The sequence below is a fragment of the Nannobrachium achirus genome (genome assembly GCF_963921795.1).
Source record: "Nannobrachium achirus genome assembly, chromosome: 17".
NCBI lineage: Eukaryota > Metazoa > Chordata > Actinopteri > Myctophiformes > Myctophidae > Nannobrachium > Nannobrachium achirus.
In genome coordinates, this window is record NC_137824.1 from 16,429,557 (window position 1) to 16,501,645 (window position 72,089).

General features: G+C 42.9%; 1 protein-coding gene across 1 annotated transcript; it reads right to left on the reverse strand.

Moving 5' to 3' along the window:
- Nucleotides 1-11,308: 11,308 nt before the first annotated feature.
- mtnr1c (melatonin receptor 1C) lies at nt 11,309-54,978 on the reverse strand (the record flags this gene model as incomplete). Its single annotated transcript, XM_080746553.1, has 2 exons — nt 11,309-12,174; nt 54,765-54,978. The coding sequence occupies 2 exons, from the start codon at nt 54,976-54,978 to the stop codon at nt 11,309-11,311; spliced, it is 1,080 nt and encodes a 359-aa protein (XP_080602679.1).
- Nucleotides 54,979-72,089: the final 17,111 nt, after the last annotated feature.

Genomic DNA, 72,089 nt, shown 5'->3' on the forward strand with positions numbered 1-72,089 from the left:
GAAGAGGGCGGGTACGAGGCTACATTTCATCTGGATTTAAGTTCAGTTGTCTCGCTAAAGGTCTTGGTTCGCGTTGCTAACCGCCGAGTTTTCTCACCTCCTCCTAGTGGACCAGGGTAGATGAAACCACGATGAAAAATGTTGGACCTTTTTTTCACTGACGAAAACTAAATAAAAATTAAGCTACAGTATGTCAATTAAAACAGAGACTAAATATTTTGACAATTTAGTTATTACAAATAAATACTAGACTAAAATGTACGGGAGGGACTAGTGGAGAAAACATCCAGCAGATCTAAAAGACAACTCATTTTATGTTTGGTAAAAAAAATATGAGTTTATGAACGGCGCGTCACAACGCGCCACGCTGCGTCATGTTGTGTTGTGAGCTTGTAGATCGGCTATTTTCAGCACGCAACCAAGTGTACTGCACTCTTTGTCGGCTGCTTCTTTGTGGTCATGGTTTCTGGTCACAACTGACCCCAGGACCACGAAGTAACAGAACCTGGGGAGGGGCGATGGATGGGGCCTTTGCTGTTGCTGTCCCATCCCTATGAAACGCAGCAACGCCCCCAAAAGAAGCCCCCTGAAGAACCCTCCCACTGTTCGTAAAGTGTCTTAGCTGTTCTAGTTCCGTGCAGAAACCGCAGCAGCCCCAAAGCCTTTTTCCATTATCAGATTGAGGTGTCCTTTGGTCCAAAGGACATCTCAATCTGATGATGGAAAGGATTATGTCTAAAGAAACCCTCACAGCGGACAGAGTATATTAGCTTGGTGGTAAAATAAAAATAAGAATAAAACAATCAGCAACTATAGTGCAGGAGACCTGGCGAACAGGAAAGTTACAGCCCAGATAGCTAGGGTAGCGGTCCGGGAACCTATAGGCTGCAGATGCAACCTGATAGCGCATTCGTCTCCCGATCCGATGTCGATCTTTGCTGCGTGTCACTCCCTTTCTCCCCATATCTCCCCATTTCCTGTCAGTCTACCATAATCTATCAATAAAGGCAAAAGCCCCCAAAAAATATCTTTAAAAAAAGAACCATTGCAGGAAAGCATCAGTAGCAGTGTTGGCTTTCAAAAAATAGCAGATAATACAGTACAAGCTCACAGGGACCTCTGCTATTTCTGAACAAAAATAAAAAAAAAATAATTAGAACACAAATCTTCTTATCTGGACTGGGGGGTGTGGGGGGGGGGGGTCCCTGGCACAAAACGTTTTCAGATGGGGGTGTCCGTGGCAATACTACACTGCTCAAAAAAATAAAGGGAACGCATAATCATTGCAATGTAACTCCAAGTCAATCACACTTTTGGGATATCAACCATTTGCCTGTCCTCATCCTTTCTGGCAGATTTTTGGTTAGTTTTGGATTTTGCCAGTGCCCTGACCACTAGAGGTAGCATGAGGCGGTATCTGCAACCCACAGAAGTTGCTCAGGTAGTGCTGCTCATCCAGGATGGCACATCAATGCGCACTGTGGCAAGAAGGTTTGCTGTGTCTCCCAGCATAGTGTCCAGAGCATGGAGACGATACCAGGAGACAGGCCAGTACACCAGGAGACGTGGAGGGGGAGGACAACAACCCAGCCGCAGGACCGCTATCTGGTCCTTTGTGCAAGGAGGAACAGGAGGAGCACTGCCAGAGCCCTACAAAACGACCTTCAGCAGGCCACTAATGTGAATGTTTCTGCTCAAACTGTGAGAAACAGACTCCATGATGGTGGTATGAGGGCCCGACGTCCACAAGCTCACAGCCCAACACCGTGCAGCCCGATTGACATTTGCCAGAGAACACATACAGTAGACTGGCAGGTCTATGTTGGGTTTTTTGGGTGTTCCCTTTATTTTTTTGAGCAGTGTATATGGATCAATGGATCAATGCCTCGCAGCACAAGGCGTTGTGAGCTTGTACATCTGCTATTTTTGGCGGAGGAGGAGGAGAAAAAAGCTTTCTATCACACAAAGATTCGGCGGTCCCGGACCCCCTGTTGAAGACCCCTGCTATAATAGAACACTAACGATGGGTGAATTTTACCCGAGCGATTGTAGCTTGTATTATATAATAACAAATGTTGTTCATGTCTGAGTTGGGCGGGTCTAGATCTTCAGGTACCCTCGGGATGCTCACTGACACAGTCTTTAGTGATAGAGGGTGACTATTTTCAACGTTAGTGTTCCAGGGTCAATAGGGTGAATGTCCCCACGGCTGGAACAGTAGCCCTACTGTACATCACGTCAGGAAACACGTCATGCATGCTGACATCTCTGCTGCTGCTGGTTCTGCTGTGCTGGGATGGATGGAAGTGACGCTGGGAGCCTGTCACAGCTCATCTGGGCTGCTGTGACGTACGTGCGCTCAGGCACGCACACACACACACACTCACTCACTCGCATTCACTGGCACTGTCACCAAATTGCATCTCGGGCTCCTGCTGATGTGTATCCCGTGCCCCGGGCGACTTGATGAGTCAAGATAGAAACGATGAGGAAAAATCTTTTTATATTGCTCTGAATTGGAACTTTAACTTTTTTGTTTCAAGGAACCCCCAAATTAATGTATAATAATTAGGGCTGGGATGCAATTCAAAATTTTAATCTAATTAATTACAGGCTCTGTGATAATTAATCGCAATTAATCGCATTTTAATCACGCATGGATATTTGACCTGAGAAGAATTTATTTTCAAGTAAAACACATTTTGTTGTACGAGTGAATCAACGTGTGTTTTTTTTAATCTAAATTTCGCATTCACTGGGCCAAGCAAAGCGCTCTGATCGGCTACTTCTCCCTTTGCGTTTGTTGTCTCTTCTTGGTTGGTGCATCGCTATGATCGGTATGCCCGAAACTGAAGATTATGTGGTGCAAAAACTAAGTGTGATTAAAATGCGTTGATTTTTTTAATCGCATTAATTTTCTGTAATTAATTAATCGCAATTAATCAGTTAAAGTTGTACCATGTAACTTTTTTTATAAAACAAATCTTAAAATTGTCCTAACTGTTAAATCGCTAAAGTTTTAGAACACCCACTCCGTGAATTTCAGCCTGTAAAGCCTTCTCTATATATGTAAACTGCGATCCTTGCCGGGGACCGGATCTCGCGCCAAAATTGCGTCATCACACTACCGGCCAATCACAGCGAGGGTTATACAACTGCCGGCCAATCACAGCGCATCTTGAAGTGGGGTCGCTATGGCAGCCATATTTGTTGTCGCCCGTTTGTACCATCCCTTCTCTAGGTAATTTCGCCTACCAGGCAGGGTGAAGGAGTCCGTATCTCTGGAATTACTGAACGCACAGGAACAAGGGACCCCTCAAAAGATAGATCTCAGCGAGGCGGAGGCAGACGCGGGGGTCTGAAGGTACGAAAAACGGCCGAAAGACGCGGACGCGACCGCGGTTTGCTATAGGGCTAATGACCACTAGTTGGGCATCTTACACAGTATAGCTTTAAAGTCCCAGCCTTAACACATGGGTGACTAACAAAAAGGGAGAGAATTTACCTGTCAATTTGACCTATAAATGCAGTCAGAGTGGTAGTTTTTTATTTTTAGTCACCCGAGTGTTAATAATAATATATTTGTCTGCGGAACCCCCAATAAGCTCACAGCCATAGACTGTTTAATAAAAAGAAATCACACCTAGTGTGAAGTGAGCGGTGCTATTTATGAGTTAATTTCATCAAGCGTCCCGCTAGCCAATCACAGCGCGTCCTGTGAAGCTTGGCCAATGGGACCCTGGGCGTACAACAAACTTTGAGCCGTTTGTGCCAAGAGATGTAGGCCATCTAGGCCAGATGTAGGCCACGCTTCAGGTTACTTACTCTGAGGCACCCCTACAATTTTCACTCCCAGCACCTTATATTTATAGCATATCGTCGTTGTCGGGTGGAAACCTTGTATGTCCAAAACTGTTTGTTTTGTATCTACCATCAATAAAATGAACTAAACAGTGAAAACAGCTGATCTACAAGCACACAATTAGATCGGCTGTTTTCACTAGTTTTGTTGTGACAGTCTTGTATGATGAAGCAGGGCTTTGCTTTACCAAAAGACTTACATATTTGAAACTTGGAGATATGAGGTTTCTGCCCGACAGTGACGATATTTTAGTGATTATGTTGCGAGGAAAACGTTGAGATAATAGCCATTTTGGTTAGAACTGATTGAAAATAACTTTGTACTTTGTAGTTTAAAATGATACTAAATATTTTTTCAAGTGTCCAAATAAATTCCAAATATTATCAAATTATCTCGTAGCACCCTGGACTGCCGTCGCGGCACCCCAGGGTGCCCCGTCACCCACTTTGAAAACCCCTGGTCTATGGAGTCAACATTACTCTAACAGACCCCCGGGTGTGCTTATAATATGCAAATATATCCTCCCTGTGTATTTTCGGTTTCTTCCTGAAAGCCTTGGTCAAAAGACCCAACTGAACTACACCGACATAATGACATCATAATATCATCCCCTCCCCTTTTACCACACAACAACATTGTGGGTGTGGCTAACTTCAGCTGGCTCACCACCCACCTGACAACCAGGCATAAATGTGTGGCCACATAAAAACGTACATTTTTGGCTTATCCAGCAGAGCTTCCTTGCCGCCTGCTCACTACTATTGTCCAATAGCCAACATATATAGGGTTAGAATGGTATAACTGATGCTATATCAGGGTTCCCCAATTAGTTTTCCCCAAGGGACGAATTATGTCTAGGGTACCAAGCCGAGGGCCACAACATTGCAGGGGGCGACGGTGGCGTTCCCGCTACTCCAACGACAGTTCAGATATCGTCGTTGTCGGGTGAAAATCTTGTACTGTATGTCCAAAACCGTTCATTTTGCATTTATCATTTTTAAAAAGATTTAAACTAGTGAAAACAGCCGATCTACAAGCACACAACGCCTCGCGGTGCGAGGCGTTGTGTGCTTGTAGATCTGCTGTTTTCACTGCGTTTGTGCGACGGCCTTGTATGATTTGCGAAAGGACGTACAAATTTGGAGATACGAGATTTCCACCCGACAACGACGATATACTAGTGTTGTTGCTGCTCTTCTATACCACCATTATTACTGGGGTTGGTGTGGGCCAGACAGTAGCCCTCCACGCGGGCCGCAAATGGCCCGCGGGCCGCCTATTGGGGAACCCTGTGCTATATCAAGGAGAACCACTGATCGAAAATTGATAAGGACGTCACCTGAGACATAATCTGAGGCCTGGCCCTTTGTGCTAACCAAAAGTCTGATGAACTGATAATTACAACTCACCAGACAGGAAAAAGCGAGAAAAAAAAGGATTACACCCGGTGTCATGTCACATCAGCTCAATTCACAAGGAATCTGTGTGAGAATATGATGCTGCAAAAACTATGAAAGCAGGTCACTTGTTCCCCCATCAGACAAAAGCCCTGCTCTGACGCAGCTGCGTGATGCCTGGGACCTAGACCACAAGAAATGCTGCTTTTCACAATCTACCCTGTGTGTGTGTCTGTCTGCAGCAGCCATCAGGGGCGTCAATTGGGTATGGCAGGGCTATGCAGCTGCCATACCCTGGGTCCAGGGGGGGGGGGGGGGGGGATAAAAGTTAGTTTTAAATATAAATCCATGAATGTCTCTTTGTCTATCTGTTCTGGTTATTGTGTTGTTAAATTACAGTAAAATAACTACAAATGCAAAATTTAACAAAATGGTCACTTTATCAAGGTATTATAATTATATTCTCCACGCCACAATTGTACTCTCCCCATCTTGACAACATGGTATATTCCCAGGTTCCGCAGGTCAGCTGCACAAGTGAAATGCATTATTGTTAATTGTGGCGCGTTTACTAACATGCCAAGTTTAGCTGCACTTGAACAACCGTTCCAGGCTGCCATATCCAGCCCAAGAAACCATAGAAACGGGGGAAAAAAATAAAATGTACTTCTTAAAATAAATGTATTATGACTGTTGCTAAGGTATGGCAACATGACTGGTGTCTTGCACGCGTGCAAGACACCAGTCATGTTGCCATACCTTAGTTTTTTTCTGAACTGACGCCACTGGCAGCCATGGCTGGAGAGAAAGGCCTAGAGCTAAGGGGAAACACAGCATCACAGCCAGGGGCGTCACAAGGGGGGGTAAAAGTGGGACTGAGTTACTAGGACCCAAGGTGGAGGGGCCTGGAATTATTTTATACTTTAGCTATAGAAAAATAGCAGATATACAAGCTCACAGCGTGGCCGCGCTGTGAGCTTGTAGATCTGCAATTTTTTTTTTAAGTGTGTGCAAATCTTTTAATACAAGTATTTTCAAGCGAACATTTGTAACTCAAATCTTGCTTCTGGGGAGGTCCCTGGAACTAAATATTTGAGATGGGGGTCCGTGGCCAAATAAATATCATTTTGGGGGTCCTTGACATGAAAAGGTTTGAGCACCACTGACATAGAAACATGGGTTTTTCATGATTAGCAGATCAGATTAGGGTTTTTTTTTTTTTTCAAAAAAAATAAAGAGAAGGGGAAAAAAAATATGTTGGAGCTATAAGCATATGCTTACCTCCCCTTGACCTCTCTACTGTAAATATCATTTATATATTTTGTATGATTTTTTTTATGATTTCTTTCTGCATAGTACTATTTTATTTGTATGTCATTCAATGTTATAAGAGATAGAAAAAGGACCCCAATTGAAACAAGCTTGTACCAGTGAACTGTACTGTCATGAAACTGTACCTTTTCCTATGCAAACTTCTAATAAAGTCCTCAATCAATCAATGTCCTTTGTTGGCAATGATCAGACAGAACAAGGAAAAGGCGAGGTTATCATGATGACATCAATGCATGAGTGCGTCAGTATAGGTTATCATCTTACTCATTACATGTTATTAGTACATGCTGTGTCCCGCCTTCTTGCGTGTGAGAGGATCAGCATACGCCGCATGGGAAATGAAATAATAGATTTTATTACTTTTTATTAGGCTAATGTATTCATGAGATTTACCTTTAGCGGTTTTCACAGAGGTCAGGAGAAAGAAATGTACTCGACCAAAGTCAACCATATTGCACTGTGTCATTCTGATGTTTGTACTAGTGACACTGTATCTGGCTTCACACGCGCACACACGCACACGTGCACGCACGCAAGCATGACCAGATCAATCAGCGACCACATACCTACCAACTATTGTTTCGGTAGGAGATGCATTGTAAAGGAGCGCTTGTTTTCGGTGGAGACGACAGAGGCGCGCCGTCTCAGGCAGACCATCTTTCGGCAGCTCCATGCGATCCAAGTGAACACATACCTCCGGTTCTCCCTACCTCCGGTTCAGCCAATCACAAGCCGCGGCCGACAAGGCATCTCCCAATAATCGCATCCCAACTGCCATCTGTACAACAGTGAAAAGTAGCCCCTGACCGGCCCGGCCATTCCCCGACCCCCACCGGACGAAAACCCCACTAACGTCTAACAACTAACATCTTGCTTCCCACTGCCTTCAGTGGGAAAGGCTGGTGGACAGTAACTAAGTACATGATGTAATTGAGTATCTGTACTTTACTTGAGTAACCACTTGCATTTCAAATATACTGTAGTGAAAATAACTGATCTACAAGCTCACAACGGATCATGATCGATGTAAGACATTGCGAACATGTGTACTGTAGACCTGCCATTTTCACTTAATGTTCTTTGAAAGTTTCTGGGAAATCTTTTTGTTGAAAATGTATAAATCTCAATACAGGAATGCATCAATATTAAAAAGAAAGTGTTTTGTAATTTGTACTTTTGTATTGGATACTTTAGTATTTTAAAGTACTCCAGTACTTGTGACTTGTGACAGAGCACCTAATAATAAGTAATATTATAGCAGGTACTTCTAGTAGGTACTGAGGTTGTACTGTGTCCATGCACAGTTGAAGATGTGTTCAGTGTCCAAAGATTTGTCTCTATATAGCCTGCATGTCTACTTAACCTTCCCTATCAGACTCACCTCACCGCTACTCACCAGTTAAGAGTGGGGTGGCTCAGAGTAGATGACAGAGTACAGCAACTTGCAATGGCCCTGGTGTACAAGATACACTATACACCACTATGATACCCAAGTACCTGTCAAAATACTTTATAAACGTTAAGGATGTCCATAATTACAACACCAGAGGCAGCACCACAGATCACTTTCAACCCAGAGTCAAAACCAACAAAGGGTCAAACTCATTCTTCTGCTATACCACCAAAATGTGGAAAGCCTTACTGAAGTCCATAAAGGAGTGTGGATCACTAGCATCCTTTAAAATTGCCCTGAAAAACCACTTACAGGCAGCAGCCGTTCGCAACTGGTATAAAAACAAACCTAGCCCAGCCCTACCCTCCCCTGCCCCTTCTTTGTATACTTTGTTTGTTTAGACTTACTGTTTTCTTTTTGTTTTTTTGTTCTTTCTTTTTATCTTCCTTACATATCTACTGCATAGTACTGTGTTCTATTCGTCTGTCATTCAATGTTATATGAGATACTTAAATGGTTTCCTGTGGAAATAAGCTTAGTCTTTTCATGGATCTCCTTTTAGTAGACCTTGTACCAGTGAACTGTACCGTCATGAAACTGTACCTTTTCCTATGCAAACTTCTAATAAAGTCTTCAATCAATCAATCAATACTCTGGTTGCACTGTGACAATCAATGTATTGTAAATTGTTGTAGATATTCTCTTGTTAAACAAATTCACCTTGCTCTCCCTCTTTAATTGTCCTCCCCCTTTTTCCCCTTTCTTTCCTGGAAAACAACTAAGTGATGGTGGAGCTTGCGCAAAAAACAGATTTCACACATTGATTTACACCTGTGATGTGACAAATAAGTCTGATTCTGTTTCTGTAATCAGAATCCTTTATTATAAATCCCTTCCCCCCCATTGCCCTGCTCCAAAACATTGTCATCACATGTCACAAATAAGAGAAGAAGAGAGACAGAGAGAGACGGAGGGAGGTAGACAATGTACGGTAAGTGGTTCTCAACCTTTTCAGGCCGCAACCCCCAAACTAATCATATTTTAACTGGGGACAAACCACCCTGAGAGATGAGGCATTACATTTTGCAGGGTTCTATTGTGAAAATAGCAGATCTACAGCATTGTGAGCATGTAGATCGGCTATTTTCACGATTTCTGCCTCTAATATTTGACCAGTAAGACTCCCTAATCGGGACTCGGGAGATAAGTGACTGTCAGGTTGCATGTACACAAATTGGCCTGTAAGTGGCATTAAAAGCAACCTCATGGTGGTGCTTGAAGAGGGGCATGTGATAAATCAGGGGCGGAGGTTGTGGTTTTCCAGCCAAGGAGTGTGTGCGCAAAGTTTGGCATGGATAGGGGCAACAGTGTCGGAGATAAGAGTAGGGGCACAAGTGTGACTTGATAGTAACTGCGACCTAATGGTCGCATCAATTTGGCCAATGTTTAATTTGTCGTTTTAGAGGTATTAAAAAGTCTATAAATTGTCTCTTAAGAAATGTGCAGATATCCCACACTTAAAACATTATGTTGGTTTGTTTAGTGTAGGGTGAGAAAACAATATTGCACATTAAGTTAATAATCTGGGGACCCCCCAAAATATTTTGGGGACCCCCCATTCCGACCCACAGGTTGAGAACCACTGCATTAGAGAGAGATAGGAAGAAAAATATTAGGGAGGATGTACAACTGGTAATCACATGGCAGCGCAACTCTTTCATGGCTCTAGGTTAGCGGTTCACAATGTTTTCTGGATCAGGGCCCACTTGAGAATGTTGATAAGTGTTCTACCCATCTGACCAGACATTATTATTCAACCCCCTCTCTGAAAATTAGGCTTATTAGTGTAGCCACTGTTCCTTGAACTTGTGAACTATGCTCAAAAGTCAAAACCGTACTTTTTGGAACATTCAGTGCCTTTCCAATTGTTTTATATCCTTTTCCTTTTTTTTGTACAAAGCAATTATCTCTTCTATGAACTTTTCTGAACATTCAGCCATGTTTTTAACTGCTCTAATCACAGTCAACAAGTCAACAAATTTCTAGTCAGGCCAGCTCACATCTGATGCAACTAGGCATATTTAAGCCCTTGATTAGTCGATTGCAGAGATATTTTCAGGTGTGCTTAAGAGTTGAATAATTGAAAGTGAAAGTGGCATTCAGCATTGAATTTGGTTAAAGAAAAAAAACACTACAAATATTACTTTTGTTGAGATATCTACGTTTTCTGTGTATGATTTATTTATTTCATTCAGTTGACAGGGCTGGTAACAATGGTAACTGACTGACCACTATCCTTCCAGCCCACGGGTTGCTGCTCTGTGTAGAACTTTAGGGGGCTGTGTGTGTGGAGTTTGCATGTTCTCCCTGTGTCTCCTAGGGTACTGAAGGTACCTTCACAAAAAACATGCAGTAACCCTGGTCTCTATACTGCCTCCCCCGGTCAGCATGGAGGTGAAAAGAAGTGGCTTGGAATCCTCGCCAGGTTGGTAGAGGGAGTGTAGCGCCCAGGATTACATTTAAGCAATATTATGCGAGAGGGTGTGCTTTATCATGATTATCGGCACACCAGCCTTGCTGCAGGAACGAGCCAAAGGCAAGTTCCGTAGGCGGGGCTGAAGTGCCGATAAAGTGCTGATGAAGTGCCGATATTAAGTGCTCAAAATCGTGAGATGAAAATTATGACAAAATAAATAAATAAAATATATATGTAGGGGGCTGCCCTTTAGCCCGACGGCCCATTATTTCAATGTTCCAATAGTCCAAAAACGTTTAGGTAATGTGGTGTTAGGGTTAGGCTTATTTATAATGAGTGTTATGGGCACCTGCTAGCCTAGCGGTCCAGGCGCATGTCAAACGTAGGTTGTATGCAACCTGACAGTGGATCGAATCCCGACGACCTTTGCTGCCGTGTCTGTCCCCATCTCTCTCTCTCTCTCTCTCTCTCTCTCTCTCTCTCTCTCTCTCTCTCTCTCTCTCTCTCTCTCCATGTTTCTCCATCCTATCTCCACTGTAATACTATCAATAAAGGTTATAATGCTATGCCGTCGGATCAATGGTAATTTAGAACAATGAGCCATCAGGCTAACGGCTTGGCACAGAAATGTAACTGCATACATTGATGGTGTTATTATTTGGGGTGTCTACAGGTAGAGTGTTGCACTCTACTGAGCGTACCTTTCTAGTTACAGCTTTGTAGACAGAAAGTGACTCACAAAAAGGCACAGGGTGAATCGTTACATACTGTACAAAATACACACAAAGTATAAAAATGTTTCTGATGGCTATATTCTTCCACTTCACCGTGATATCTCTGAACACGTGTCACACATTTAGCTCGGCTACATTGTTATTAGTCAGGGCTGGTGACGGCTGGCTCTTCAGGCCAGACGTGGCACACCGCGACGTCTCCACGATGAGCAGACGAGGGATGCACAGCGCCAGGAGGAGAGTCTTGTACTCCTTGCGGAAGTTCTGGTTCAGGAGTCCGTAGATGACCGCGTTGAGGCAGCTGTTGAAGTACGCCATGAAGTAGCTGGTGACAAAGAGCCACTCGGGTATGTTGGGCGCCACCTGCACGGGGTTGACGGCCACGGCCAGGCCGATCAGGTTCAGCGGGGCCCAGCACACGGCGAACAGCACGAACACGATGAACATGGTGAGGAAGTTGCGCAGGTCGCTGACCTTCACTTTGGTCCTTTGCTCCGGCTTGACCCGGTGCTTGACCTGAATGACCAGCACCCATATCCGCAGGTAGCAGTAGGACACCACCAGCAGCGGGATGAGGAAGTGGATGACCACCACGGACACGGTGTAGTAGGAGCTGACCGTCTGGGCGAAGGTGCAGGAGTAGATGCGCGGGTCGTACTGCAGCGAGCCCACGAAGAAGTTGGGCACGGTGGCGATGGCCGTCATCAGCCAGGTGAGGCCCAGGTAGCAGCAGGTGTTCCGCTGGCTGTACAGGCGGTCGTAGTGCAGGCTGTGGCAGATGTAGCAGTAGCGGTTGATGGCGATGGCTGTGATGTTGAAGATGGAGCCGATGACGCTCAGGCCCATGATGAAGCCGCTTGCCTGGCAGTGCAGGTCGCCCATGGTCCAGGCGTTGTTGAAGATGGCGGTGAGCACCAGGGGGTACGGGTACACGGCCACCACCAGGTCTGCCACCGAGAGGCTCACCACGAAGATGTTTCCTGAAAACGACAAGGATCAGATAATAATAATAATAATAATAACATAATCTATAAATGGGTGAAATCTCTGTGTGCATCTTATCGAAACTGTCCTTCGCGTATGACGCATGGCCGATTGATTTCAAACTCTGCATGCGCAGAGGACTCATCGGAGTGCGGTGCCCGCCCGGTGGTAAGTCCACCGGCCAGCACCACCAATCCTACTGATATCTATCTATAAATGCGAGAAGTCTCTGCGTGTGTGTTTGTAATCCGCGTATCTCGAGAACCGTTCGTCCCACCGGCTTCAGATTCGGCACGCACGTTCCCCGCCGCGGCATGGAGTGCAGTGCCGGGCCTCGACCCGACCCGACGCGCGGTTTTCCCTAACCGGCGCGAAACGTTCGGAATCTCCTTATGCGGAAATCGGCGCAAAATCGGCGCAAGCGCTGACTCATTGTGACATCACTGCAGTGCCGGGCGCAAGCACTGAGTCATTGTGACATCACTGCAGGCAGATACAGGGGCCTAGCCTCGACCCGACAGACTGAGATCTCCATATATGGGCATATGGGCAGATACAGAGATCTCCATATATGGGCAATACAGGGGCCTTGCCTCGACCCGACAGATATCTCCGTATATGGGCATAAAAGGGACACAGACAGATATATCTCCGTATATGGGCATAAAAGGGACACAGACAGATATATGGGCATAAAAGGGACACAGACTGAGATCTCCATGACAGATATCTCCGTATATGGGCATAAAAGGGACACAGACTGATACAGAGAATGGGCATATGGGCAGATACAGAGATCTCCATATATGGGCATATGGGCATAAAATGGACGCAGATATATGGGCATAAAAGGGACACAGACTGAGATCTCCATATATGGGCATATGGGCAGATACAGAGATCTCCATATATGGGCATATGGGCATAAAATATGGACACAGATAGAGTATATGGGCATAAAAGGGACACAGACAGATACAGAGATCTCCATATAATGGGGTTTGCATTAAAGGGTGGGGCATTCATTCCCTATTTACATCGTTCCCGAGTTGGCCAGGTCGCAAACTCCATATATGGGCATAAATGGGCACAGGCAAACAGATGGTCAAACCAGGTCCTACAGAGATCTCCATATATGTCAGAAAATGGACGTAGACAGACATATCTCTCCATATATGGGCATAAATGGACACACGCAAACAGATGGTCAAAACGGATCCTATGACAACAGGTATAATGGGGTTTGCATTAAAGGGCGGGGCATTCATTCCCTATTTACATTGTTCCCGAGTTGGCCAGGTTCGGGCGGCCGAGCTTCTAGTAGTAATAATAACACTGCAACTATCAGATATGTCTGTGTAATGCCCGGGGATCCGAACCTGGGTTTCCCACGCGGAAAGCCAACATCTCAACCACTAAACCAAAGGGGATTCCCCATGGCTTGGGGGAGATAATTAGGCTGAGGTTGTGAGCCACTCTGCTACATCTGGACACATAGGCAGCCAAAGTTTTGGGTTGCAAAGTTCTTTATTCCTTGGAAGATATACAAAATCAATCTGTACATGGAGAGAAACTGGTAAATGGTAAATGGTGCATTTAAATAGCACCTTTATCCAAGGCACTTTACAGAGACACATTCACCCATTCACACACACATTCATACACCGATGGCAGAGGAAACCATGCAAGGCACCAACCTGCTCACCGGGAGCAACTAGGGGTTCAGAGTATTGCTCAAGGACTCTTCGACACTAACTCTGGGGGAACTCAGGATCGAACTGGGAACCCTTTGGGAACCCTCCGTGTTCAAAGAAGGTTTCTCTGCCCCGAGCCACTGCCGCCCCTAAGAAACTGTAGCAAGGGAGAGCAGATAAGTCTGCAGTTGTGGGGATGACTGATTTATCCTGTGTGCATTGATTACCTCCATGCCGAACAGATGCATAATCACACCTAGTTTTGATACTGTACTAATGAAGGCTCTGTTCCATTCTGGTCCAATTGTCATGGGTGCTGATATTGTGCATGTTAGCTCACTGGAAACACTCTGCTGCACCAGTGGGTTTCAAATGTGTGTGGTCCAGGGACCCTCGTGGTCCCTTGCGGTTGTGTAATTAAAGAGGCCCTATATTCTGTCCAATAAGGCTGCTGTATATTGAGCCCAATTAGTGTGACTCAGGCCAACAAGTGTGCTTTCTATTGGGGTCCTTTGAGTGCAAACGTGTGCATAAACAGAGTTCCACAGAGACCGGTTGGCAACTGAGAATGCCCTGTCTGTCACCCCAGGTTCAGTGATTGCTTCTGGGCATTTCTTAGGAAGTTGGCATTCTGCGAATATGAGGTTGCAGGAGGGGACACAAGTGGAGAGGAGGAAGAATTGTTATTTTATTTATTTCAGCTCCTGCTTTACCTCTCTAAAGCTGAAACCTCTAGATGAAAAGTGTATGAGGAACACACCGGCTATAAAGGTGGCGAGTGGTAACGATTTCGCTATACCTTTTAAGGATACCGTCGCTATACCGTCTTTAAATACGGCTCACTTTTCCAAAATGGCGGAGATCTTATTTTGGAATCAGAGAGTCAGTTACTAGACTTCTGGTTATAGCTCTATTCTCTATAACAGTGGTTCTCAAACCTTTTTCGTGTCAAGGACCCCAAATTGATATGTAATTGGCCGAGGAGCCCCATCTGATAAACATATAAAGAAGAATGTTTTACCAGGGACCCCCAGAAGAGATGATTCTCAAACACATTCATGATTTTTCAAAAAAATATCAGGTGTACAAGCTTCAGCTTGTATATCTGCTATTTTTGTAATAGCCAATGTATAAAATATGGTGTTAAAAGTATTGTTTGTTGGCTGCATTAACAGATTTTGCTGCAGGGGACCCCCTGGAACTCTCCCCCAAAGACCCCTGAGGGTCCCCGGAGCTCACTTTGAGAACCAATTCTCTATATAACATTTAACAAACAGATAATAATTGCCAAGTCGGTAATACTGTAATGATTATTTATTGGCAGCACTGTTAATTTCGAAATAAAAAATAATCTGTGGTTGTTTGTAAAATGCCCTCAGGTAAAAGTGCATTACAATATATCAAAAGTGAGTGATTTCAGAGGTCTGATGATGTCCAGAGAGCTTCCTGCCTTCCGATGGCAGTGAGTGACACTGGATCTTCTCACAAGACATGAATCACACAAATAACTTCTGACGTTGTTACAGTGTAACTGCACTGGGGTGTGGGGGGGGGGGGGGGAATATAGAACTATAAATCCATTTGAAAGTTCTGGCCCAGGCACACAATACAACGCAGGATATTTGCATCATAAAAAAGTTGGAACTTGATTTGATATAAAGCTTTTTTATTGGTCCAGCTACAATATTTTTTTCTAGATTGATATTTCTATGTATTTGAAGTATTGAAGTGTTAATGTTGAATGCTACCTTCATGCCATGCCTGAAGGTAGCATTCAAGAGAATAGCCTTGTCCAAACTCTCCTGAACTTGAATGCAGCATATTTATGTTGAAAGAGTTGCTGAGTTTACCGTGTTAACTGCAATTGTGACCGATGATATCTACCACATCTATCTAGTAATAGTACAAATAAACTTAATTTTCAGTAATTTATATGTGCTTTTCAAAACGGGGTTACAAAGTGCTTTACAATGTCAAGTCCATATACTGTACATAAGGCACAAACAACAACAGTCAATGATGATTCAAATGGTAAAATAATAGAAAAACTATAAAAGCAGTCAATTGAGTACCTGTGACGAATAACAGTCTAAGTCCATTTTAGATTTTTTTTGATTTACCAGACTGTAAACCACAAACTAGTCATTTGTAATCTGTTAAATTGTTAATGCACTCCCCCCTCATTTTGTTCAATTGTCTGTTTCAATGTTATCTGCTCCCTTTGTCTGCTGAATATCACTTGTACAGACTTATACTGTTGTTCCACAAACTGTTGGAGATATACTGTTTTTCCACTTTCCATAAGTAAGTCTTATAATTCCTAATATACAGTATATGAGTTAAATAAAAAAAATCTAATTCAACAAAATGAGGGGGGAGTGCATTAAGAATGTAACAGATTAAAAATGTATAGTTTGTGGTTTACAGTCTGGTAAATAAAAAATATATATCTATATTCAATTTTTTTAAATATGGACTTTTTTTTTGTCTCAGGTACTCAATGTGCAAGGAAATAAATGATGTAATAAAATCTCTGCATGATAGGACACAACTTCTTCAAGTGAAGGTGGGAGTAAAAAAGACAAAGCAGCATTTGAAAGGAAGCCAGGAGGAGCAGCTGTGATACTGTAGCTGGGACAACCAGGGCAGTAAAGTAACTAAGTACATGTACTCAAGTAGTCAGTGGTGGAAAAAGTACTCAAAAAATAGCAGATCTACATGCTCACACATCTGTGAGCTTGTAGATCGGCTAAGAGGTTTGGTGTCTAGGGGGAAAAGAGCAGACCAAGTACATAGTAAAAGGTCAAGTTTATTAGATAGTGACGGCTCTAGTGGTTAAATATCTGAAAACACAAAATGGACATGAATCCAAAATACACTGATGATCGTGCTGTCAAACGATGAAACTATATGGAATGTATGAAAAGGTTGTGGGGGTCCCTGCTTCATCTCTCTCTCAACTAAGGGGTCCTTTGCCTGAAAATGTTTAAGACCCCTGCTCTAGATTGTTCTGTTTTGCCTTGACGAGTGACGACTGCAGTGTTCACGTCCTGTGTGGGAAAACAACCTGATGAAGAGATGACGTGTTGACATTTTGTAGGAGGATCTGAGGCCATGCAATTTGCATCATTTTTGAAAAAGTCTGTTTTGGCAGAATGTCAAGACAAGCAGCAGGAGGAAATCATTGATTAGAGTGATTGTTTTTTCCTGCCAAAGGCCTGACGTTGACTGAAGCTATATTTAGTGTTAAAAGTATTATCTGGCCGTGTTTTTGGGGGGGTGAGGGACGGACAGGCTACGGCTGACGAGGAATGGAAGCTAAATTTGATCCAGAATTGGCGGAGTGCTTCCTGTTTCTTGGCAGATTCACTATTCTTTTTCTGTCAATTACGCATGCAGGGCCCCGGCTCCAAGAGTTATGTGCAGTTGTCACTCAGTGGACGGTAACGAAAGTACCTTTACTTGACTACTAAAACACATACAAACCCATGATACTGAAATGTTGACATATTAGGTTTGAGTTATTGTCTTCAGATAAAAGTGATGGATAATATCATGATGAGAATTATTTTCATCTTTTCTTTTGTTGGAGATTAGAATACAACCTTAAGACCCTTGATGCCGGTAGGGATGCATTGTTTTGTGTGAATAGTTGGAAGTTATAGTGAGTCTTTACTTGACATTTATGAAGGTATTGAGTTCTAAACAAAAGGACCATCTTTTGTAATTGGCTTAATATGAAATAAAGATTGTTCTTGGCACACATTTGCACTTGGCAAAGCCATCCCTAGAAGACTATATATTGTTTTACAGTCATGGAAAAAGTACTCACAAAGTACTCTAGGGTGGGGCGGCCATTTGCCTCGACAGTTTCTACACCTGACTTGAGTATTTGTATTATTTTTTGATGCTTGTTTCTTCCACTTACTCATTGAAAATGTATGGTGGCCTTGGTCACCATACATTTAGGTTCACACAAAGTCTGTCAATGTTTTATCATTGACCATGACACAAAAGAATACTCACATTTTCAAGTTTTTTCTCATGTAGGGCAGGGGTTCCCAAACTTTTTTGTCTCAGTGCACCCCATAAATATATTTTTTTAATCCGAGGCACCCCTACATTATAATTTTCACTCCCAGCACCTTATATTTATAGCATATCGTCGTTGTCGGGTGGAAACCTTGTATGTCCAAAACCGTTCGTTTTGTTGCGACCGTAGGTCGCATTTACTATCAAACCCTGCACAAAGTGTAAGTCCGTCAGTCAGTCAGTCAGTCAGTCAGTCAGTCAGTCAGTCAGTCAGTCTGTCTGTCACACCTCACACGTCACACTCTTGCCCTGCTCATATCTCCGCAACCGTTGCCCCGATCCATGCCAAATTTTGCACACACACTCCTTACCTGCCAAACTACAACCTCCAAGGACCCCCAGAGCTCCAGGGACCCCCAGGTCCCTGGGGGACCCCCAGATGTAAAAAATGACCAAATGTGCTAAACTGACCAAATGACCACCCCAACGGGGCTGCTCACGGGGAATTCCCGGGGACCACCGACTCCTGGTGCTCCAGAACGGATGCAAAAGTGGTGGCGCCCCCAGTGGAGGACCCCCTACACTGCAGCTCACATAAAATGCCGTAACTCCGGCTAGGAGCGACCGGGATAGCCGGGGCCGGTACCTATTCGTCCGCCTTGCCGGCGCGGAGACCCCACCCCTCATTTCTCACATGGCCCTCTTCTAGCGCCACCATGAGGCCGATTCTTGCAAAACACATTTTTGGACACTGCTCCTACAATTTTTGCCCTAAAATCACGCAAATCGGTACACAGTATGTCTACACTCATCCCATCAACATGAATCTCTCCCATATAGCGCCACCTCCAGGCCGATTTTTAAAAACACATTTTTGGACACTGCTCCTACAGATTTTGCCCTAAAATCACTACACAGTATGTCTACACTCATGTCATCAACATGGATCAGGAAGATTTTGGCAAAACACATTTTTGCCCTATTTGTGGAGATAAGTGACCTACGGTCGCTTATCTCCCGATTAGGGAGTCTTACTGGTATTTATCGTCTATAAAATGTACTAAACTAGTGAAAATAGAAGATCTACAAGCACACAAGTTGTGGGCTTGTAGATCGGCTGTTTTCACTTGTTTTGTACGACAGTCTTGTATGATGAAGCAGGGCTTTGCTTTACCAAAAGAGGTACACATTTGAAACTTGGAGATACGAGGTTTCTGCCCGACAGTGACGATATTTTAGTGATTATGTTGCGAGGAAAACGTTGAGATAATAGCCATTTTGGTTAGAACTGACTGAAAATAACTTTGTACTTCAAGTTTAAAATTATACAAAATTATATTTTTTTCAAGTGTCCAAATAAATTTCAAATATCATCAAATGATCTCGTGGCACCCCTGGACTGCCGTCGCAGCACCCCAGGGTGCCCTGTCACCCACTTTGAAAACTCCTGCCCTAGGGGTACACGTAACCCCCATTTGAGAAACACTGCATAACAGATAATGTTATATAACATTTTAGATTTCCTCTCAACCCATGACACACAGTAGTGATTGGCGAGCGTGAATTCCGTCCCCCCCCCCCTCCTCGAGGGGCCTCCTTTTATTTTCCCAACATAAATTTTCTTTGGGAAATTTGTTGGTCTGGATTAAGATCAAATATGCTCTGGGGACTCGTAGCATCAAAGATAGTGCTGCTCACTGAGCCAAACGGCCATGTGTTTATCTCTGGGTTATAACAGATGGACTGATAACATTAATCACATCCCTCATATGATGTCTTATAGTTAAGACCCCAGTGGTGGAAGATAAGTACTCTGATCTTTGAAATAAAAACCAGCAATAATACCACAATGTATAAATGTGTGCGGAAGATTTGTGTTTGGTAGATTATGTCTCTGTTGGCAATGACTTAATTTATACCGTTGGAAAGCCTGTTTATTTAGGGCAGGGCTACTCAACTTAAGACGGCTCAGGGGCCACTCAGCAAAACACAAAAAGTCCAAGTGCCGTAAGCAAAAAAATTACGATCCTATTTTGATGGATCTGCACTTTTGTCTAAAAATTGTCTAAAAATTAAGAAAACACACAGAGGACAGATAAGACACATTTCCATCGATAAGGGCAAACCTCAGTGAACAAAAAGATTGTCATCATGGAATGATTAATGAATTGATGAAGGTTCTTGTTTTGGAACAATCCTAATGGATTTGGAGAGAAACTGAAAAATTACATCAGAAATCATTTGTCCACACTGAAACAAGAAATGAAAGGTCATGCAATTTACTCAAGTCACTCAGGGCCTGGGGGGGTCACACAAATATTTGTGGGGGTTCTCAAGAAAAATTAAAAAATAAATCACATCTGCACTAGCCCTCCCTGGTGGATAGAAAGTAGTGTTAATTTTGACAGCAAATCTTGATTTAGTCATAGTCTTTTGAATAAAATGTCATTTAGTTTTAGTCATATTTTGAATTTTTTATTTAGTCAAGTTTTAGTCAACTAAATATAACACTTTAGACCAAATCCACAGTTGACTTTGTCGACAATAATATATTTTGGCAGGCCTTGATGACATGGCTGATTTTGCATGCTGAAAATAGCACGGCAACACCAGCTGCAGCCACCGAGCAGTGCTGTTCAGTGTTCAGCAGACTGCATCGCTCATTCACACTGGGTGTGATTTTTTTGGTTGAGACAATATTTTTTGTTAAAAGCTTAAAGCACATGGGGCGGCGGAGTTCGATTCCCAATCCTGACATATACTTTGCTGCATGTTACTCCCCGATTTCCCTCATTTCCTCTTATTGCCTATGTACTCAGCCTATCAGAATGCTTGTTGCATTCCAAAATCACTTTCTTGCCTTAGTCATTTTAAGTCAACTTTTTGACTTTGGCAGAAATTATTTTTGAATAAGCATTCTGAGAACATTGGCAATAAGGCAGGCTAGATAGTTAGGAGAGTAGTGTTGGGGCGATAATACCTATTTTAAACCATTACTGCACCAAAAGTAATGAAAATATAAAAACTAGTCAAACCGGCCAAATTGACAAATAATATAAGAAAGAGGCAATATTTGTGAAAATAGCTGATCTACAAGCTCTTTTCAGTGTGGAACAGAGTTAAACTTAATATAATAGCTCAACGCCTGCAATTAAGTGCTTGTCAGGATGGGGGACTCCCCAGTTCAAATATGATTAATTTGGGGAATCGCAGCCTGAAAAGGTTGAAAACCACTGGACTAAGTTACCTAGATGACTATATACTTCTTAATGCAACAAATAGAAAATATAGCCAATCGACTACAAGCTCACAAGGCTATTTTCATTATTTTCTAAGTTGAAGAAAGAAAATGTACAAAGTCTTGCAAATTTTGCCCAAAATAGTTAAATGGTTCAATGTTGTAAGTGAGTGGTACTCCCCTTTAATTCAGTCTGACCAGAAGTGATAAAAACTAAAATAAAAACACACCTAAGGCAGATTGTGCCCTGTCTGGAACACTCACATGTTGACCCTGTCTGGGCAGGTTCCAGGGGTGAGTCCGATTGGTTGCTGCTGGTCATGCGGGCCCTAATCAAAACTGTCATAAAAACGCTGGTTGCTCTGATGCAATTGGCATTTACTGATCACATGCCTGCTCTGTCCCAGAAGAATACATCCAGTGAATTCTGCTAACAGATGATCCTCTCTGTGGAAGGGCTATCCAGGGAGCTGAGAGCTCGTCATATGATGTTACGGCAGGGTTTGAACACAGTGAGAAAATATTGAGATCGGTATAATTTGCCACAGGGTCGTCAAGACCCACGGCGTATTTCACACAGGTTCAGGCTTTGTTTACGGCTGCTACGGCTATGAGTTTCAGATTTTCTCAGCTGTGTTCATTTTGTTGTCTAAATCAGGGGTCAGCAACCTTTTTTTAAATGAAGTGCCATGTTTTTATGTTCTAAATAGTTAGTGTGCCATGTCAACATTCATTTTAATGATACCCCATCACAATTCTGACATATTTTGATTGTCAGAACATTGTTATAACGATCATTCAACTCAGAGCAATAACCCACCTATCTCCTCGACTCCCTCCCCAGTCAGAGTTTTAATGAATGTAGAATTATGTGCAGGATATAATTTGCTGCAAATTGGGTGACTTAATGTAAATGACCATGTTTAAAACAATATTTGAGAAATGACAACTTCAGCTGGGTCACCACCCATCTGACAACCAGGCATACTTAATGAACTGGTGGGTGTGGCCACATAAAAACATAATTTCAACACTTTAAAAAAAAAAGATCTTCCTCCTAGTTTAATCATAATACCTGATCATTATGTTTTTTTTTTTTGGGGGGGGGGGGGAGAGAAATCATGGCACCCCATCTTTAACACGAGGGGCACTGCAAGACCTGATGCTTGCAATTATGTTGCTTCCAACAATGTCAGTTTGACAGTCCTTATATTCTGGGGCCTTTTTGTGAGTTATATCAAAATAAATGATTAGGTTTCAGTTGTTTAACTCGATCTTCATCCGGTAATAATCCAATTTCCTTCATTTCTCTACCAGTACTGTATGTGTGTGTCCACTGTCCACTGTCCTGGGAGGACATCTGATAACATTATTCTGTGCTATACCTGTGTTTTGTTTATCCAACTTCAGGGAAAGCTGGTCCATTATTAGAGGCATTTAATGAATTAGTGAATGAATAGTAAAAGGAGCGCTTTTAGGATTTTACCAGTGGATTTGACCTCCTGCAGACTACCTTCCAATCTGGACCTACCGATGTGTGTTTCCGATTTTTTCAAACACATTTTTGGACACTGCTCCAACACATTTTGCCCTAAAATCACGCAAAGAGGTACACAGTATGTTTACAGTCATGTCATCAACATGGATATATCCCCTTTAGCACCACCATCAGGCTGATCTTTTCAAACACATTTCTGAACACTGCTCCTACAGATTTTGCCCTAAAATCACACAAAGCGGTACACAGTATGTCTATCAACATGGATATGTCCCCTTTAGCGCCACCACCAGGCCCATTTTACATGCGACCTGACCGTCGCTTATCTGCTGATTAGGGAGTCTTACTTTTTTTTTTTTTTTTTTACCTCATGTGGCCCAAGTATGTACGTTCCAGTTTGTACAGTACCTCATGTAATGAACCTGCTGCTATCTTTTTTTTTAATCTTCACCATATGTCTAACCTCATGTACAGTACGTACCTGCTAATGTATGTTACACTATGTCTCACCTCATGTAAGTACCTACTTGCAGGGACATGCAGATAATGTTAGAGAGGCAAGGGCTGACATTTCTAAAAGGGCCTTTTGGTGAAAATATCGAAATAGCAGACCTCCAAGCTCATCTCCAAGCTCACAACGTCAGCGCGTTGTGAGCTTGGAGTCGACTATTTCCGGTGCTTGAACTAAGCATAATCAAGTCAATACTGGAGATGTGGCGTAACAGCATGGATTTCTACACAGAGAGGGCAATTCTTTCAACATAAGATGCTGCCTTCACGAGTTCAGGAGAGTTTGGACAAGGCAATTCTCTTGAAAGCTGGGTTCAGGTATGGCATGGAAAGGAAAGAGGGCATTTGCATTTCTTTCACCATAGTAAAAACTACATTCATGGTCTGGAGAGGGCACTTTTTACAGACGGATAAAAGGGCAGAGCTCAATCCACTTTGATGTCTATGTGTGCACCTGCCTGCCTACTTGTTACACCTTAGGTTTAACCTCATGCTGCGTCATGCTGCCTGCTACCTGCTACCTTTTATTGCGACCGTCAGGTCGCAGTTACTACCAAAACCTCCACCAGCTGTCTGTCAGTCTGTCTGTCAGTCAGTCTGTCAAGGTGGTTGCACACTGCTGCGTTTTTCGTTGCGAAATAAGTTTTTCAGGACAAGGAGAGAGAGGGAGATAGAGAGAGCAAGGGACTGAGTGGTGCGCGAAACGGGCGGCAGTGTGCAAACGTGACTGACACAACGTGAGGTTGATTTTTTCATTTGCGTGCTCCGAAATTCACTCCGATATTCGGCCCGAAAAACGCAGCAGTGTGCAACCAGCTTTAGTCTGTCCGTCACGTCACACTTTTCCCCAACTCATATCTCCGCCACAGTTGCCCCAATCCATGCCAAACTTTGCACACACACTCCTTGCCTGCCAATCCACAACCTCCACCCCCCTCCAAGGACCCCCGGAGCTCCAGGGACCCCCAGGGACCCCCTTCCGCCGCCGCCAAAAAGTGCAAAGATTACCAAATGACCACACCAACGGGGCTGTTCACGGGGAATTCCGAGGGACCACCGATTCCTGGTGCTCCAGAATGGATGCAAAAGTGGTCGTCCTAGGCTGGTGGAGGACCCCCAGCCACTGCAGCACACATAAAATGCCGTAACTCGGGCTAGGAGCGACCGGGAGAGCCGGGGCCGGTACCCATGCGTCTGCCTCGGTGGCGCCAAGAGAGCAGTCAACATGAATCTGTCCCATATAGCACCACCATCAGGCCCATTTTTTCAAACACATTTTTGGACACTGCTCCTACAGATTTTGCCCTAAAATCACGCAAATCGTTACACAGTATGTCTACACTCATGTCATCAACATGGATCTGTCCCATATAGCGCCACCATCAGGCCGATTTTTTCAAACACTTTTTTGGACACTGCTCCTACAGATTTTGCCCTAAAATCACGCAAATTGGTACACAATATGTCTACACTCATGCCATCAACATTGATCTGTCCCATATAGAGCCACCATCTGGCCAATTTTTTCAAACAGATTTTTGTGCACTGCTCCAACACATTTTGCCCTAAAATCACGCTGCGACCTGGCGGTCGCTTATCTACCGATTAGGGAGTCTTCGTTCTTTGCAATATGTTTTCTCCTTGCTCGCCTTTTCTCTCTGACCAACATTTTCATGGAAACTAAGAATGATGGCACCTGAATATATAAAAAGAATAATGGATTCTATTCCAGCATGCTAACTTTCGATTAGCTTGGAATGCCCACTGATGATGATGTCATTGGCTTGGACAGGTTTTTGAACCGTCCAGAAATGGTGCCATCTTATAATGAGCATTAGTGAGGACCTATGAAGACATAAAATTGAATATATTTTCATAAATATAGTGTAACAAATATAACTAATGCAAGCTTTTTTCTTTTGCAAGTTTTAGATAAGAGTGTGGCTGCATTTCCTGCCCAGAGACAGGGAGGCACACAAAGGATTTATAAATGAATAGGCATCAATGAAAGAGTTTCCATGGGACAAATGAAGACCACCCAACGCTGGCATACAAGGTGCCAGGGGCGTCACAAGGGGGGTGTTAAGCAAACATTTGTAACTCAAATTTTGCTTCTGGGGTCCCTGGAACTAGATATTTTGAGATGGGGGTCCGTGGCCAAATACATATCATGTTGGGGGTCCTTCACATGAAAAGGTTCGAGCACCACTGACATAGAAACATACGTTTTTCAAAAAAACGTAGAATGATTCAAAGACAAATTTTCATGATTTTTCTAAAATAGCAGATCTACAAGCTGCTATTTTTCAGTAGTTAAAGCACAAAATGTGAGTGAATCCTTGTACCCAGGGCCCAGAATTTGGTGCGACACCCCTGCAAGGTGCAATAGTGAGTGAGAAACCTGCAGCCTGTGACAAACCTAGGGGCGCTGCGGTACACCATATCTAACGAGATCAAGCATTTTGGCAGAGGAACGCATACAAATCAGATCACCGTAATCCAGTAAGGGAAGGAATGTAGCCTCAACCAGATCTCCTCTTTTTCCTCCTTTGCGACAAAGAAAAAGCACCATTCAAAAAAGTAGAATCCTTGCTTGAGTCTCTTTACTGAGCATGAGTCTCTTTACTAAGTTCTCAATGTAACATTCAAACACTAAATTGGCCATCAATTAAAACACCTAAAGTACTTAAAGTGTGACACTAGTTCAATTTGACAGCCCTGCAAAGTTACAGGGCCAGAAGGAGGCGCCGGTGTCTTGTTACCAGGCACATGTTGTGCACACATTGACATCAAAGGGGGCTTGAGCCCCTGCCCTTTTACCCGTCTTTAAGATTGTTTTTATAATAGAAGTGGATGGGGGGGGGGGGGGGGGGGGGAGGAATATTTTTCATAGACTCATTATTGCTATTTAAAGTACCAAAAGAAAAACATCTACGTGATATTAATAAAAAGGGACCACAAAAGTACAATAGTTACATTGCAAAACAGGGGTTTTCCCCAAAAAATACATGTTTTAATTAGTTTAATCCCAGTGGGACAGAAAAACCAGGGCAGATTGTTTTTATATTGGAAATGAATGGGGAAAAAAGATTTTTCATAGCCTCATTATTGCTATTTAAAGTACCAAAAGAAAAACTTCTACATGATATTAATTAATAAAAAGGGAACAAAAAAGTACAGTAGTTACATTGCAAAACAGGCGTTTCCCCCCGAAAATAAATGTTTTAATTAGTTTAATCCTCTGAAACAGGCAGAGGACAGAGAGAAAGAGAGAAAGCGCAGTGCATTTTGGAAGTTGTGGAATTATAGGCTGGGCTGTCAACATAACATGTATTTGAATTGTAATTCGGCCCATTTAAAATATATTTACCCAATCGAATATCTTAGTTACATCATTGTCGTTCATGTGAACTAGTTTGTTGAAGCTTATCTATACTATAATTTTGCGAATGTCTGTCTGTCTGAGTGAGTGAGTGTCTGTCACAGCGTTTCTCCTCAGTGGCTGGAGCAATTGATCTGAAATCGCATCACCATAAGCATATGAACACACCTAACATAACTGTGAAGCCCGTTTGTCACTTTCACAAATCGTATGCTGTATATTAGCATTTTTATGGTGTATCTACTATCTATTCTGCATCTAGCATGAGGCACATCTATTCTGCATCTAGCTTGAGGCAAAATGTTTAACCAGCTCTGTGTGTGTGTGTGTGTGTGTGTGTGTGTGTGTGTGAGCAGGCAGGCGGGTGTGTGTGCAGGCGGGTGGGCGGGCGGGCTGGGGGGGGGGAACAGTATCTCTGTAGCCATTAAACGAAACGGGTTTCTTACATTGATGCTCCTACATCATGCAAGCACCAGTTAAAGTTACTTTCCATCCCTCATATACTGTGTGCACAGTGCACATCCCATAACCCACACACTGCACATCATTTTGGAGCTCATATCTTTGAACGGGTAAGGGCTAGTTCATTATAATTATCGAAATCGCTATGACTGCGCAGCGCCCTACTGCGCCCCGGCCGTGCTCTGCATCACCGCACCGCGGTGAAAGAACGAAAGGACTTTCTCCCACTGCATAACTCCACCCCCAGTAGCGAAAAGTGAATGATTTTTTCTGGTTGGCCAGTCAGGGAGTCTCAGGGACCAATCAGAAGGCTGACAAACGGTGAATTGCCTTGTCCAAACTCTCCTGAACTTGAATACAGCATCTTATGTTGAAAAATATTGCCCTTTCTGTGCAGAAATTCATGCTGTACGCCACATCTCCAGTATTCACTTGATTACGCTTATTTAGTGTGGTATCAAATTGGAGGTCTGCTATTTTCAATATTTTCACAAAAAGGCCATTTTAGAAATGTCATTCCCTGCCTCTCTAACATTCTCTGCACGTCCCTGTTTGTTACAGGAATTGGAGAACAACAACAACAACAACTAAAAAGGGTTTGGTAGCCATTAGCCAATTAGATTAGGTGTTAAACCGATCTATTGGACATGACACCGCTAACAGACCAGAGAGAAGTGAATGTGAAGATGCATTCAAGTAGATTGTTCTCGGTGGTTCAGCCCAGTTAGTGAGCGTGAGGTCCTGGGTTCCTATCTGACCCTCAATCTGTCTCGCCAGCTTTATAGTTAATGAAATAATGACAACTAGAAAACATCTTTAGTTGACTGAACAAAAAAACAAGGCTTTCCAAAAAGAAGATACACATAACTAACGGAAACTGTATTTATAAATAGCCCTAGATACAAACTTGCAATTGTGTCTGCAAAAATGTATTTTGGGAGACCTTTTGTTCAGCCTCATAGACCCGGCTGGCCCTGCTGTCTCCCCCCTATAATTGGTCACCACCAGTACCAGTGGCACCATGATCTGCTGTGTCAAAAACCAGTCAGTCCTGACACCATGTGAGAAGTAAAACAAATTAAATAAATCATGAAGGTCTCGAGGCATGGCAGGCAGGCAGACTTCTCCACAAGTTATGATGTGTGTAAATCATGTGTCTGTCAGTCAAACTAGTCCCCCAGGGGCCTGTGAAACAAAGCCCTATAGGAGTTTCTCTCACCATGTACAAATTGTTTTATAATTGCTTGTATAATAGTTTAGTATGAGACAAGGCACATCATGTCTCCGGCCGTCTGTCCGTGTACGCTTTTCTACGGTCTATGGGTTTGCCACTCTGACATCACACTCTGATATCACTGTGATGTCAAGGGACCCACAATAACAGAATCCATTTATGCCTGTATATGGAGATCCCTGATGTCATCAATATTAAGCCTGTATCTAACAGGACTTCATATGGGAATGCCCATATATGGAGGAAGACAGCCCATATCTGTGTGGCTGGTTCTAAGACAGGGATCGCCATATATGGGCATAAAAGGGATTGTATGTATGATCGAGACATCAAGTCACGTCATAGGGATTTCACATAACGAGTAAGCATGTTTGGGGTCTCACAGCATACAGTATCTCCATATACAGTACATGGATCTCCATATATGGGTAGAAAGAAGAGTTATTTTGGGGTCTTTACCAGAAGGGTCAGAGACAGAGCAGGCTGTATTTCTTGAGGAGACTGGCTTCTTTCAACATCTGCAGGAAGCTCCTGCAGATGTTCTATCAGACAGTGGTTTCCGGTGTCCTTTTCTTTGGTAAAATAAAATGTGTGCGATGAGTGCCTTGCACGGCGTTAATTATAAACCCATTTAGGCCTAGAATTATTGAATGCTTTAACCAGTGAAAAATAGCAGATATACAAGCTCACAGCACGGCACCGAGTGCCGCACTGTGAGCTTGTAGATCTGATATTTTTGAAAAAGTCGTGAAAATGTGTGCAAATCTTTATATGTATTTTCAAAGCAAACGTTTGTAACTAAAATTTTTATTCTGGGTGGTCCCTGGGACTAAATATATTGAGATGCGGGTCCGTGGCCAAATAAATATCAGTTTGGGGGTCCTTCACATGAAAAGGTTTGATCACCACTGACATAGTCTCTCAAGAACAGACCAACTGAGCTCCAGTTGAGTGAAAAGGACCTTTTCTTTGACGATGGCTGGCCAGATTGCTGAACATAGAAAACAACAAGGATTCATTCAAAAGACACTTATAGAATCGTGTCAAAATTCTAATTTTCACGATTTTTCAAAAATAGCAGATCTACAAGCTCGCAGCGCGGCACTCGGTGCCGCGCTGTGAGCTTCTATATCTGCTATTTTCCAATAGTTAAAGCATAAAATAATGATACACAATATAGTGTACCCGTTCTGAATGGGTTTAAAATAGCAACCGTTACGGCAAAAAGAATAATAATAATCACCATTACACCACTAGCAAGGTGGCAAGGTGATAGGAACTGAGCTGGACTTGTTGTGTCAATGGCAGAGAAGAGGACTTTGGCTAAGGCAGTGTACCCACTTCACTCACAGAAGAGCACATTCAGTGATAGGTTTCTATCACAGACGTGTGACAGATTTAAGGGGGGGACGTGGGAGGGGGTTAACTGTGTTGTTTTTTAATTAGGATTTTTTACTTCTTATTACTTACTGTATAGTTTTTCCCGGGATTCTATTTCCATTGATGTCATGTACTTTATAAATTCATCATGCTTCTTTTTATTGACAATACCTACTGTATGTACCAGTAAGACTCCCTAATCGGGAGATAAGCGACCGTTGGTCGCTTATCTCCACAAATAGGCCAAAAGTTTGTTTTACCAATTATCAAGACATACGGGCAGTTGACAGTTTGCCATGGTTACTCATTGAAGTTGAATCTCCATATATGGAGATAACCTACGCATCACACTAAGTCTGACCTCACCAGCCCATATTTGGGCATGAGCAACTTATGTCTCCATATATGGAGATATGATGACATCACACAGTCCTCAGCCGATGATGTGGCGTGATGTCATACAATACACAAACGAAGGGGCAATTCTTGCCAGGAAAGAAGCATTTCTTCGACTCAGACCTTATCGCCAGGGTTGGCTTATAGCAGCTGTCGGTAGGACCATATATGGATTCTGTTAGTCTGGATCTCCTAACAGGGCATCATCTGGGATACAATCCCTTTTATGCCCATATATGGAGATCCCTAACAGAATCCCTTTCATGCCCATATATGGAGATCCCTAACAGAATCCCTTTTATGCCCATATATGGAGATCCCTAACAGCATCCCTTTTATGCCCACATATGGAGATCACTAACAGCTAACAGCATCCCTTTTATGCCCATATATGGAGATCCCTAACAGAATCCCTTTTATGCCCATATATGGATATCCCTAACAGAATCCCTTTTATGCCCATATATGGAGATCCCTAACAGAATCCCTTTTATGCCCATATATGGAGATCCCTAACAGAATCCCTTTTATGCCCATATATGGAGATCCCTAACAGAATCCCTTGTATGCCCATATATGGAGATCCCTAACAGAATCCCTTTTATGCCCATATATGGAGATCCCTAACAGAATCCCTTTTATGCCCATATATTATGGAGAAATCCCTGCTCTGAGTATCTGACATCAGTGTGATGTCACCTGTTTATGCCCATATATGGAGATCCCTGCTCTGCGTATCTGGTTGCTATGGTAAACAGTTGGTTGCTAGGGTAAAAAAACATGGTTGCTATGGTAAACAGTTGGTTGCTAGGGTAAACAGTTGGTTGCTAGGGTAAAACCATGGTTGCTAAGGTGGTTGCTAACGTACACTAACAGACCAGCAACAACAGACTGTTGCCACAGCAACGTACACAAAGGTTTGTGTACACATGTGGTGTGATGTCATACTGATGCGGAGATATGAGCAGGGCAAAGGTGTGACGTGTGACGTGTGACGGACGGACGGACGGACGGACGGACGGACGGACGGTCGGTGGAGGTTTTCATAGTAAACTGCTCCCTGACGGTCGCAATAAATGTTTATGATTAAATGATTAAAAGTACTGTATATGTCCATCTACTGTATCTATCTACAGCAGGGGTGGGCACCTTTGATGATGGAGAGGGCCACTACATTTTCACACTCACTCCAGAGGGCCACAATGCATATACATAGCAAAAATAGCCGATCTACAAGCTCAAAACGCAAAAAAATACAATAACATTTTAATACTAGTCATTTAGCTACTAATATAGACTAGTAATTAAAGCTGGTCATTTTTCCATGTTTGGAATTGTAACAGCTGAAATCAATATCAGTATTCCGCCAGTTGCCCATATGATCTACAGTATCTTGAGGCACTTGACTACACTGTTCTTTCTGCATATCTTTGATTATTTACCTTGCTTATTGTAAGTTAAGAGCATCTGCTAAATGTCTAAATTGTGAATTGATGCCCAGCCTTCAGATGGAAGGACACACAGACATCCTGCTTCACAAAGAGAGACAAGAGCTTGGATCACAGGTCTGAGCTGCGTCTATCTATTCTATTCTGCATCTAGCTTAAGGCAAGACCCAAATTCAGAGTGAACATTTTTAACTCAAATCTTTGCTTCTGAGTTCTGGGGGTCCCTGGAACAAAATAATTTGAGATGGGGGTCCGCGGCCAAATACATATCATTTTGGGGGTCCTAGACATGACAAAGTTTGAGAACCACTGATATAGGCCGATTCTACAAATGTCTTCTAAACAGTTTTCTGGGGAGAAAAAAAAAGAAAAAAAAAGAAAAACGATGCAGAATATCTATTCTGCATCTAGCTTAGGGCCTCAGACCCGTTGGCAAAAACGAGCACGCAGTCCTGACACCCATGTCTGTCATCCGCCTGCCCTCTGATAGCAGGTGGAGAAACACATCCCACATCAGAGACATTCCAGATGCTCCCAGAATGACCAGTTCAGGGTGGGTCATAAAAGAGACCATTCCTGAATGGACCAGTGTCACAGACACAATGCTGTGTGGTCACACAGAGCAGAATCATCCCTGCACTGCTTCAGAGCCATCCAGACGCTGAGGCAGACCAAAGGTTTTCTAGTTTCTGTGTTTTGTTTAACTCTCCTACTGCCAGATTATTTATTTATTTATTGGGTCTGGTGCCATCAAAAAGCGGCTTACCTTTGCGACGTTTTAGTAGATAGATAGACATTTTTTTTTGATTATTTATTATTATTTTTTGATTGTGCAATAGTGCACTTTGGTCTGCCAGGCAGCAGAGGGCGGCGTCATGCGAGAATGAATGTGAATTTGCCTGTTATGTGTTGCCGTACATTCAGACCAGTCACTGGCTACAGAGCCTCCGGGCCAGAGGAAATCAACAAGGAAGTGAATTGGTCTCCGTTGATGTTAACGCATAATGGATTTTTTACACCATCACCGCGGAAAATGTGTTTACAGTACACGGCCGCGCGACCCCTCGTCAGCTTACAGTCATCAGACGAACGAACCGAACGAGCGCCGTATTGGCGCGGAGGTCTCTTGAGAATTGGGGCGAACGTGAACGTTCAAAGCGTGGGGAGAGTTAAAGAATGTCACATACTGCACTACGCACGTATTAAAGGACAACTTTAGTTTTTTTTACAACAAGGGTTCATATTTTAGATTGTAATTAAAGAATATAAAAGATGAGTGTTAAAATTATTTCATTTACTTCTTTCTATTGTTTTAGAGATTCTTATTTCAGTGGTTGGGGGCATGCGTACACGTGGCTAAATATGTCATTTTACACAGAATAAACCCATTCCCAAGATACAATGCAACCTTTCATGGTTGGATGTGACTTATGGGGGCTAGAAGTGTTACTGTAAATAGCAATAAAGAAACTGCTGGATATTGTGTCTAAAAAGACATATTTAGCCACTTGTACTCATGCCCCACATTTTAGCACGGTAAACGCAATAAAACAATAGAACGAAGCAAATGAAAACATTTTAACACTCACTTTTTCTTTTCTCTAATTACAATCTAAAATATGAACCCTTGTTGCAAAAAAACAAAGTTGTCGTTTAAGTTAGTCTTAATGGTTCATCATCATCATTATTATTATTATTAATAATAATATGTTTTAGCGCTTAAAAACACTAAGTACTAAGAGTTGAGGCATTACATTTTGGATATCACGGTTCTATTGTGAAAACAGACGATCGACATGCTCATGTTGTGAGCTATTTTCACAATTTCTGCCTCCTGGCTCGCCTCAGTCGCCTGCCGGTGAGGAGCCCCCACCGGGAGGACACCAACACTTCTAACCCCCCCCCGGGACCCCCAAATTATTCTGGGGGGTCCCCAGATGATTAACTTAATGTGCAAAGTTGTTTTCTCATTCAACAGTAAAGAAACCAACATGACGTTTAAGTGTAGGGTATCTACACATTTCTAAAGTGACAATTTAAGGACTTTTTAATACCTCTAAAATTACAAATTAAATATTGGTCAAATTGTCAAATATTAGAGGCAGAAATTGTGAAAATAGCAGATCTACATGCTCTTTGCTAGGCGTTGTGAGCATGTAGATCTGCTATATTCACAATAGAACAGTGTTATACAAAATGTAATTCATTAACTCTTAGTGATGGTCAGGGTAGGGGGATCCCCAGTTAAAATATGATTATTTTGGGGGTTGCGGCCTGAAAAGGTTGAGAACCACTGAATTACAGCATGGAGAGAGGCTTCCGAACCATATAAGCCAAGCTGTAATACAGTTGTTCCGAGTCTTACTTACTTATGTGGCTCCCATCGCATATGATTGTTTCTCACAATGCATATATCATGTTACACAATGTTCACTTCAGGCATTTTTATGGCAGACCGTAAAATGTGCTGTGCAGAGAAAAGGGGAAGCCACTTGCGGATGCAATAAAATATAAAAAAAGGACAGAATGTATAGCGTGAGAGATCAACAATCCTAAAGACATAGACAAGAGCCTGCTCTGCCCAGTGGATTAGCATTTCTGTGACTTGCACGGCTGCGTGCCGACTGCCAACGTTAGTACCGATATCTGGGGTCGCGCGTTCCTCTGTCTGTCAAAGCCTCTGGCTTTGTTCCATCATCTCCAGACACTGTCGGTATAGAAATCTCATCCGCAAAGCCCACTAGCTGGCACGAACACTAACTCTTTGATTCATACGGCTATATTTGCACAAGATGGATGGATATTAAGGCAAAAACGTGCAGGGGTTCTGGCATCTGACTGGACTGTCAATGACAGGATTGTTACAATAACTGTATTCCATTCCATCTAGGATTACATTGGACTGAAGCTCAATTTTTTATTTTGTCATGCAACAGTGCCACTCGCTGAAAATAAGAACGTAGCATGATGCTTCATTAGCCATTATTATAGTCACACATCAGCCATTAGTCACAGATTTGCCATTAGACATGTTAACATGTTAACATGTTAATGAACGCCATTAATAAAAGGACACTGGTTGACATGGTTTCTCTGTGTATTTCTTTTGTCCTGCATAATGCAATGCTTTTTGTTGAGGGTGTATACTCTTGTTGCGACCGTTAGGTCGCAGTTACTATCAAAACCTCCACCGGCTGTCTGTCAGTCAGTCAGTCACGTCACACTTTTCCCCTATTCATATCTCCGCCACCGTTGCCCCTATCTATGCCAAACTCACACACACTCCTTGGCTGCCAAACCACAACCTCCACCCCTCTCACATGGCCCTCTTCTAGCGCCACCATGAGGCCGGTTCTTGCGAAACACATTTTTGGACACTGCTCCTACAGATTTTGCCCAGTCTGGCCCTGTTACAGATGTTGTCCAAAAATCATGCAGATCGGTACACAGTATAAACGAAACAGGTATTTCTTACATTGATGCTCCTACATATTATCATGCAAGCACCAGTTAAAGTTACTTTCCATCCCTCATATACTGTGTGCACAGTGCACATCCCATAACCCACACACTGACACTGCACATCATTTCGGAGCTCATATCTTTGAATGGGTAAGGGCTAGTTGTTCATTATCGATGCTGTTTCGTTTGTGTGTGATTCGGTTTACCCTGATGCATGTACAGAACAGTACTTTCTCTTGTCCTGTAACTATATCTTAACTGCTGTAAATTAAATATCCCTCTCAGGATGAATAAAGGTCTTATTTCTGTTATCAAGAAAGCGCAAATAATCTTTTTGGCAAAGGCAGCGCCCAGGATGAATTAGTAGTGACTACTATTTGAACTTGTGTTCAAGGGGCTGCAGAAAGCATTTTGTAAGAATAACACATTAAATCTGACAAAAGTGATATAGGCGGCCGACAGCCCAGCCAAGAATATCGAAATCATAATGAAAGTCAAGCTACCAATCAGACCTGCAGTTTTCTGAAAACGTAAGCTTCAACAGCCCTGAAAGCAATCAGAAAGTCGGGAGTGGCCCTGAGCGTTCCACATGAGAGCACTAATCATCTACAACTATGAGAGCTAGGAAAATGAATGGGGCATAAAATGTGTACCTAGACGACAGGACTCCACCTAAAAGGAATTCTGCTGTTAAATGGTAATCTTTTTTCGTGGAACACCATTTCAGACTTCACGAGCAGATTTATTCCACTTCAGTTTACGCACGCCATTAATTGTAGGCTGGTTGTAATCAATCTTTGGGTTGTGAGACTTAACTGTTTATCACGTCAGAAAGTGACATGTTTATCTAGCGTTGAATCAAAGTGTAGTAGAAGATAGGTTTCATTCTGAATGGAATGACGATTCGGTAGTGACGCTCTGTGTCTTCCCTAATCTGTATGAATCACAAACTGTCCTGGGTTGTGTACCGAGCTATACTGCAAAGTACACTACACAACATAGGGCGTCCATCAACATTCCCCAGAGAGACAAATGTATCTTACGCAAAGTACTCAAGTAAACGCACTTCATTACTGTTATGTGTAATGTACTACAGTAGACTAGAGTCGAGCGGAAAGAGAGATTCTGTGAATGTAGCTACTGTAGCTAGGAAATATATTATAATAATATAATTGCCCGATTGCATTACAACAAGAATTGACACACAGTCAATATAAAATCTGTGGATTGGTGTGTTGACGTTAGTGTAAAAAAAGTTTGAAAAAATTTTTTTTTTGAAAAAAAAAAAAAGTTTAGGTCCAAAAATGTGTTAAAAAATCGACCTGATGGTGGCGCTATATGGGACAGAACCATGTCTATGAGATAAGTGTAGACATACTGTGTAGCGATTTGTGTGATTTTAGGGCAAAAACTGTAGGAGCAGTATTCAAAAATGTGTTTTAAAAAATTTGGCGGGGGTCCCTGGAGCTGCGGGGGTCCCTGGAAGGGTGGAGGTTGTGGATTGGCAGACAAGGATTGTGTGTGGAAAATTTCACATGGATAGGGGCAAAAAAGTGTGATGTGACGTGACAGACAGACAGACTGACGGACAGACAGACAGGCGGTGGAGGTTTTCATAGTAACTGCGACCTGACGGTCGCAATTATAATCATTAGTATTGTTTATTTTAATTATTATTATTAAGGAACTCTAGAAATCTCAGTTGGAACTGTTACCCCAGTGACCCGATGCTGGATAAGCGGTTGAAGATGGATGGATGAATGGATGGATTATTTTAGAGTAAGCTACTTTATTTACCATTATTGTGTACTCCGCCACATGGGGAGCAATCTTCAATTCAATCTTCAATTCAAAGAAGCTTTATTGGCATGAGAACACAAACGTTTACACAGTGGTGGAAAAAGTACCTACATTTTTATAATTAAGTAAAAGTATCAATTCTGCAATGTAGAATCACTCTGTTACAAGTAAAAGTCCAGAATTAAAAATGTACTTGAGTAAAAGTACAAAAGTATTGGTATCCAAATGTACTTAAAGTACCAAAAGTAAAAGTACTAAATGTTTGAAAATAGCAGATCTACAAGCTCACAACGCGTCGCACCGCAATGCGTTGTGAGCTTGTAGATCGGCTATTTTCAAATAGCCTTGGTATAACATAGGGCTAAAGTGGTTTATGTATGTTTTAAACTTTAGTTAAAGTTAGATAAAGTACTATGTTCTATCCGTCTGTCTTTCAATGTTATATGAGATACTTAAAGTGTGGTTCCTGTGGAAATAAGCCTTGGCTTTCTAGGATCTCCTTTTAGTTGACCTTGTACCAGTGATTTGTACTGTCATGAAACTGTACTTTTTTCTATTGCAAACTTCTAATAAATTCTTCAATCAATCAATCAGTTATTGCTTTGTAGATTAGCATTATTGGGCTAAATGTAAAGACGCTACGCTGCGCCAACCGTGAATTCAACACAATCTGCTGTTGAGCAGTTTAACCAATTTGCTACGTACGTCTACACAAACGGTCAGATTACAAAGATAAATTGCTTAGTGAAGGCTCACGGATGTCACCATAGGGTACGCTCCAGCAGAATGTCCCGTAATGATCGTATTATTTAAAGAGGAGCATTTTAATCCGATCGGTCGTCGTTTCCTTAAAAAGGTATTAATGTATCTAAGTGCAGTACACCTCGCAACCGATGGGGTCGCATGGCTGAAAAACAACAGAAAATGACGTCTGATCGGATTAAAATGCTGTTTATTAAACAATACGAAAGATACGGGTAATTCTGCTTGAGCGTACCATACTGTGACATCTGTGAGACTTCAGTAAGCACTTTATCTTTGAAATAAGAACGTTTTTGTAGACGTACGTAGCAAATAGGTTTAACTGCTCAACACGAGGTTGAAGTTAATTTATTACACACCGTGACTTGTGCGTTAGCCTGCAGCTAGCGCTAGCTAGCGTTAGCCTGCAGCTAGCGCTAGCTAACGTTAGCGTTAGCCGTTAGCCACACATCCAGAATAGTCTAATAAGTCAATTTTCCAACGGCGAGTGAACGATTGCATTCCGAGTTGGGTCGCCGTTTTATTCCATGAGTAATTGTGTATAACATGCCTGCGTTAGCCTGCAGCTAGCGCTAGCTAGCGTTAGCCTGCAGCTAGCGCTAGCTAACGTGAACGTTAGCCGTTAGCCACACATCCAGAATAGTCGAAGTCAATTTTCCAACGGCGAGTGAACGATTGCATTCCGTGTCCTTCATGGATTTTTTTCCCCCTGGCTGTCAATGTTTTTATTGTTCAAAAAGAAAACGTTCTGAACGTTAAAACTAGATAGTTTTACGATCATGACAATGTGACAAACGGAACGGATCCTTTTTTTCCAAACTCGAGAAGAAGAACAGCGCCAGAACAGCGCAAGGCCGCTCCCAATCATGAAACTAGCTCGGTTACCATGTGACATGGGGACAGCCAATAGGCAAATAGGTCGCCTAGGTAGCCTAGGTCGCCTGAATGTCTCAGCACAATCGCACGTCTTTAATAAAATCTGTTTCACAGATTTAAAAACAATTCTGCTTCTTCACTCAGTCTAAGTTGTTTGATTGTCCTTAAAGATGGGGTGCCATGATCCCATCTCAGTCTCAAAGCTCAAGCTCAAAATGTGTCGGCTCTGGTACGCATGTTGAGCTTGTAGATCGGCTATCTTTGACTGTATATGCATGATTGAGTGTGAAAATATAATGACCCTCTCAGTCATCAAAGATGCCCACCCCTGATCTAGGATCATAGGTAAAACAAAATAACCAATCATGAGTCGAATAGTAGAACAAAAAATATTCAAGAATCTGTACGTTGAAACAATACAGACTATAGGATGCACGGTCTACAATGACCGGACATCTGTCTACATAACATGCCATCTACTGTAATTAATTACGTTTTAGCCTTTGAATAAGCCTGCAGGTCGTCAGGGCTAGGGCAATTTCTACGGGCTAAGGTGCAGTCTGAAGAGGTGATTGCAAAGGGGAGTTCATTCCACAGTTTGGGAGCTAGAAAGGAGAGGAGTCTGGGACGCGTGGAGCGGTGTCCTGGATGTTTTAGCGAAGGTTCTGACAGCTTCTAGTGCGGGGCCTCAAGGGGAGACAATGCTCATTTCGTGCAAATCAGTCTAAAGGCGCCAGATTTTGCACAGATGTAGCCCAGGGCATGCTCTAATGATTTAGCTAGGGCGCCCGAGCCGACGACCTTCGGGGTCGCCACAGCAGCCAAATCAAGTTGGGCTCCCATCGACATTCTATACATGAGGGAAATACCCAGAAAAAAATCTGAGGGGTCTAACTAGGGGTTTGTCATGATTCTGAATCTATTGCAAGCATTTTGTTTTGCACAAAAAACTTTCCTTGGGATAGAAATGGCCCCACAAAACGATGGTTTAGTGATGAGTCATCACTTTTCACAGTTTTGTGGGTGTTTTTGGGGGCCATTTCTAGCCCAAGGAAAGTTTTGGGCGCTTTTAGACTGATTTGCACGAAATGAGCATTGTCTCCCCTTAAGGCCCCGCACTATTCCCTGTGTTGGTTGATCTGAGTGAGCGGCTTTGAAGATAATGGGGTGCCATACGCTTGGTTGCTTTATAGGCCAACATCAGTGTTTTGTACTCTGTGAGGGACTATGGCCAATCGAGGGAGCGGAGAAGGTGGGGAGGGAGTCAACAAAGTATATAGGGTTTAAGTGGTTGCACACACACACACACACACACACACACACACACACACACACACACACACACACACACACACACACACACACACACACACACACACACACACACACACACACACACACACACACACACACACACACACACACACACACATTGTGAATTTCCTCACAATAAAATACAGTAGATTGTAAATTGCCTGGCAGCAGAACCATTGCATCTCCTATAGTTCAGTGTTTCTCAACCCTTTTCATGTCAAGGACCCCCAAATTAGTATAAACTGCATTTTGTCGCGGACCCCCATACAAGACTGTTTAATTTCTCTTTCTGATATATGGAGATCCCCTGCTCTGATCTACAAGCTCACTACGTGACTGCAAGCCGTATTTAAAGGAGCCTCCCTTACTGGGCGTGAGCTCTGATTGGAGTATGACAGTGTGATGTAATGACTGACAGCTGATTACAGCTGATGCGGGCGAGACTCACGTGTCCTGCAAAAACTCTATGCTATGCTTCATTTATGCTCTACACCGGGTGTTCCCAAAAGGTAGATCGTAATCTACCAGTAGATTACAAAGGCTGTGCAGGTAGACCAAATGACATGCATGCTCCTAAAAACTTTTTAAAAATATAAATCATTTTTTATAAACAAAACCCCTCTTTTTTGGCATCTAGACTGTCACTGATTGACATCAAGAAGGGCCTGTCAGCTCCCCTCCCTTCACGACTTCTAAAGTATGACAAACCCCGCAATGCAGTGCTTTGTTTTCAAAAGTCAGTAGCATTTACAAAGACCAAAAACCTACCACTACCATGGATGAAGACCTTTCCCCCCCACTATTACCCATTCCAAGTGTGTTTGGCTTATACTATGTCCCAAAGCCCCCTCAGGTACAACCTTTTGTTTGGGTAGATTATGTTGAGCTGGTCATTTTAAAAGTAGTTCTGGGCTCCCCTGCTCGACACTGCTTCATTTACAGGCTACTGGGCCACCGCGTGAGCCGTGAGGGTGTCACAAGAACAGATCTACAAAAATATCAGCTGCAGTATGATGCGTATAGCCTGCGGGCTAGTTCAGGTTGAGAGGTTTAGACCAGGGGTCTTCAATGTTTCCAAGCCAAGGACCCCTTAACTGAGAGAGAGATGATGCAGGGACCCCCCTCTACATATTGTATAATGTGTGATGCAGATTGAAACTTTCACTCTGTACTTGGTCTGCTCTTTTTGACCTCTACACCAAACCTCTTTGCTGAAAAATAGCCAGTCTAAAAGCTCTCAACGCCTCGCACGATCTGCTATTTTTGGCTCAAGTTCTCCTCAGAATAGGGATTCGAGGGTTCAAAAGTTTTTAAATGAAAATAACTATCCTATCACACAAGGATTTGGTGGCCCCCCCTGTAGTAACTCTGAGGACCCCCTAGGGGTCCCGGACCCCCTGTTGAAGACCCCTGGTTTAGACCCATTAAATATGCAGCACTATGTCTATGTGGGTGATGTACAATATGTGACCAAATCCAACCGACAAATTACTCGTACCCTCTTGTGTGGGACCACTGAACTGTGATGATCTGGATGTATATTATGCGACGTGCCACATATTCCAAATGTTTTGTGGGACTTCCAATACATGCTGTGCGGGCTGCTGCCAAACTGGTCTGGCCAGCTTTGTCTCGTTAACATAAACTGGAGAACATCGAGGCACATACAGTTCTGTATGTCAGCTATGTTATGTAATATGATATTGCAATTAAAAGCCGGTTCCTTCTCCCGGTTCACTGACCATACGCAGGGGTGTCACTCCAAATTCTGGGCCCTGGGTACAAGGATTCAATTCAATTATTTTGTGCTTTAACTATTGAGAAAATGACATATATACAAGCTCAAAGCGCGGCACTGAGTGCCACGCTGCGAGCTTGTAGATCTGCTATTTTTGAAAAATTGTGAAAACTTCTAAAACAAATCCTTCTATTAAAGGTTTAAAAAAATAAATCTATGTCAGTGGTGCTCAAACTTTTTCATGTGTGATATGTATTTGACCACGGACCCACATCTCAAAATATTTATTTCCAGGAACCCCCCAGAAGCAAAATTTGAGTTACAAATGTTCGCTTAAAAATACATATATTCAAAGATTTGCACACATTTTCACGACTTTTCAAAAATAGCAGATCTACAAGCTTGCAGCGCGGCACTCGTGAGCTTGTAGATCTGCTATTTTTCAATAGCTAAAGTATAAAATAATGAAGGCCCCTCCACCTCGGGCCCAAGTAACTCAGTCCCACTTTTCCCCCCCTTGTGACGCCCCTGACCGTACATAGCCAAGCGAGCTGATTAACATGAAGCTTCATGTTGTTAGCTGGGTCAGCTTGGTTACAATTTTGCCACAATTAATTGCTATGGTGTGAAGCTGCTTAGTGTCTTGTCTAACAGTGATCTATGGGTTCTTCTGTTTTTAGAACAGATAATTATAACATACTGACTGTGCAGTGTTCAGTAGGCACTAGGCAGTGCTGGACAAAGTATAGATACTCCTGGTAAAATTTTGCTCAACTATGAGTGCAAGCTGCTCAGTCAAATTTGTACTCCAGTTTAAGTACTGGAATACTGGCCTTTTAAACATTTTAAGTATTCATAATTGACATGCTTTTAACACATTGGCCGCCATTTTAACATTGACTGTATGGCTCTCCTGCCATTTTGTTTAATAAAAAAATTGATATATTTGTTTTATATTGACATTTTTCCTAAATTCTGTATTTTTTCGACAATGTCATACAGAACCTCAAATGAAACAGGACAAACTCTAGTCTCACCGAAAAATAAAATAAATAAATAAAAAGCTTTTTTTTCTATAGTTGCAGCCATCTCAAAATAGCCATTTTTGACCAAAATCCAGCTATAATTGAAAGAACTGGAGATATTGACCTTTTTGTGATTGATGGCTTTTCGAGCGAATAACTCAGTTGATATTTGTATTTATGGCGTCAGGCACTTATCAGATAAGTGTACTAATGTAATTATGTAATAGGAATTATTTTTAGAATTTTCTGTTTAGAAAAATGCAGAGAAAAATATTTTTATATGTCTGACCAAAAACAGCAAGTTCACATTGATATACTATTACTGCTACAGTATTCTACAAGTCTGCTACAAGTCACTTGGGGGCGCTGTCTCTCTGTTTCTGTGTGTAAATTGCGCTCTGTAGGCCTACAGGTGCACACACACACATTGACATCAAAGGGGGCATGAGTCTTTACAACCAGTAAGACTCCCTAATCGGGAGATAAGCGACCGTTGGTCGCTTATCTCCACAAATATCACAACCTCCACCTCTCACGTCATACGGGTAGCCATAGTTACACCTGGAATGTTGAATCTCCATATATGGAGATAACCTACGCATCACACAAAGTCTGACCTCACCAGCCCATACTTGGGCATGGACGACTTATATCTCCATATACGGAGATGGCCATATATGGAGATACGATGACATCACAGAGTCCACAGCTGATGATGTGGCGTGATGTCATACAATACACAAACAAGCCCTATATAAAGGGGCAATTCTCACCAGGGAAGAGAGCATTGCCTGGAATGTTGAATCTCCATATATTGAGATAACCTACGCATCACACAAAGTCTGACCTCACCAGCCCATACTTGGGCATGGACGACTTATATCTCCATATACGGAGATGGCCATATATGGAGATACGATGACATCACAGAGTCCACAGCTGATGATGTGGCGTGATGTCATACAATAAACAAACAAGCCCTATATACTGATGCGATACGATGACATCACAGAGTCCACAGCTGATGATGTGGCGTGATGTCATACAATAAACAAACAAGCCCTATATACTGATGCGGAGATATGAGCAGGGCAAAGGTGTGACGTGTGACGTGTGACCGACCGACGGACGGCCGGTGGAGGTTTTCATAGTAAACTGCTCCCTGACGGTCGCAATAACACTTCTAGAATACACCTCTAGAATGGATTGCTATGACATTTGTTCAACAAGGTGATCAGCAATCTCTCAACACGTCGCTCTGCGACACTTTGAGAGCTTGTAGAGCTTGTAGATCTGCTATTTTCACATTCTAGCACATGTTAGAAAATGTCTCCCCCTGCCCCTAAAAAAATCCTCTGCACTGCCCTGGCAAGAGCAGGGCAGACGCAGTTTGCTAACGAGGCGAGGCTGTAGTTGATCGATCGCTTGTTGGCTGTAGTTGATGCTTGTTTTGGTGGAGCGTGGGCCAGGGACCCCCACGCCCACCTGGTTCCCTAAGTGTTGGCTGGAGACCAGGGGACCCCCTTTGTGAGACCCCATCGACAGGGACCACTTGTCCCTGCAACTGGATCATGTGAACTTTATGTAACAAATGATCGGCTTATTGATTGATTTTACAATGTTATGTAACTCCGCACTGCTCTGGGAGGTCGGCGAAGCGTTGGACCCGCGGACCCCTTATTGGTTCCGTTAGAAAGGCGACCAGGGACCCCCACCTTTGCAAAGGCGATCATGGCTTGTTTGTGGACTAAAGTTTGTGGACTAAATACCATTACAAAACTAATATTATAGCCTGGATATATGGATTATAACCCAGGGTGTGGATTCAAATCAACCATCATCATTATCAGGTACGTTTTAGAAGCATTTATATGGCGAATTGGCGATAATTGTGTGTTTTGTGTCTTGAGAGAGAGAGAGAGAGGCAGATCTCACTGATAGCACTGTTTTTTTATGGGACTGAACACCATCAGGGGGTCCAACAGGGACCACTGAAACAGAGATATAGTGGTCCTGGAGGGAAGCACACACACACACACACACACACACACACACACACACACACACACACACACACACACACACACACACACACACACACACACACACACACACACACACACACACACACACACACACACACACACACACACACACACACACACACACACACACAGCTGTTCTCACACTTTTTTTTCTTCTCTTTTTTTTTCCGGCAGCCAGCCTTTTGAGCTCAAATGCGTCTTTTGCCAGTTCACTGTGGGTTATGGGGAGATTTATACATTTGTATTGCAATTTATACATTATTACAGTATTTTTTTCAAACACACTTACTTTGATGTGTGATATTTTAGGTTCCCTTTAAGATAAAAGGCTCAGACTTTGTAACGGGCTGTGGAAGAATGTAATTAAACATTACATTATATAAAAGCAAATTCTCGGGACTATCGGGCCTGGCGGGGAACGACATTGGGATTTTCTCGGGACTATCGGGGGAGGCGGGGAATGAGTTAATGGTACTTAAAGGGATATTTCACTTTCAAAAAAACTTTTGGTAATTTTATTGTCTAAATTAATCAGGCTTTTATGAACACCCTGGACAGATTTTAATTTGATTGATTCAATATTTAGATATTTGATGTAAATGTTATCAGGCCCTCCTCCTGCAGGATGCCTCCCCATACACACCCATTCCATTGTAACTTCAAACTCCATTTTAACCATGATATAGATTCATCAAAAACACCCGTCTTTTTTTTAAATCTGTCATTCACTAGGAGAGACCAAGCATCAGACAAAATATAGGTTTAAGGTTGTTTATTATAAGACCGAGAGCCTGGTCGTTTATGGGCGCATCGCATGCGTGGCATGAGATGTGCGGCATAAACGGCCAAGAATGCAGAGTACTAATGGTCATCTAAGGTCAGCACTACACGCAAGCGTGCAGTGTGCAGCTTAGATGGTCAAGGGCACAAACAACATTTAGGTTTTGGTGTATGGTCGTTTATGGACGCATCGCATGCGCGGCATGAGATGTGTGGCATGAACGGCCAAGAATGCAGAGTGCTAATGTACATCTAAGGTCAGCACTACACGCAAGCGTGCAGTGTGCGGCTTAGATGGCCAAGGGCACGAACAACATTTAGCTTTTGGAGTATGGTCGTTTATGGGCGCATCGCATGCGTGGCATGGGACATGCAGCATAAGCGGCCAAGATGCTGAGTGCGAAATAGTCATCTAAGGACATCACAACACGCAAGCGTGCTGTGTGCGGCTTAGATGGCTAAGACGCCCGAACAGCATGGAGGAGACGGCACGGGCATCGGGGCATGAATGCCGTGGGTGCCGGCTTGGTCATCGGGGCATGGATGACATGGGGGTGCCAGCATGGTCATCTAAGGTCACGCACCATGCAAGCATGGTGTGTGCAGCTTGGATGGCCAGGGGCGTGAAATGACACTCTGGGTGCGTGGTCATCTAAGGTCAGCACCACACGCGAGCGCGTAGTGTGCAGCTTAGATCGCCATGGGCACGAGAATGACATTTAGGGTGCTGGCATGATCATCGAAGGTCATCACCACACGCAAGCGTGTAGTGTGCAGCTTAGATGGTCAGGAGCATGGACGGAGGATGGCAGGCATGAGGGGGGAGGTTCCGGGGGGTCGCAGACCCAGGTACTTTGGCTTAGGGGTCAAGAGCACGCGTCCGTGCTGAAGTATGTAGAGAGACCCCAAAAGAATCGGATTGTGGGATTACGAGATCGAGGAGAGTTGGGCGTTATGGTGGTCTGGGGAGTTGGAACGGATGTAGCTGTGGTAGGCTTGGGAAGAGCGGACGAGAATTTGTATGAAGTGGTCGGGAACTCCCTTGCTTGATGCTGTGGATGCGGCTCCGATTCCGAAAGAGTGACTGGAGAAGGTTCTGGAGAGTTTCGGTTAGGGGGGACCAGTCAGAGGTGAGAATGGAACCATATGCGGGTGACAACAGAACCGTGGTTGGTGAAGGAAAGTGGGCCTGAAGGAGAAGCGTGCTGTGCACGTCGGGAGTATGTGTAATTAAGGTGGGGCTCGTAGGGGCTGAGGAGTCGAGTTAGAAGATGAAGATGGGAGTGGTGTTGCCATACTGGTTGGTTGTGCTGTGTTAGATGATGAAAGCGAAGGAATTAGGTCAGCGAGGCGAGTATGACGAGCAGGGTCGAATCTCTGAGCATCTTAGAAGACCCCAAAAGAAATCAGGAGGGAAATGGCGTTGAGCATTGTCTGTGTGGGCATCTGAGTGACCAGTGTGCAGGATGTGGACATGCCTGGCTGTGACCTGACAATGGGACTGCAGAAATGACAGCGTTGTGGGGGAAGTCTTGTTTTGTTCCTTTGGAGGCCGTAGAGTAGTATTGGTTGTGAAGTTAGTGCCGCACAGGTAGACAGAGATAGTTGATGTTATGGCGTTTTGTTTGTTTCTGGGGGCATGAGAAGATGAGGATGAGGGCATGAGGAGATGAGGATGAGGAGAGGCAGTTATTGGTTTTGTGAAGTTAATGCCGACAGGGATGGTTGATGTTCTGGTGAATTGTTTTGTTCCTGGGGACAGGAGATGTGGGAGTGGGCGCCGGCACAGAAGGTGCACATGTGGAGCATTTTGCATGATGAGAGGTCGCAGTCGCCCTCATTAAAGTTGTTACACAACATTTTGTTCCCCACGAAAACAAGAGGGCGGCCGCGACGGTCTCTGGCCTGGGAGGTTGCGGGATATTGGTTGCTGGTGTTGGTTGGGGGCATGATGGGCTCGCTGAAGAGATGGGAAATTGCAGGGCTGGAGGAATGCTGTGGAGCGGGGGGGCAGGGGGTGGGTGCGATGAAAGAGCACTGAGTGGTGGGATGGGCAGGGCAATTACAGAGGCTACAAGTGTTGGTTGACTTCCCTGCGAAGATCCTGCAGTATAGGTCCAGGTCGAGTGCGCCCCAGTAGGTGGCTGTGTTTCGTTGAATTAGTCTGGAAGCGGCTCTGGCGGGGAACTGGCGATGGTATTCGTAAAATAAAGTGCCTCCAAAGCGGGCGGACAAATCCATACAAATGAATAGATAATCATCTAATTCCTGGCGGCGGGATGGGTATGAGGAACTGATGATGTCACGGAAAATGGAAAATGCCAGTACAAACTCGGTAGGGGTGAGGATGGTTGAGGAAGATGACGTGAGTTCACTGAGGGTTATGGAGACTCCTCCCACTTCGACAGATCTGGGTTGATGGTTTGTTGCAGTGGGTCGGACAAGGGAGGAGAGATCAATGTCCACACCTTGGAGGATCTGATGTCTGAGGGAGGAGGAAACCATGGGGGTATTGAGTGCCAAGGCTGATGGGGGCACGGGAGCTGGAGTGGCTGTAGCAAGTGAGAAAAAGACAGGTTTGGGAGGAGCATATGAAGTGGGAACAAATGAAACAGACTGTAGAGGATCAGGCACGAGTGGAATAAGGGGAGTGTGGTAGGCTGATTGATTAATACTGGCCGATGTTGTTGCTGAGACTGCTGTTGCTGTGGCGGCTGTTACTGTAACTGATGGATAGCTGGACTGGACATGATGGGGAGACTGCTGGAATGACTGGCGTGTGGAGGTGGTGGAGGTCGAGAAGCCCCGAGGCAGCCTGGTGACGTCATCTATTGACGGAGTCGCCGACCGAGTGACGTCACGGCCGCGCGACTGAGCGGCCCGACGCGACGCGTTTCCGCGATGTCGCCGTCACGAGACGCTGCTGCCGAACGAGCGACGTCGCCGCTTGGGTTGCGGGGAGAAGAGCGGTGGGTTTGCTGAGCTGGTGTTGACGCTGACGGGCGCCGTTGGTGAGGAGTGGGGTACGGCTTTCGGAGTTTGCGTGGAGTACGGAGGAGGGAAGGAATGGAAACGGTGGATTTAACCTGTCGTGGTGCTGCAGACTGGTGAGTAGACGTAGTGGGTTGTTGTTGGAGACTGGGGTTGTATATATCCTCGTCGGAAGCGTAAATTTGTTGAAGGTGTGCCATGCTGGAGTTGCTAGAAGGTGTAGAATGTGTTGTTTGTGAAAAGGAGTGTTCAAAAGTTTGACTGTGGAGCTAAGCTTGAAACGAACGTATTGCAGCGTTTACTGGAAACTATGCACGCCGCAATTTTTTCAAGTCGGGTTTATATACCACTGTGATTGGTGGAGGAGGAGTTGTCGGCTTGATAGGAGATGGGTGAGTGGTTGGCACAGGGTGGCATGGGTGGAGTTACCGGTGGCTGGTTAGGGGTGGTAGATTGTCCTCTGCTTGGCCATATCTCCTCCCGAACTTAAGTTGTTCCAACTCCATTGGTTAAAATGGAGTTTGAGGTTACAATGGGTGTGTATGGGGAGGCGTCCTGCAGGAGGAGGGCCTGATAACATTTACATCAAATATCTAAATATTGAATCAATCAAATTAAAATCTGTCCAGGTAGTTCATAAAAGCCTGATTAGACAATAAAATGAACAAAAGTTTTTTTGAAAGTGAAATCTCCCTTTAAGTACAAATTACAAAGTACATTTCCTTTGTAATATCAATTGCTGTATTGAAATGTAGACATTTTCCCACAACATTCGAATATTTTTTTAAGGTGAGAACAATGGCTTCAATTATGTCATTAATAATAGAAAGCCTGCCGTTCCCATTAGCTTGGATTCCCCACCTACTGTATATATGTTTTGCACTGTTTATTTCATTATTATTATTATTATTTTTTACTATATCTACTGCATAGTACTGTGTTCTATCCGTCTGTCATTCAATGTTATATGAGATACTTCAATGGTTTCCTATGGAAACCTCTTTTCTAGGATCTCCTTTTAGTTGACCTTGTACCAGTGAACTGTACTGTCATTAAACTGTACCTTTGTCTATACAAACTTCTAATAAAGTCTTCAATCAATCAATCAATCAATCAATCAATTGATCATGTGACTGGTAGAAGGGTTTCTGAACTGTCCACAGTCCTCCTCTGAGGCACAGAGTGAGTAGACAAAAATATGAGCATTTAGGTTGAAAATGGGTGAATTTTTCTCAAGTCTTGTCTCTGAAAAAGATCTGGAGTATCATACTGTATATCACAGTAAGGCATCCGTGGCCAAATACATATCATTTTGGGTCTCCTTGTCGTGAAAAGGTTTCACTGACTTGGCAACATACATTTTTCCAGAAAACTGTTAGGATTTAGAAGACATTTTCTTGGGTCTTAATGGTTTATTTAAGGTGGCAGCAAATGGGTAACAAATGCCAAAACATTCCCCTTTGGATGAAAATATAGCCTGGTGGGGGGCGGGACTAAAGATCACAAAGGGTACTACAGACAATTTGTAAACCCACAACATTGGCTGATTTCTCGCTTGTAGATGTAACAGAGGAAAACAGACCGTATGTCAAATCCCGCCCCATTTTGCTCTTGTTACTACGTGGGACGAAAAAACCAGGGCAGATTATTTTATAATGGAAGTGGATGGGGAAAAAAGATTTTTCATAGCCTCATTATAGCTATTTAAAGTACCAAAAGAAACACATCTACGTGATATTAATACAAAGGGAAGAACAAAGTACAGTAGTTACATTGCAAAACAGGAGTTTTCCCTGGAAATATATGTTTTAATTAGTTTAATTCCAGTCGGACAGAAAAACCAGGGCAGGTTGTTTTTATATTGGAAATTAATGGGGAAAAAAGATTTTTCATAGCCTCATTATAGCTATTTAAAGTACCAAAAGAAACACATCTACGTGATATTAATAAAAAGGGAAGAAAAGAGTACAGTAGTTACATTGCAAAACAGGAGTTTTCCCCCGAAAATATATGTTTTAATTAGTTTAATCCTCTGGAACAGGCAGAGGACAGAAATAGAGAGAGAAAGCGCAGTGCATCTTGGGTAGGAACTAAGCTGACAGCCAGCCTATAATTCCACTGCATAATAGGCTGGCTGTCGTAATTCTGCCCATTTAAAATATATGTACCCAATCGAAACTCTTAGTTGCATTGATAAGGTTCATGTGAACTAGTCTGTTGAAGCTTATTCATTATAATGATCGAAATCGCTATGACCGCGCAGCGCCGTACTGCACGCTGGCCGTGCTCCGCATCACGGCACCGCGGTGAAGACGGAAGTGACTTTCTTCCACTGCATAACTCCACCCCCGGTAGCGAAAAGTGAATGTTTTTTTTCTGGTTGGCCAGTCAGGGAGTCTCAGGGACCAATCAGAAGGCTGGCAAACAGTCTATTGTGATGATGGCTCATGTAGGATACAGTGATGTTACTAGGTTTTCAATGTAATGGGTCCCGGGACCCACAGGTGGTCATTCAAATGGGTCCCAGAAAGGTTTTATGAGTCCTCAATACAATGTTTTCGAGCGCTGTGAGCTTGTAGATCGGCTATTTACAAAATGTTTGCCTATTTCTTATATTTATTTTACAATTTGGCTAATATTTGAACTTTGAACTAGGATTCCATTTGTTCACCGAGTTACAGACCCATAAAGTTCTATTTGGTTCCTAACTATCATTTATCTGGGGACCCCCTGGAACTCCCTCAAAGACCCAGGACCCCACTTTGAGAACCACTAGTGAAAATAGTTTTTAGCTGTTCCAGGTTTAACTGATAATAAATCTTTACAGTGTTTATCTTACACAATACATTAAAAAACGAATTAAACTATCTAAACTAATATAGCAACTTAAGTAGAAGAAGTAAATTATTTTAACATGGACTCCAATGGAGGACCCCAGGACCATGACATGAATGAGTCCCTGGGCGACTTGAATGAGTTTTTGATGCGGGATGCGCACGTAATGACATCACTGAAGGATATATCAAATTAGACTTTAATCTCATCTTCAAAAAAGTGCACATTAATTATAGATGTCATGGCAACTGTACAAACAGTTCATTAAAGTAGGAGATGTCTGCGCGCTTCAGCCAGCAGTTATTGGTAGAAGGACTCGTTGGTGCTCAACAAGGACAAACTATATCAAAAAGATATATTACCTGGGCACTTCAAAAATGACTACCCAAATAAAAATGATGGAGCACTCAACTGGTCTGCACGTTCATTTATTGTGGCGACAGGGTGACTAAGTTCATTAAAGTATAAAGACTCTCTCTGTTATGGTTTTCTGCATGTGTATTAGTACTCTTATTATTTATGTTGTCCTGTATAATGTAAGCATTGTTGATGGCATGTATGGTTTTAGGCTATATTCTGTTCATTATTAGTGGCGTTTATTTTATGTGATGTTACCATGGCTGTATCTTGTCAGCTGTGCTCACTCATGGCGACTGAAGGTCGCCAGAGGCAGCACATCCATTTCACAGGACAGGCTCCTCCTGTCTGATGATGGGAACAAGACGGACGGTAAATAAATAGGCCTACATAATAAAAAAAAAAACATATACTGTATGCAGAGGCACCAAGTTTTGTCCACGCCGCGGGGGGGTTAAGCCATATCGAGCGCTACTCCCCGCCCGTTTGCATACATGCAATTGATGCAAATAGGCTATAGGAGCGCTCCGCGGGGTGCTGAAACCCTGCGGCACCCACAGACTTGGCGCCTTATGTAGGCCTATATATGGCTGTAGAGGATTTATTTATTTATTTATATTTTTAATTGAAAAGTTTGAGAACCATTAGGTTAAATAGTGTAATATGAGAGCCAGCCAGCATTTTTGCATTGGATCACCCACTTGGCCACGTTATGCTTGATGCTTGTCTCTGTAGTTTCAGTGTGGTGTTTATATTTCGGTTATTAGGTAATGTGCAACATGTGCAGCGGCCCCAATGCACTGGCCTGCATGGACACATGGAATGTTGATTTACTTTTGCTGTAAACCCAAGGACGATGCCAGATGGAGTGTTATTTATAAAGAGATTAGCGTCACATTACACATTAGTTTGTTTCCTTAACTGTGATGATGACAATATGAGAGAGAGAGAGATATAGTCTGTGGAACAGTTGAGGAGCGTGGAACCCAACAGATATAGGCTAAGACAAGGGTATTCAACATTTCCAGGCCAAGGACCCCTTAGCTGAGAGAGGGAATGAAGCAGGGACCCCCACTACATATTGCATAAAATTGTGTCGCAGATTAGAAATGTTCATAGATTTCTTAGACAGCTTAGACTTGTCGGAGTAATGTGTATTTTCAGACATTTAACCACTTGAACCGTCAAATACTTTGCAAAACCTCTTTGCCAAAAATAGCCGATCTACAAGCGTACAACGCCTCGCAGCGCGAGGCGTTGTAAGCTTGTAGATCTGCTATTTTTGGCTAATGTTCCACTCAGAATAGGGATGCTAGGGTTTAAGTGGTTAATGTAAAAAAACATGATCCTATCACACAAAGATTTGGCAGCCCCCCTGTAGTAACTCTGAGGACCCCCTAGGGGTCCCGGACCCCCTGTTGAAGTCCCCTGGGCTAACAAGTATTTATAGTAAAGTATTTTGTGAGAAGATGTTGGTTTCATTGACGTGTGCCTTATCTATATAGGCGATATGATGTAACGCTGCCTTGTCCAGTCCACTCTCCTCTCCTAGGAGAGGAGAGGGAAATATTTCGTGCCAGGGACTTTTGTTAAAAATTGATCGCTTTAAAAAGGATTTGCACAAATGTTTAAAAATTGCAGATCTGCAAGCTCATGATAGCGCAGCACTAGGCGACTACTACAGCCAGTGGTTCTCAAAGTGGGGTATACGGAGAAAGGAGTTTCCAGGGGGAACCCAAGCTAAATGTGTTGACGTATAGCATTTTAGCAGTTTAACCACTTTAAAACTATAGCCTATATACTATATCTATGCACCTATATATAGCCTGTATGTATCGGCTGTATGCAAATAACAGAGATCGACCAGTTCACGATGCAACTTGCAGATCTGCTATTTTCCAAAATATCATGACAAAATGGAAAATGTGAACATGCCATTTTAACAACACAACTCGTGGGTCCCTGGATCCTGGACAACACATTCTGCCCTGGCAGAAAAGAAGAACAAATATGTGGGTCCTTAGCCAAATTCATATTAATTTGGGAGGGGGTCCTTAATGGGCATGAACGGTTTGGAATAAGCACTGGCTTAAGTATTTTGCATATGGTTTTGATTAACCACTTGAACCCCAGCATCCATATTCTGCTATTTTTGGCGAGGGGGGAAGCGTCTAAGCGGCCTATCAGTTTCACTGCATAGAGGGTTTAAGTCAGTGGTTTTCAGCCTTTTTCATATCGAGGTCCATTATGAGCCACGGACCACCTTTTGAAGAGATGTAGGCCTACTCTCAGACCCAAAACTTAGAATATTTTGTTATCGCTGGATAAGATTTTGTCCACAATTCCATGCTGTATTGATGTTGGTAAAATGTTGGTAAAATGATGTTGGAGATAACAGTGACCAAAATAAATATTCTACATTCGCTAATTGTGTGGACTGCTTGTAAAGTAATGAATGCAAATATTTAACAATTAATTTAACTCTTGAGAGTGTAAAATGAAACCAAATGGACCCGTAAGGGTCCATTTGGTTTCATTTTACATTGTCACGGGTTAAAGATCTATAAGGTAAGGGTCCTTTTGGTTACCAACTCTCCATCATTTAGCTGGGGACCACCTGGAACCCCCTCAAGGACCACTGGTGGCCCCGGGGGACCACTGGTTGAGAACCACTGGTTTTAAAAGAAAACAAAAATGAATGTCCTCTCAAGTTTCAGCAGATCATAGGCTATATAGACAACTGTTTTTATGATGATATCTTCTGCAGAGTATCTGTCTGTCATTCAATGTTATATGAGTTTAATAAAAAGGATCTCAATGGAAACAATAAGCCTCGTCTTTCATCATGAGCTTATCCTTTTAGTTGGCCTTGTACCAGTGAACTGTAGGCATACTGTCATGAAACTGTACCTTTTCCTATGCAAACTTCTAATAAATACTTCAATCAATCAATCAATCAATCAATCAAACTGGTAAAAAAACAAACCTAGCCCGGCCCTCCCCTCCCCTGCCCCTTCTTTGTACTTTCTGTTTGTTTAGACTTTCTGTTTTCTTTTTTTTTGTTCTTTCATTTTATTTTATTTACATATCTACTGCATAGTACTGTGTTCTATTCGTCTGTCATTCAATATTATATGAGATACTTAAATGGTTTCCTGTGGAAATAAGCTTAGTCTTTTCATGGATCTCCTTTTAGTAGACCTTGTACCAGTGAACTGTACCGTCATGAAACTGTACCTTTTCCTATGCAAACTTCTAATAAAGTCTTCAATCAATCAATCAATCAATCAATCAATCAATCAATCAATCGGGCCTAATATATCTCACCTGCATTCCTGAGCTTCTTGTTCCTGAACACGGACAGAATGACCAGGACGTTCCCCACGATGTCCACCACTATGGTGAAGATCAGCACGCTGGCCAGCAGCGTGGACACCCCCGGGGGAGCGGCGGGGTGAGAGGCGGCGCCGCCGGTCGCGTTCTGCCGGGACAGGCAGCCGCTGTCCGCACCGCCGCTCACATTCACAGCCTCCACATCCATCACATGTCCGTCACGCATGCAGTCAGAGCACCGCAGCAGCCTCCTCCATGCTGGGTGGTTGTTGTTGTTTACTTAATTAGGATAATTTAACAGCTTTTTAATAAAGAAAATCATCATGACATGAGTCCTGATCTGGAACTTTAGACCGGCGAAGTCATCTTTTTCTTCTTCTCGCACTAAAAGGCTGACCGCTATGGATTGTGGGCATAATTCTAAACTATGTAAATTTGTAGCCTAATGCATGGGGGGGAAATGTTGCGCTGAAGAAATATGATATTAAAGTCAGGGAGGTTAATGTATTCCGTATCGTCGCATCATCATCATCATGGTCCATGTGAAGTTAAAGCTCCTCTGTCATCAGCCGCTCGATTCTGGCACAGAGCGCGCGTCCACTCCAAGGTGCGTAATGCGTGCGTGGTGTGGGTGCGTAATGGAAGCGCACACATGGATGGTTAAACTTTATGACTCCTGTTTTTTTCTTCTTAATACCATCTATTATATCTGTAGGCTATTCCGCTCTGTCCGCGTTGCAGACGCATCTAATAGAGCCGGGCCGGGCGCATGTTTTAAATGTTTACAGTTGGCTTCTTTTTTTTTCTCTCTCTTCTTTATATGGCCATTCATCTTTTTTGCTATCTCACAGACTGTTACCTCCCACCTACACTTAGCCTACAATCCTCATTTTTTTAAACTCTAGTCTAGAGTGTAGCTAAACCACATTGTTGTCTGTCATTCAGTGTTATATGATTTAAAGGATCTCAATATAAATAAGCCGCAAGGCTTACCTGAGTTTCCTTTTAGTTGACCTTTTACAAGTTAACTGTAGAATGAAACTGTACCTTTTCCTATATGCAAACTTCTAAGAGGACAAAATACTTCAATCAATCAATCAATCAATCAATCAATCAATCAATCAATGGAGTTAGCCTATACTTTATGGATATCCTAAATGAACGAGGAATTACTGACATTTGCTCGAACTATCCAGTTTTGGGTATAGCTCTGGTCCAGAGCTAGTCGTTGGGTAGAGTTAGTAATTTATTAAAACGAATTAATAGGACTATATCAAAGCTACCATGCAGTTACCATATTAATAGCTGAAATCCATGCCTATCTTTACTTTATGGATATTCGTGTCTATTTATTAGCCTATTTGTGTATGTGCTCATTGTGCTGTAGTATGATTCATACTCAGTGTCTAATGTTCATGTGCATGGAAATGGCGCCTTCGTGTGTCCAATTTTGACCATTACAAATGTCCACCATAATAACATAGGCCTGCCCTGGTCCTCAAATGGTGGGTGGAGGGGGCAAACTATAGTTAAGTGGTGGGAAAAGTACTCACACATGTTTTACTTGAGTAAAAGTATCAATACTGCAATGTAGAAAAAAAAAATAGGCCTACTCTGTGACAACTGACAAGTAAAAGTGCAGTATTCAAAATTTACTTGATGTACTTAAAGTAAAAGTAGAAAGTATAGGCTCCTCATTATGCAGAATGTCCCATTTAGCTAGGAAATGTAGATCTGCTATTTTCAAATGGCCGAAATGTATGAGTTGAAGTGGTTATAATGTAACTTGTAACTAAAGTTTTTAAAACAATGTAGTGGAGTAAAAGTACAATATTTGAATCCGAGATGTAGTGGAGTAGAAGAAAAGTATTGGAAATTGGAAATACTGAAGTAAAGTACAAATACATACCTCAAAATTGTAGTAAGTAAAATTGTATAAGTAAATGTACTTATAGAATATATACTTATGTACATGATATGCTTACTGCATAGCAGCAGGTGTATACTGTGCATGATATACTTCTGGACGCTGGTTAAGTTGCTAGAAAAAAGTACAAAAAGACTATATACAGTATATGTAGGCCTATATCATTATTATTATTATTATTATTATAATATTGGTAACAGTTTAATACTTCCCAATGCTGAAACAATATATAATAGGCCAACTTTCTTTTTCTTATAAACAGCAAATAAAAAGTACAGAAAACTCCATACTCCATACATCATCAACACAATAACAAAGCACAACCAGTGTTTTGTTCAAGAAGGGACAGACAGAAGCAACAGCTTAAATAGGCTGACTTTCACCATGTGGACGTCTATCTTGAAAAGCATATTGCAAGAGCACAGTCAACAAGTCATTAGTCATTTCAGTGCGTGTCTGTGCACAGCACATCCTGCTGCTAAGAGGGATTCTTCACTTAAATGAGCCTCTTCACACTCTGTCAAATGTAACAAAGGCTGTTCTCAGCAGCAAACTAATTTGCTGTAAACATAGCCTGCTTTGAAAACATTTCAGACATGCAGTCTCCACTAGTGCTCTCCATTACGTGTGTGTGCGTGCATGCGTTGGACGTGACACCGGTGGCTGGCATAAGCACACCTGGTTGTTTGGGACCACTGTTATCCTACTAATAAATGACCGAATGTCTGTCTGTCTGTCTGTCTGTCTGTCTGTCTGTCTGTCTGTCTGTCTGTCTGTCTGTCTGTCTGTCTGTCTGTCTGTCTGTCTGTCTGTCTGTCTGTCTGTCTGTCTGTCTGTCTGTCTGTCTGTCTGTCTGTCTGTCTGTCTGTCTGTCTGTCTGTCTGTCTGTCCGATGTCTGTCTGATATACCTTCTTCTTCTTATTTCGTGTATCATCGTCCTTGATGATTGGTTGACGACATTTTATTTCACAAGATTTCTTGTTACTTAGGGGAGGCCATGGGGCTGGCTGTCGTCTTCTCCCCCTTGCCGTCTGATATACCTGACATCACTGGTACTAAACAGTGCCCAAATTTGGAGATGACTGACATCACTGATACTGCCGCCATGGTAAGAGGCTCTTGCTGAAACAGTGCCCAAATTTGGAGATGACTGACATCACTGATTCATCAAAAACATTTAATGACAGACAAATATAAATAGTTGAGAGCCACTGGACCAAACTCATGTTTTATGTTTCCTACCTGAAGTATGACCTGTACTCCCATGCTTACAGCTGCCTCCATACATTAACCACTTAGATCCTATTTGATACTTTCAACATTTTTCTAAAATAGCTGTTGTATAGTAACTGGTCTACAAGCTCACAGCACAGCATTTGACCTAATTTGTTAGTTTGAAGCATTTCCGACATCACGGTTAAATTGTATAATTATGTTCCGTTGACATCATCCAAATGGAGAAACTGGATCCAGGCATAGAAAACGGCCAGAAAAGTGTTCCCGCCATTATTGTTTATATGTGTGGTCAATATTTCAGACTTAATGGAGCTGCTACTGTTGCAGAGACCTGCGCCACCCCTCATCTGATCACAGTTCTCAGACAGGGAAAAGAAAGAACGACCGCCCTCTCGTTCATGGCCGTTCAAAGCAATAAAATAGTTAATGGGTATTCTATGTGATGACATCATTATGCAACAACATCACGTCGTCATCACAACCGCGTGAATCAAAACAGCGTCCAGGTTCTGACAATGGAACAAGGGGGGAGCGCTTGTTTTCTGTGGAGATGACGGAGGCGCGCCGGCGTTGTATTATAAACACAATCTGATCTAGCTATAACAACAATCACGACAACGGCTATTAATTATAATCACTAATTCACAATGAAGTGTCTTTAATTATAATTAATAAAGTAATAGTCAAATAACAAACAAGGACAAATTGTTCTGCCCACAACCTTATCAAACCAAAATGCCTAAACTACTGCAAAAATGTAGGCCTATTATAACTATGATAATGGTTCTTAACTTCTTCTAAGTCCCAATTATTAAGTATATAATACTTGACCTTATAAATATAAAATGTTTATGATTATTTCTTGTGTTATATGTCATGAAACATCGCATGTAGGCCTATTATATTACCTATAACATATACAGGAGTGATCTCTCGATCGGCACCTCCGCACGGTCCAGGCGAATGCAACGGAGCACTCCCTACCTCCGGTTCAGCCAATCACAAGCTTCCATTGTCAGAACCTGGACGCTGTTTTGATACACGCATCACAACCATGTCCTTTAAAATGAATCATCAAATACACAAAAGCTCATTTAGCAACTTTTACCAACGGATCCAGCTTCCTGTAGACTTCCGTGGCTATCGACAATGCTGAACAAGCTGTCTGCTGTAGAGTGAGGGTTACATTTCTATATCAGGGGATCAACAGTAATAAGATTCCTTTATTGACTGACCCAACTCATCAGCTTTGTGGATTTGTCAAACCTTGTGTGACGTTTGTGTGACTGAAACAATATAAACGTTAACTCACACATTAGGATTGTTTTACAGAGCAAGACTACCGTGTGAAAAATGTTTATCTGGACGGTGAGTCTGAATGGAGCCTCAAGACGTTATGCACCTGCTGCTGTTGTAGTGGAGCACAAGTTGTACAGCTTTGGAGGATCCAGGGACAGCACCATTGGTCAGATTGATGTGCAGGTTTTCCACACAATGTCTTTACGCTGGATGACGCTTCCCCCAGTGACCAATGAAAGAGGAGAACGTCCTGTTGAGGTTCCTTCCATATGCTACGGCCACACAGCTGTGCTTATAGAATATATCATTTATATCTGGGGTGGGACTCCTTTCTGCAACCTGCTTTATGCCTTTGATGTCGACGCCCACAAATGGTTGGAGCCAAAGATCTCTGGTACTGTTCCAGAGGCGAGGTACTTCCACTCAGCCTGTGTCTTGGGGAAGGTCATGTATATCCATGGAGGATGGGTCGACGGGACTGGAGGACGCACCAATGACATCTGCAAGTTGGACACCACCATAATGGTCTGGTCCTTAATTAACATCAGAGGAACACCACCATCAGTTTCCTCAGGTCACTCTGCCACCATCATCGGGACAAAGATGTATGTATTTGGGGGCTATGATATGAATGTCTACTACAACAACATCAGAGTGTTTGACACAGAGACCAACTGCTGGCTGAGTAGGCCTCTTGCACAGGCTATTCCTGAAGGACGCAGGTCTCATTCAGCCTTTGCCTACATTGGAGAGCTGTACATATATGGTGGCTACAACGGGGACCAGACCTTCAATGATCTGTGGAAGTTCAATCCAGAGAGCTTCTCCTGGAAGAAGGTTGAGCCCAAGGGGAAAGGCCCATCTCAGACGCATACATGTAGCATGGGCTGTTGCGTGGTGAGAGATTGTATCATATTCTTTGGGGGACACAACAATAACCACAAATTCTTAGATGACCTGTATATCTTGGATTTAAATCCAACGCTGAAGTCGTTATGTAAGCTAGCAGTTATTCAGTACGGTTTGGAGCAGACGGAACTCCCACATGACATCAGATGGGAACTGAGAGCCATGACTAAGAACAGCCGTGAACTATAAAACAGCAGGAAAAAGAGTGAGGAAAAATGTATGAATAGAATAAAAATAAAAAAATATATAAAAATCCTACTAATAAACGTCCGAATGTCTGTCTGTCCGCTCTCTGTATGACATCACTGATACTGAACAGTGCCCAAATTTGGAGATAACTGACATCACTGATGCCGCTGCCTGTACTGCGCATGCGTTCCGCAATGGTAACAGCTGCATGCTGAAACGGTGCTACAAGCTCACACACAGCACAGCATTTGACCTCATTTGTTAGTCGAACCATTTTCAGAAGTGTTTATGTTCAGTTGACATCATCCACCAGATGTCAGTCAGATGGAGTATTCTATGTGATGACGTCATTACGCAAACAAAATCACAACGTCGTCATCACAACCATGTCCTTTAAAAGGAATCATCAAATAAACAAAAGCTCATTTAGCAACTTTTACCAACGGATCCAACTTCCTGCAGAGACTTCTTTATTACTATTAATCAACAGTGCTGAACAGACCATCTGCTGTAGAGTGAGGATTACATTTTCTATATCAGGGAGATCAACAGTAATCAGATTCCTTTATTGACTGACCCAACTCATCGGCTTTGTGCATTTGTCAAACCTTGTGTGACGTTTGTGTGACTGAACCAATATAAACGTTAACTCACACATTAGGACTCCATTGTTTTACAGAGCAACTAAGACTACGGTGTGAAAGATGTTATGCTGGACGGTGAATCTGAATGGAGCATCAAGACGTTATGTACCTGCTGCTGTTGTAGTGGAGCACAAGTTGTACAGCTTAGGCACCATTGGTCAGATTGAAGTGCAGGTTTTCAACACAGTGTCTTTGCGCTGGATGACGCTTCCCCCAGTGACCAATGAAAGAGGAGGACGTACTGTTGAGGTTCCTTCATTACGCTATGGCCACACAGCTGTGCTTATAGGATATATCATCTATATCTGGGGTGGGACTGCTTTCTGCAACCTGCTTTATGCCTTTGATGTCGACGCCCACAAATGGTTGGAGCCCAAGATCTCTGGTACTGTTCCAGAGGCAAGGTACTTCCACTCAGCCTGTGTCTTGGGGAAGGTCATGTATATCCATGGAGGATGGGTCGACAGGACTGGAGGACGCACTAATGACATCTGGAAGTTGGACACCACCATAATGGTCTGGTCCTTAATTAACATCAGAGGAACACCACCATCAGTTTCCTCAGGTCACTCTGCCACCATCATCGGGACAAAGATGTATGTATTTGGGGGCTATGATGAGAATGTCTACTACAACAACATCAGAGTGTTTGACACAGAGACCAACTGCTGGCTGAGTACGCCTCTTGCACAGGCTATTCCTGAAGGATGCAGGTCTCATTCAGCCTTTGCCTACAATGGAGAGCTGTACATATATGGTGGCTACAACAGGGAACAGACCTTCAATGATCTGTGGAAGTTCAATCCACAGAGCTTCTCCTGGAAGAAGGTTGGGCCCAAGGGGAAAGGCCCATCTCAGATGCATACATGTAGCATGGGCTGTTGCATGGTGAGAGATTGTATCATATTCTTTGGGGGACACAACAATAACTACACATCCTCTGATGACCTGTATATCTTGGATTTAAATCCAACACTGAAGTCGTTATGTAAGCTAGCAGTTATTCAGTACGGTTTGGAGCAGTCGGAACTCCCACATGACATCAGATGGGAACTGAGAGCCATGAAGAAGAGCCGTGAACTATAAAACAGTAGCAGAAAGAGTGAGGAAAAATGTATAAATAATAAAAATAAAAAAATAATAATAATAATCCTACTAATAAACTACCAAATGTCTGTCTGTCCTCTGTCTGTCTGACATCACTGATACTAAACAGTGCCCACATTTGGAGATAACTGACTGCGCATGCAGCCACCAAAAAAAAAAAGAAAAACGGGAGTCCATGGACATGAATCACTACGCAATAGCATTGTCACTGTCGTGCAGAAACCTTGCATCTCCAGGTTTCACATTTGGACGTTTATTCGTAAAGTAAAGCCCTGCTTCATCATACAAGACTGTCGCACAAGACTAGTGAAAATAGCAGATTGTAGATCAGCTATTTTCCACTATTGTAATCATTTTTGAGCGGTGGTCACAACGCTCCTATACGTGGCCGTGTGTGGGGGTATGTCTGTCTGTCTGCGTGTCTGTCTGTCTGTATGTAGCCTACAGTACCTTTTTTGACCACACATGTTAAGGGAGGGGCGCTGTTGTTCAGGCCAGGCCAGGCCAGGCCAGGCCAGACCAGACACACACACACACACACACACACACACACACACACACACACACACACACACACACACACACACACACACACACACACACACACACACACACACACACACACACACACACACACACACACACACACACACAGATGGATGGATACCAGTGGCGGCCTGAGTGACATGCATTTTATTATTAATATTTTGTTTAATATTGTTTTAATATTTTTTATTATATATATATATACATATATATTTTGTTTTGCTGTTGCGCAGCCTCCACGACCACCGCTCAGTTCACACGGGTGTGATTTTAAAATGATGAATACATAATGATCGTTTTTTGGACAAACAAGGTTTCGATATATTTCTTTGTACATTAATGGGTACCTGGCACAAAACATTTTCAGATGAGGGGTCAGCGGCCGAATCAATTTAGGGGTCATTGGCACAGAAAAAGGTTTGAGAACCACTGGTCTACAAGGTGAACAGTGTACAAACAGTTAGTCATCTCATCTATGCAACAACATCACAATGTCGTCATCACAACCTTTAAAATGAAACATCAAATAAACAAAGGCTCATTTAGCAACTTTTACCAACGGATCCAGCTGCCTGTAGACACTCCTTTGACTATTTATCGACAGTGCTCAACATACCGTCTGCTGTAGAGTGAGTATTACATTTTCTATATATCAGGGAGATCATCAGATTCCTTTATTGACTGACCCAACTCATCAGCTTTGTGGATTTGTTAAGCTTTGTGTGACGTTTGTGTGACTGAACCAATACAAGCGTTAACTCACACATTGGGACGCCATTGTTTTACAGAGCAAGACTTAACAAACACAGCTTGATCTACGGCGTTTGAGATGTTCTGCTGGACGGTGCATCTGAATGGAGCATCAAGACGTTATGCACCTGCTGCTGTTGTAGTGGAGCACAAGGTGTACAGCTTAGGAGGACCCTGGGTCAACACCATTGGTCAGATTGATGTGCATGTTTTCCACACAGTGTCTTTACGCTGGATGACGCTTCCCCCAGTGACCAATGAAAGAGGAGGACGTCCTGTTGAGGTTCCTTCCATAACGCCATGGCCACACAGCTGTGTTTATAGAATATATCATCTATATCTGGGGTGGGACTCCTTTCGGCAACCTGCTTTATGCCTTCGATGTCGACGCCCACAAATGGTTGGAGCCCAAGGTTTCTGGTACTGTTCCGGCCGTGAACTATAAAACAGCAGCAGAAAGAGTGAGGAAATTGAGGAAAGAGTGAGATATATTTCTTTGTACATTAATGGGTACCAGCTGGCACAAAACATTTTCATATGAGGGGTCCGCGGCCGAATCAATTTAGGGGTCATTGGCACAGAAAGAGGTTTGAAAACCACTGGTCTACAAGGTGAACAGTGTACAAACAGTTAGTCATCTCATCTATGCAACAACATCACAATGTCGTCATCACAACCTTTAAAATGAAACATCAAATAAACAAAGGCTCATTTAGCAACTTTTACCAACGGATCCAGCTGCCTGTAGACACTCCTTTGACTATTTATCGACAGTGCTGAACATACCGTCTGCTGTAGAGTGAGGATTACATTTCCTATATATCAGGGAGATCATCAGATTCCTTTATTGACTGACCCAACTCATCAGCTTTGTGGATTTGTTAAAATTTGTGTGACGTTTGTGTGACTGAACCAATACAAACGTTAACTCACACAGTGGGACGCCATTGTTTTACAGAGCAAGACTTAACAAACACAGCCTGATCTACAGCGTTTGAGATGTTCTGCTGGACGGTGCATCTGAATGGAGCATCAAGACTTTATGCACCTGCTGCTGTTGTAGTGGAGCACAAGTTGTACAGCTTTGGAGGATCCAGGGACAGCACCATTGGTCAGATTGATGTGCAGGTTTTCCACACAATGTCTATACGCTGGATGACGCTTCCCCCAGTGACCAATGAAAGAGGAGGACGTACTGTTGAGGTTCCTTCATTACGCTACGGCCACACAGCTGTGCTTATAGAATATATCATCTATATCTGGGGTGGGACTGCTTTCTGCAACCTGCTTTATGCCTTTGATGTCGACGCCCACAAATGGTTGGAGCTCAAGATTTCTGGTACTGTTCCAGAGGCGAGGTACTTCCACTCAGCCTGTGTCTTGGGGAAGGTCATGTATATCCATGGAGGATGGGTTGACGGGACTGGAGGACGCACTAATGACATATGCAAGTTGGACACCACCATAATGGTCTGGTCCTTAATTAACATCAGAGGAACACCACCATCAGTTTCCTCAGGTCACTCTGCCACCATCATCGGGACAAAGATGTATGTATTTGGGGGCTATGATGAGAATGTCTACTACAACAACATCAGAGTGTTTGACACAGAGACCAACTGCTGGCTGAGTACGCCTCTTGCACAGGCTATTCCTGAAGGACGCAGGTCTCATTCAGCCTTTGCCTACAATAGAGAGCTTTACATATATGGTGGCTACAACAGGGAACAGACCTTCAATGATCTGTGGAAGTTCAATCCAGAGAGCTTCTCCTGGAAAAAGGTTAAGCCCAAGGGGAAAGGCCCATCTCAGACTACATGTAGCATGGGCTGTTGCATGGTGAGAGATTGTATCATATTCTTTGGGGGACACAACATTAAACACACATCCTCTGATGACCTGTATATCTTAGATTTAAATCCAACACTGAAGTCGTTATGTAAGCTAGCAGTTATTCAGTACGGTTTGGAGCAGTCGGAACTCCCACATGACATCAGATGGGAACTGAGAGCCATGACTAAGAACAGCCGTGAACTATAAAACAGCAGCAGAAAGAGTGAGGAAAAATATATAAATAAAAATGTAAAAAAAAAAAAAGATGGAGATAACCGACTGCGCATGCAGCCGCCAAAAAATAAAAAATGGGAGTCCATGGACATGAATCACTACGCAAGAGCATTGTCACTGTCGCGCAGAAACCTTGCATCTCCAGGTTTCACATTTGGATGTTTATTCGTAAAGTAAAGCTCTGCTTCATCATACAAGACTGTCGCAAAAGACTAGTGAAAATAGCAGATTGTAGATCAGCTATTTTCCACTATTGTAATCTTTTTTTAAATGATAAATACATAATGATCGTTTTTTGGACAAAGAAGGTTTCCACCCGACAACGACGATATATTTCTTTGTACATTAATGGGTACTTGGCACAAAACATTTTCAGATGAGGGATCCGCGGCCGAATCAATTTAGGGGTCATTGGCACAGAAAAAGGTTTGAGAACCACTGGTCTACAAGGTGAACAGTGTACAAACAGTTAGTCATCTCATCTATGCAACAACATCACAATGTCGTCATCACAACCTTTAAAATGAAACATCAAATAAACAAAGGCTCATTTAGCAACTTTTACCAACGGATCCAGCTGCCTGTAGAGACTCCTTTGACTATTTATCGACAGTGCTGAACATACTGTCTGCTGTAGAGTGAGTATTACATTTTATTTATATTAGGGAGATAATCAGATTCCTTTATTGACTGACCCAACTCATCAGCTTTGTGGATTTGTTAAGCTTTGTGTGACGTTTGTGTGACTGAACCAATATAAACGTTAACTTACACATTGAGACGCCATTGTTTTACAGAGCAAGACTTAACAAACACAGCCTGATCTACGGCGTTTGAGATGTTCTGCTGGACGGTGCATCTGAATGGAGCATCAAGACGTTATGCACCTGCTGCTGTTGTAGTGGAGCACAAGGTGTATATCTTAGGAGGACCCTGGGACAGCACCATTGGTCAGATTGATGTGCATGTTTTCCACGCAGTGTCTTTACGCTGGATGACGCTTCCCCCAGTGACCAATGAAAGAGGAGAACGTCCTGTTGAGGTTCCTTCCTTACACCATGGCCACACAGCTGTGCTTATAGAATATATCATCTATATCTGGGGTGGGACTCCTTTCGGCAACCTGCTTTATGCCTTCGATGTCGACGCCCACAAATGGTTGGAGCCCAAGATTTCTGGTACTGTTCCAGAGGCAAGGTACTTCCACTCAGCCTGTGTCTTGGGGAAGATCATGTATATCCATGGAGGATGGGTCGAAGGGACTGGAGGACGCACTAATGACATCTGGAAGTTGGACACCACCATAATGGTCTGGTCCTTAATTAACATCAGAGGAACACCACCATCAGTTTCCTCAGGTCACTCTGCCACCATCATCGGGACAAAGATGTATGTATTTGGGGGCTATGATGAGAATGTCTACTACAACAACATCAGAGTGTTTGACACAGAGACCAACTGCTGGCTGAGTAGGCCTCTTGCACAGGCTATTCCTGAAGGACGCAGGTCTCATTCAGCCTTTGCCTACAATAGAGAGCTTTACATATATGGTGGCTACAACAGGGAACAGACCTTCAATGATCTGTGGAAGTTCAATCCACAGAGCTTCTCCTGGAAGAAGGTTGGGCCCAAGGGGAAAGGCCCATCTCAGACTACATGTAGCATGGGCTGTTGCATGGTGAGAGATTGTATCATATTCTTTGGGGGACACAACATTAAACACACATCCTCTGATGACCTGTATATCTTAGATTTAAATCCAACACTGAAGTCCTTATGTAAGCTAGCAGTTATTCAGTACGGTTTGGAGCAGTCAGAACTCCCACATGGCATCAGATGGGAACTGAGAGCCATGACTAAGAACAGCCGTGAACTATAAAACAGCAGGAAAAAGAGTGAGGAAAAATGTAAGAATAAAATATATAAAAAATAAAAAAAAAACTACTAATAAACGTCCGAATGTCTGTCGGTCCGCTCTCTGTATGACATCACTGATACTGAACAGTGCCCAAATTTGGAGATAACTGACATCACTGATGCCGCTGCCTGTACTGCGCATGCGTTCCGCAATGGTAACAGCTGCATGCTGAAACGGTGCTACAAGCTCACACACAGCACAGCATTTGACCTCATTTGTTAGTTTGAACCATTTTCAGAAGTGTTTATGTTCAGTTGACATCATCCACCAGATGTCAGTCAGATGGAGTATTCTATGTGATGACATCATTACGCAACAAAATCACAACGTCGTCATCACAACCATGTCCTTTAAAATGAATCATCAAATAAACAAAAGCTCATTTAGCAACTTTTACCAACGGATCCAACTTCCTGCAGAGGCTTCTTTACTATTAATCAACAGTGCTGAACAGACCATCTGCTGTAGAGTGAGGATTACATTTTCTATATCAGGGAGATCAACAGTAATCAGATTCCTTTATTGACTGACCCAACTCATCGGCTTTGTGCATTTGTCAAACCTTGTGTGACGTTTGTGTGACTGAACCAATATAAACGTTAACTCACACATTAGGACTCCATTGTTTTACAGAGCAACTAAGATTACGGTGTGAAAGATGTTATGCTGGACAGTGAATCTGAATGGAGCATCAAGACGTTATGTACCTGCTGCTGTTGTAGTGGAGCACAAGTTGTACAGCTTAGGCACCATTGGTCAGATTGAAGTGCAGGTTTTCAACACAGTGTCTTTACGCTGGATGACGCTTCCCCCAGTGACCAATGAAAGAGGAGGACGTACTGTTGAGGTTCCTTCATTACGCTATGGCCACACAGCTGTGCTTATAGGATATATCATCTATATCTGGGGTGGGACTGCTTTCTGCAACCTGCTTTATGCCTTTGATGTCGACGCCCACAAATGGTTGGAGCCCAAGATCTCTGGTACTGTTCCAGAGGCAAGGTACTTCCACTCAGCCTGTGTCTTGGGGAAGATCATGTATATCCATGGAGGATGGGTCGACAGGACTGGAGGACGCACTAATGACATCTGGAAGTTGGACACCACCATAATGGTCTGGTCCTTAATTAACATCAGAGGAACACCACCACCAGTTTCCTCAGGTCACTCTGCCACCATCATCGGGACAAAGATGTATGTATTTGGGGGTTATGATGAGAATGTCTACTACAACAACATCAGAGTGTTTGACAACTGCTGGCTGAGTACGTCTCTTGCACAGGCTTTTCCTGAAGGACGCAGGTCTCATTCATCCTTTGCCTACAATGGAGAGCTGTACATATATGGTGGCTACAACAGGGAACAGACCTTCAATGATCTGTGGAAGTTCAATCCACAGAGCTTCTCCTGGAAGAAGGTTGGGCCCAAGGGGAAAGGCCCATCTCAGATGCATACATGTAGCATGGGCTGTTGCATGGTGAGAGATTGTATCATATTCTTTGGGGGATACGACAATTACCACACACCCTCTGTTGACCTGTATATCTTGGATTTAAATCCAACACTGAAGTCGTTATGTAAACTAGCAGTTATTCAGTACGGTTTGGAGAAGTCGGAACTCCCACATGACATCAGATGGGAACTGAGAGCCATGACTAAGAACAGCCGTGAACTATAAAACAGCAGCAGAAAGAGTGAGGAAAAATGTATCAATACAAATTAAAAAAAATAATAATCCTAATAATAAACAACTGCAGATAAACAAGCACACAACGCCGCTGTGTGCTTGTAGATCAGCTATTTTCACTATTGTAATAATTTTTTAAATGATAAATACACAATGATCGTTTTTTGGACATACAAGGTTTCCACCCGACAACGACGATATATTTCTTTGTACATTAATGGGTACCTGGCACAAAACATTTTCAGATGAGGGGTCCGTGGCCAAATACATGTCGATTTGGGGGTCCTTTGGCACAAACAAAAATCAAACCTTGGTTCGAAGTGGAGCGGTGAATCTGAGCAGCTATACCCTGTGTGTGTGTGTGTGTGTGTGTGTGTGTGTGTGTGTGTGTGTGTGTGTGTGTGTGTGTGTGTGTGTGTGTGTGTGTGTGTGTGTGTGTGTGTGTGCCTGCCTGCACAACAGCGCCCCTCCTTTAACTTGTGTGTTGTGTGTGGCCACTCAAGGTATTGCCAGGCTACGGACATACCCAGCCAGCCAGCCACATAGCCAGCCACCCACCCACCCACAGACATACCTGTCTATTGGGAGCGCTTTCACCGCTCCAAAAAAGGTTTGAGAACCACTGGTCTACAAGGTGAACAGTGTTCAAACACAGTTAGTCATCTCAGATGACGTTATGTATTTGAACAGGTCTGTCTGTCACCTGGCTTTCTGACGAAGTTTCCCATGCACTGTCTTGTGCTTTCTTCTCCCTCTGGCCAATCCGTTGAGGCCACTGCTCAGAGCTTCACCAATCACACACCACCACCAACCAGGACCAGCAATACTCCCATAGGCTCGTCATCACAGATAGGTGTGTACACATGCAGAATTAACTGGAGAGAATAAAGTGAGGGTCCCCAGATGATTAACTTCATGTGCAACACTGTTTTCTCACTCAACAGTAAACAAACCAGCATCAAGTTTAAGTGTATCTGCACATTTCTAAAGTGACAATTTGAGGACTTTTTAATACCTCTAAAATGACAAGTTAAATATTGGTCAAATTGTCAAATATTAGAGGCAGAAATTGTGAAAATAGATGATCTACATGCTCACAACGCCTCGCGTTTTGCGAGGCGTTGTGAGCATGCAGATCTGCTATTTTCACAATGCCTCAACTCTTAGTGCTCGTCAGGGTGGGGCGTCCCCAGTTAAGATATGATTATTCTGGGGGTCGCGGCCTGAAAAGGTTGAGAACCACTGCTCTAATGGATACAGAGCCTATGTGTATACACACACATATGTTAGTTTTTCAAGGTTTATTTATGTTATAGTCAAACTTTTTATTTATTTTTATTTTTCCAAAATAGAGCCACATGTGAGCGTGTAGATTGGCTATTTTCGAGCAAAGAGTTGTGTACATCTTGTTTTAATTTTTATTCTACATATACGTTTAAGTGGTTAGAGACAGAGAAAATATAAACATTTGCACACAGACCACATTATGTGACCGGAATACATGTGGGTCAGGACTGCTACAGAAGTAAACCAAACAGCACAGGAACAGACAGCCATGTTTGCTGAACACACAGTCTGAGATAAGGAGGAAAGTACAAATATGATGACACATGTTCTTCATCATGTGAAACTTGTGGGACAGCTGTCATCACTTTGGTAAATGTATCCATTTTTCTCTACCCTATAATGACATTGCACAAGAAGGATTCCGGTATTAGGTTCTAAATAAAATATTTTGTACACATACCAGGATTGTGGTTCAAGCCTTGTGCACATTCCAACAACATACAGTTTACATTTTAAACTGTAAAGTGTAATTTTTTTAAATTGTGGATCAAATGTTTTTCTTTGAGATGTATTTCATTGATGAATTGAATAAGCATGTGCACCTACGTTTAAGAGTAAAGAGGCCAAGTGTGGACTAGGACGGTTGTATGGACACCACACAGATGAACAGTCTGGTGAGACATAGGAGGACACTAAGTAGGAAGCAAACCAAACAAAAAGAGACCTCTAAGTGGCTGCAATCCCCCAAGAACACACAAGGCAGAGAGAGCCTTCCAGTGGTGCATTGGTGATTCAATGTTAAGCACAACAGATATCAATTCTCCTTTGTTCCACTGTCAATCAAAGCACTCAATAACAGATAATTAATCACTGGGGGGAACTAGGAAACGCCTATATGCTGGGAGAGTGCAGTACTGTGATACAGGACTGGAGTCTCTTGATATATTTGCACACTGGGGTGTTCACGATAAGTGCTGTATGAATTTTAGGTATATATGTACAGTATGTATGTATTTTTTGTATTTGTGTACGACGCTGTTTCTTCTTATTGCCCAAGACAAATTTCTCCTCAGAGACAATAAAGGCTAATTCAATTCAATTCAATGTTCAAATGTATTCTCCTTCTTTCCTCTGTCCTGACATGACTCAACAACAATAGCCTCTCTTTCGTAGAGCACAAAGGTCCGTCTGATTCAATCACTTACAGTCACCTTTGTCAATGCAGCCTGATGATTCAATCTACAGTTCTGAAAGGCTTTTCAGTTGATTACATTTGACTGAAACTCATATAGACAAATAACGAGACGTAGAAATAACAAAGCGCCTGTAACTCACTCAAGTATGGAAAACTGAATATTACAACAAGTATTTCATAATTTCCATTATACAGTAGTATTAGTAATGTTAATTTCTTTGACTAAAACCATGACGAAAATGTTAATCGACTATTTCTTTAACTGGCAAAAACTAAAGGAAATGATGACTAAATATATAGATTAAAACTAGACTAAAATGTTAGAGAGGACTGGTGGAGAAGAGATCCGGTAGAACTAAAAGTAACATTTTTATGTTTGGTTGCGCTCCGGTGCTGTTGAGCTCTAAGAGTTTAACACTATAACAGAGAGAGAGAGATAGAGATAGGTGATCTTTATTGCTATGTCTTGTTTACACGTACAGTAGGCCTGCAGCCCTGCACATTGTCATGTGGGGGGTTTACACAACAAGCAAAGGCATGAGGCAAGACTGGTTTGT